This window comes from Apodemus sylvaticus, chromosome 10 (assembly GCF_947179515.1).
Source record: "Apodemus sylvaticus chromosome 10, mApoSyl1.1, whole genome shotgun sequence".
Lineage (NCBI taxonomy): Eukaryota > Metazoa > Chordata > Mammalia > Rodentia > Muridae > Apodemus > Apodemus sylvaticus.
The window spans coordinates 105,646,369-105,717,595 of NC_067481.1; the positions used below are offsets into that span (position 1 = coordinate 105,646,369).

Here is a 71,227-nt window from a genome sequence, read left to right on the forward strand (position 1 = left end):
CAGGGTCTTGCTATGTAGCCCAGGCTGTCCTGAAACTTGTAGTCCTCCAGCCTCAATGGGTGTGCTCCGGCATGCCTGGTTCACACTCACTTACTTCTGAGAAATTTGAAATGGACCTTGTGTGTTCTGCAGCCTGGAAGGGAAAGGCCTCTCGTTTCCATGGTCACGTGGATCCTCCACTCTCCATTCATGAAGCCAGCTAACAAGGGCTCACTGGATCCCCAGAGGAGGAAGCCACCGACGGAGGGGGTCGGCACCCTGCAATCCTCTGATCAGTCACCCCTGCCTAGTGCGAGCTCGGACCCTCACTGGTGTATGAGAAAACAAAAACCTGACACTTAATTCAGATACGAAAACATTGTGGAACATGGTGGAAACCACAGGGCCTGCCTCTACCCCATCTAAAGACATCAATTTTTTTTCAATGAACTTTAGTGTCCCAAATGAAAAGGCTAGAAAGGTGTGAAGACATACACCTGTAATCTCAGCACACGGGAGGTGGAAGGTCTGGAGTTCAAGGCTATAGAACCCGATGACACGATGACACACTGGGCTATATGACACCTAGTCTCAAAAAACCAAAAGTTGAAAAATCGCCAAACAGAAAATGTATACTAGGGGGGCAGTGGTGGCACACACCTTTAATCCCAGCACTTGGGAGGCAGAGGCAGGTAGATTTCTGAGTTCGAGGCCAGCCTGGTCTACAGAGTGAGTTCTAGGACAGCCAGGGCTACACAGAGAAACCCTGTCTCAAAAAAAAAAAAAAAAAAGAAAGAAAGAAAGAAAGAAAGAAAGAAAGAAAGAAAGAAAGAAAGAAAGAAAGAAAGAAAGAAAGAAAGAAAGAAAAGAAAAAATGTATACTAGCAAAGGATGGAGACACATAGACATTTGATGCTTTCTAATATTTATCTTGATGATCTTGGGTTTAAAAAAACTAATGAAAATTAATTCTACCTGCTTTCACATTTTAAAAATGTTAAATTGGAAGAGTTAACATTCCTCAGTCAGGACACACATGCAAGTCCGTCTCAGCATTCTCCAGAACTTCACTGGAGTTTGGGAGAGTTTCCACCTGACCCCTGCATGCCAGTTTCCCAGCCCCTGCCCCGGGGTTCAGATCAAGTCCCAGCAGCTTCCGTAGACCCCATCTTACCTGCTTTGGGAAGGCAGAAGAGGGAAGGGGTGGGAGAGGGAATTCACCTGTAAGTTTAGCTCTGCTCTTCCCAGCAAAGTGAAGCAAGGGGTGGGGGAGGGGAGATGATCAGAGGGACAAAGGGGCGTCTGGAAGGAACCTGACTCCTGTGGATCAGGGTGGGGCAGGGTGGCTGCTCTCTCCATGCCACTGAGAAAGGGGCACATTTACGTATGGCCCGCGGTCACTCCTGCCTGTGCCCAGAGCAGGACCGGCATCAGGAGCTCCCATGGGTGCCAGCGGCTGCACCCTCCAGGACCAGGGGAGCCCACAGACCACAGCTCACTCCCTCAGGAGCCGCCGGAGAGGGAGTGGGGTCGTGGGGCATAAACCAGCCAATCAGCCTGTGGTGACAGCACCAGCTCCCTGGGAAGGGGTAGGAGGGGGCTTGAGATCACTGAGGGAGAAGCCCTGTTTTGTCTTACGGGAAGCAATGTCTCTTGTCTCCTAGGAAGCAGTGAGGTCTCAGGGCAGGTCACACCTTGTAGCTGTGGTTTGCTGCTGTTTTTCTTGTGTGGTGTGTGTGTGTGTGTGTGTGTGTGTGTGTGTGTGTGTGTGTGTGTGTGTGTGTGTCACAGCATGCATGTGGACAACTTTGCAGGAGTCAGTCCTGCCATATGGAGTTTGGCGATTGAGCTCAGGCTTTGCGCCAAGCTCCATTTCCCACCGAGTTATCTTACGGGCCCTGTGCTTTCTGCTTGTTTGTTTTGCGATCTAACATATAAGACATAAAACTGCCTTTCTTCATGCATGTAACTCAGTAGCCTTGATCTAAGCTACTGAGCCACCACCTGATAGGCCCCTGGTCAGATGCTTGGATTAGCATCTGTGGGAGGGAACAGGGTGGCCATGAGGGCAGATCTATAAGGCCTTGGGGACAGGGGTGTCACAGAGCTGGGGCTCAGGGCTTTCCCAGAGGACAGGAAAGGCAGAACTGCTCACATCTACCTTGTACTTCCCAAGCTGGCCTCAGTTTCCCTCCCTGCAGACTTCCCTTCAACTGGGCCTTTTTTTTTCCTGAGCTCCAGCTCCCAAAGCCCCCATGGCAAACAAAGTCTTCATGAAGCGCTTGGTTGAAATAGGAAATCTACAAGGCAGTTGCACCAGTCAAGGCGGGCAGCTCAGGCTGGAGCAGTGGTGCAGTGGGCAAGGTGCTTGCCGATGGAGAAAGCGGGTAAGCTTGAGGACTTAGGTTCAACTCCCAGCCACATGGAAGCCAGGCACATGTCTCACACCTACAACCATAGCACTAGGGAGGGGGATCCAGATCGGGCTGGCTGGTCTATAGGCTAGCCCAACACAGTGAAATCCAGATTTAATTCGGTCTCAAAAACTAAGGGGTCTGGGAAGAGTCCAGATCCCTGTACCTATGTTGGACAGCTCACAATTGCCTGCAACTCTAGCTTCAGAAGATCAAAGCCCTCTTCTGGCCATTGTGGTCATGCACACACACACACACACAAACACACACATGTCTTTCTCTCTCTCTCTCTCTCTCTCTCTCTCTCTCTCACACACACACACACACACACACACACACACACATACACACACACAAAATAAAAATTGAAAAAGAACAGAAGTGACTAAAGAAGACTTATCTGATATCCCCGTCTGGGGGACAGATATAAGGACATAAGTCCATATGTGCACATGTGTGCATGTACTCACAGACATATACACACAGAGAAATGTAGTGCACAGTGTGCTGCATGTTAGCATGATCACAGACTTGTGCATCCTTCACATTCCTTTGGAAGGAAACGTTAAGGCCTTTAATCCAGGGTCTGGCCTCTGGCCCTGGCCACTATTTTTTTATTCTTATGGGTGTGTCCTTTAGATACTTCACGCAAGCAGCATGGCATGTGGTCTTTTGTATCTGGCTTCCTTTCAGACATGTCCAGAGCCCCGAGCCACAAGGCTGAAATCAGAGCTTCCGGGGCCTATGGTGCTTTCCAGGGTGACTTCAGGGAGTGGGGGAAAGCTGATCCCAGAAGGTTGGTCTGAGGGGTGACATGCCTAGTGGGAACACAAAATACACCTACAGATGACAGTCACCCTGAAACAATGCTGGCCAGGGAATGAACGGCTGACCGCAGTGCCAGGTGATGGATTCCCTGGGAGCAGTTTATGAAGAGTTTCTTGTGACCTCCGAGAGCCTATCCTAATAGTAATGATGATGACACTGTCCTCAGGAAGCTGTATCTAGCACTAATGAAACCTCACATGGATTACTCCCATTAGCTCCCCAGCCGTGTTCCCCACCGGGTGGAGCAGGCCTCAGAGAGGGTAAGTCACTCCCCCAACCTCACACAGCTTCTGAGGATTTCAATCCACTCTAGCTGAAGAGGCCTTGCTCTTTTAACCTTTTCTGGTGGCTTTTCTGGGCCTTTCTCCATCTTCTCCCTTGGGAGAGTCTATCTCAGTCTATAGTCTGGATTCTCCCATTCAGAGTCAGGAGACTGAGCCAAATCCTGCCATCTCTGCTGTGAGGTCTCCAGGCAACATGGAAGTGTTGACAGCTCAGGCATTCTACAAACTGGTGCCTATGCCCCACTGCAGAAACAGAATCACCAGGGTGGCCTGCCTCCCATCCTCCCAGCCATTGGTACTTCACGGGTCTGCTGTCATCCAGGACAAGGTGATCTGCCAGGCAGGAGCTCCACACCCCAGCCTCGGCTCTTCATGTTTATAGTGTGACAGGGCCAAACCTTGGTCAGCTGGCCATGGAGCCAGGAGAAGGGACAGCACTCCTGCGGGCCTTTCAGACAAGCACCTGACACAGGCCCTGCTCCCACTTTGTGTTCCCACATCTACACTCCTGGAGCTAATGTGACACAATGTGGTCTCACTGCACAGTGACCAGAGCATGAGTCAGGCCTACTGCAGATAGGCCGGGACTATTGGGAGTCAGAAGTCTGAATCTTTATAGGAATTTATTTTTCTCTGTTCTGGGGACAGAAGACAGGGCCTTGCCCGAGGAGCTGAGCGCTCACTGGACACCCACAGCCCTCGCCTGAAACTATTTCACACTGATTTTATTTTTGTGTTTCTTTTTAAAGTTTATTTATTGCCGGGCAGTGGTGGCGCACACCTTTACTGCCAGCATTAGGGAGGCAGAGGCAGGCGGATTTCTGAGTTCGAGGCCAGCCTGGTCTACAGAGTGAGTTCCAGGATAGCCAGGGCTACACAGAGAAACCCTGTCTCGAAAAACCAAAAACAAACAGACAAACAAACCCTTATTGATTGTTTTGTATGTGTGTGTTCCTGAGTACACTTATGTGAAACATCCAAATACACGTATGTGCCGTACATGTATGGGTATCTGCAGAGCACAGAAATTAGTGCCAAATCCCCTAGACCTACAGTTTTGGGCAGTTGTGAGCCACCCAGAGTAGGTTCTGGGAGCCATGCCCTGCCCCTCTGTAAGGGCCTTGAGCACCCCTGACTGCGGAGCTGTCCCTCTACCTCCTGCCCCCACCCTACTTTGTTGTTAAGCTTTGATTTTCATCTTTTGCCAAGACAATATCCTTGTTCACAATTTTAGGTTCACGGAAAAAAATGAAAGAAAGCCAGGGGCTTCCCATTCTTCTGCCTCTTATGTCCAGCCTGGCCACACTCCACTGCCCACACCATGGAGCTCCAGTTGCTAAGAGCATTGGACCCACCAATGACTCACAAGAAGGCTGCTTCTGAACATGAAGGTGCAGGCCTACTATCTCAGACTCAAGAGGCTGAGGTAGGGGGATCGAAATATCCTGGGAGATATTTTCTATATCTCAAAAAAGGAAAAAAAAAAAAGAGATGGGTTGGAGTCTCTCTGTGTGTGTGTGACGTGTGTGTGTGTGTGTGTGTGTGTGTGTGTGTGAGTGTAAGGGTCTTATGTAGCCCAGGCTGACCCAGACAGTCTGATCCTCCTGCCCTCCATGCCCCAAGTGTACATCATGGTGTACTGCTCAGACAGTGCTGAAATTAAGCTCAGCAATTCTCTCCCCTTAGGTAAACACCCTACCCATTGGGCCATCCTACCCACTGAGCCATGTCCCTAGCATTCCTGTGCAGAGACACTGACATCCAGAGAGAGAGAGAGAGAGAGAGAGAGAGAGAGAGAGAGAGAGAGAGTCACCAGTAGAGGGCCCTCGAGCTGTGGGAGCCTAGTGGGCCCGTCTTATGAAATGCTGCCCATCTGTTGTTATCTTTGAGATGAAAGGGGCAGGGAGACTCTGTCCCCTATTCATCATGAGAAGGCAGGGAGGAGGGAGGGGATGACTCCTTTCCCTTGACTGTTCAATGAGTTGTATGACCTTTGAAAACTTTCTTTTTCTTTTTTTCTTTCTTTTTCTTTCTTTCTTCCTTCCTTTTTTCTTTTCTTCTTTTTTCTTTTTTTTCTTTTTCTTTTTGGTTTCTCAAGACAGGGTTTCTCTGTGACACAGCCCTGGCTGTCCTAGGGCTGACTCTGTAGACCAGGCTGAACCCAAACCCACAGAGATCCCCCTGCCTCTGCCTCCCACGTATTGGGATTAAAGGCGTGCACAACCCCTCCCTGTCGAAAACAAGTTTCTTGATCTCTCTAGGTTTATTAACTCACTGGCAAAAACCAAAGGGCTGAAAATGATAGGCGAAGTGTCTCCTCCCTGAGTTCAGACGGAGGGCAAAGGCCAGAGCCCAGTCAGAGGCAGGAGCTGTCACATGATGAGCTTAGTGCGGTCCAGACTTGGGAGACAGGTGGTGCGGTCCTTAGACACGGTAGACAGCAAGCACCCTGCTCACAGGAGAGGGCAGAGAGTTACACAGAAGCCATACAAATCAGAGCAAGCAACTGTGAGTTCCTGGACACGCATGTCACTTGTAAGCATTTGCCCACAAGAGGAGAACGCGTGCCCCGGCAGGCCAGATGGCCCAGCCTGTAAAGGGGCCTTTCACCAAACCTGATGATCTGAGTTCAATCCCCAGGACCCCCATGATGGAAGGAAAGAAGTGACTCTCACACTCTGACCTCTGCATGTGACACGTGTGCCTACAGGTTCACACACCCAATAAGTAAGTGGGGGCAGGGACACACACATACACAACTTTACTCTGCATGGGTGTTCACAGCTGCTCTTTTTACTCAGAGTTAGAAACAACACAAACAGTCTTTAAAAAGTTACTGGATAGGCAGGTTGGGATACCCCATGAAGTGGAACAATAAAAAGGTGCAAGGTCTAAGGGTTGACATCATAGTCCACATTCTCAGAAGGGCTCACCTGGACCTGCAGCAGTCGCTTAACTCTCAGCCTTGCAGTATTTCCCTATGTTAATTACGGAAGGAGACACTTGCCAAACAGCTGCAAGCTGCAGTGTGCAATGTGTCGCTAGCCCCACACTGTCTGTCATCACTGTGGCTCTGATGTGGGGTGCCGGAAAACCCCTTAATGACGGGCTGACACCCACAAACATACTAGTGAGCTCTTACCCGTTGTCAGCTGATACACTTTTCCCAATCAGAGGTCCAGTTCCTGATCCTGCTGGAACCGAGGCCTCAGGCAGGTCGGGCACACAAAGCTGACCCGAAGAGCAGCAGGCAGGAAGGCAACTCACAGCCTGTGACTCCTCGCTGCAAGGCGGGCTGGAGAAGCACCGCCTCCTCTTCTGTCTTTACGGAACACTTCCAGGGGTCCAGTACTCCTGGTGTTGCGGGCTCCCCACATTACATGGGGAAGGGTCTAGGCATGGACAGTCATCAAGTGCTAGATGCAAGCCAGGAGAAAGGTCTAGAAAAATCCCTCCTTCTTCCTCCCATAGAAAGGTCTCCACAGGGCATGTGAGGAGGATGCTTTGCTTAAGACCCCTGCCTCGTTCCTCATGCTAAGTGATTCAAAGAAGCACGAAGTGCCAGGCTGATCCTTGACTGCGGCTTTTCACTGTCCCAGGCTATGCACTCTGACTGCAAGAAGCCACCTGCACTGTGTGTTCAAGCTCAGAAAGCAGCACATGGTTTCTATCCAAAGCCCCACTGTCCTTCCCGGGCGTGGGCTCTTCAACTGTGCAGCCGGGCTCCGGAGGAGACCGCTCCGGGCTCCCACAGGGTCCCTGGAGGGGCGTGCACTGCGCATGTGCTCGCACAGCCACACTGGGTAGTTTGGCAAGCTCATTTTTGCAGGGCTCTCTCTTGGTTTTGAGATAGGGTCTCACTGCAGGCCAGGCTAGCCTGAAAATCCCGGTCCTTCTGCCTCCGCCTCTGCCGTTGAGGGATTATAGGTGCGCCTCACCAAGCCCCGCTTTACCAGTTTGTTAATTACAACGTTCCATCTGCGAATGCGCTCGCCCGCCCACTGGCCAGAATTTCAATAGACTGTAAGGACACTGCTCACCTAGCATGCGCATGCGTGAAGCTCTGGGTTCTGTGCCCAGCTCTAGATCAAGAAGGCTAGTGAGCATGTCTGTAATGACAGCACCAGGCAGGTGGAAGCTTAGGTTATCCTCTGCGAGGTGGTGAATCTGACAGCTGGGGCTACGGGAGACCCTCTCAAAACAAACAAACAAAACACTGTGAAGCCATCATTTACTATCGAATGGAATGCGCATATCCGTTTACTTCTGGGCAGCACATACAGAGCGTAGCAGGTCCTAAAAACACAGGCTGTCAAAGGTGAAGAGATTGCCACTAACACACAAATGATAGATAAGGCTCACCCAGATTGTGGAACATTACACGGCAATGAAAAGGAAGAAAGCAATGTTCAAGTTACAACACACATTAGCCTCAAAAATGTTAAGAAATCAGGACACTCAGAGAAGCCCGGGTATCATGTGACTGTTTACATGAAATATCCTGAATGAGTAAATCTACAGAGACAAGAGAGAGATCGGCTGTGGGTGGGTGGGGTCACATATGACTCAAGGGGTCAAAGTTCCTTTCTTGGGGGTAAATACTAACAGCGGGCTGCGGATATGCTCAAAACCATGCCTTGTGTTGAGGGGCTGTGGCTCACACCAGTCATTCCAGCACTCAGAAGGCAGAAGTAGAAGAATTGGAAATTTGGGGGCAGCCTGAGCTACATAACTGTGTCAAAAAACAAAGCCAAAATGAATCACACACTTCGGGTGAGTTATGTGGAGTGTGAATTAACTCAGTCTTTTTAAAGATGACCTCTACTCCTACAAAAAAAATATTCTTACCTCAAAGCTCTAGTAGGAGCTGTGGACAGTTCCTCCCTCCTTCCTTCCCTCCCTCCCTCCCTCCCTCTCTCTTCCCTTCCTTTCTTCCTCCCTCTCTTCCTTCTTCCGTTCCTTTCTTCCTCCTCCTTCTTTTTTTTTCTTTTCATTTTTCGAGACAGGGTTTCTCTGTGTAGCCCTGTCTGTCCTGGAACTCACTCTGTAGACCAGGCTGGCCTCAAACTCAGAAATCCACCTGCCTCTGCCTCCCAAGTGATGGGATTACAGATGTGTGTCAACACTGCCTGGCCTTCCTCCCTCCCTCTCTTCCTTCTTCCCTCCCCTCCTTCCTCTCTCCCTCCTTCCTTCCTTTCCTTTTGACAGGCTTCTGTGTGGCCCATGACCACTCTGTTTTCTGTGTAGCTAAGGGTAGGTTTGAACTCATGATCTTTCCTCCCCAGTGACCCTGGGTAAACTCCCCACACACTGAGCTCCACCCCCAGATCTCTGTTCTGTGCACTTCAAGTAGTCTTAGGCCTATGGCCTCTCACGGCTGCTTCCTCCTTGCTCTGTACTGTTGAGGCTCAACCACACCGTGGGTGTGGGCACTTTTCCCCTTTTTTTAGGACTTAACATGGGTTTAACCGTAAGCTCAGGCCAGCCAGGGATACGAATCCTAAATGGGGGACTGGTTGCGGGCCCTTCACTTCACTGTGCCTGGGCCTGCTCAAGCCCCTGCTTTATTCGTAGGTGCCACCGAAGGCTGCCTGCCTTTCTTCCCAGGTTCCCAGGTGAAGGCGTCTCGGTGCATTCACAAGCAAGGCTGTCATCGTAAAGAAGTAGGGGGACATGACAGAGTTATTTTTGGACGTCTTTTCATTACATTTAGTTATCGTATTTGTGAGTTCGTGCCATGCTGTGTGGGTGAACCTCAGAGGACAACTTGTAGGAGTTGAGCCCTTCTGCTACCATGGAGGTCCAGGATATGGAACTGAGGCTGTCTGGCACCAAAGCCTCTCATGTTCAAGGCTGTGTCCTGGAACATGGCGCACGCCCAGTCAGGACTTACGGGATGACCCATACCTTGTGAGCACTATCCCAGGCCAGACCGAAGTCAGCCACGGAGGGCTGGGCATCAGTCCAGTGGCACAGTACTTGGCTGGCACGTGTGGGGCTCTGGTTGCATCTCTAGCATACATAAGCCTGGCAACAAGTGCTTGCTTGTGTCACAGCACTAGGGAGGTGGGGCAGGAAGATCAGAAAGTCAAGGCCATTCTTGGCTTCATAGCCACATAAAAGTTCATGGCCAACATGGGCCGTAGTCTCTCAAAAAGAAAGGAAAGGAAAGGACTAGAGAGATGGCTCAGCAGTTAAGAGCATTGACTGCTCTTTTTGAGGTCCTGAGTTCAAATCCCAGCAACCACATGGTGGCTCACAACCATCTGTAACGAGATCAGATGGCCTCTTCTGGTGTGTCAGAAGACAGCTACAGTGTATTCATATACATAAAACATATAATAAATAAATAATCTTTAAAAAAGGAAAAATATAAATAAACAATAAATACATCGAAAACAAAGGAAAAAACCATTGTACTGGCTAGTTTTGTGTGTTAACTTGACACAAGCTGGAGTTATCACAGAGAAAGGAGCTTCAGTCGGGGAAGTGCCTCCATGAGATCCAGCTGTGGGGCATTTTCTCAATTAGTGATCAAGAGGGGAGGGCCCCTTGTGGGTGGTACCACCTTTGGGCTGGTAGTCTTGGGTTCTATAAGAGAGCAGGCTGAGCAAGCCAAGGGAAGCAAGCCAATAAGGAACATCTCTCCATGGCCTCTGCATCAGCTCCTGCTTCCTGACCTGCTTGAGTTCCAGTCCTGACTTCCTTTTGTGATGAACAGCAGTGTTAGCTGAATAAACCCTTTCCTCCCCAACTTGCTTCTTGGTCATGATGTCTGTGCAGGAATAGAACCCCTGACTAAGACAACCATCAAAAGGGAGTGAGACTGACCCAAGCTGACCTCGTTCTTCAGGAGGCCATCTGCTGTCTGCTGTGAAGGCCAAACCCGAGTCAGCGTGTCGCCGTCCTGGGCTGGAGAGACAGCTCAGCTCCTCGGCTTACTAAAGGAGGGAGGCTTGTTGCTGTCGGGTTTAGGCATTTCCCCTTCTAATTACTAAAACAATACAATGAAAGCATTTCTGTGGTATCCAGCCCACACTGGTCATGCCACTAGAGGGGTTTGGGGTCCTCCAGGCTCCATGTACAATGTGCCTGCTGCCGAGAGCATTCACCTGGCCAGCAAGTCTGTCCCACTGTGTCTTGCCCTGGCTGGGACTCCAGGCAAGAAAGACTAAATGGCTGGAGGCAGAGAAAGCCAGGCAGGCGTGTGCTTGGACAGCCTTCCGTGCCCATGTCATCAAGGTATCGGATCTTAGCAGCTTCTCTCTAGGGGACTTGGCCTTCAGATTCTGAGCAGACATCCCTGTCCGTCCCTTCCCCTACCGAGAAAAAGACACACACAAACACACTCACACCTGTCTTAGGCAGAGGCCTACACTGACTCGCTGCTGCCAGGCACAGGGGAAGCAGCACTCAAGAGAGCTCGAACTTGGAGCTGCAGCACAAAAGAAGACGCTACACCAAAAATCAACCACACAGTGACCCGGGGCGCACCCTGTCATTGTGCTCCAGTGGTCACAAACAGCTGATCCTAGGCTGGCATGAGCTGGCCATGTCACTGCTATCAGAGACACTCCTCTGCCACACACACACACACACACACACACACCAAGTTCCCACAACACAGGGACACACTGTCCATTTTAAAAAAGCTTATATAAAAGACCCCCACCCCCACTCCAGCCACACCCAAATCCTTACATGCACACACTCAGGAAGACATACAAAAAGACCCCCTCAACCAGATACACATTCTTGACTGTCTTAGACTGAGGCCTATGGAAGGAGGGCCCGTCCCCAGCCACCACCTCCCAGTTGGCATGGGATGAACATTTTTCGGAAGGCTTTCATTTCAGACAGTAACACAAAATGCAAATTACATCTTAGGAACACAGCCTCACGTTCCCCTGCCCCCAGCAGTCGTGCTGTGTGCTCTCTAGTGCACTCTGGAGTCTTTCTGAGTGGCAGTGCCTCTCGTTCCAGTGCTGGGGTTGGGGGAGGGGTGGTAGGGTGGGGCGTCTGTCCGAACTGTGTACCCTGACCTGGTTCCAAACCAAAACAGAACAGAAAAACCAATAAATGGCCAAAATCAAGGGCTCAAGATGTCACAATGTTACTAAAATTCCTTCTGCTAAGGACGTAAGCAAATTCTACCTCTCTCCTCCCAAGGTCAAAAAGATAAGTCCAGGCCAAGTTCACTCAGGGCATGACTGACTTTACTGGGACTCCTGACAGAATGTAGGTGAGGGTTTGTTGCAGGGGTGTGATGCTCCTCCCTCATGAAGTTGCAAAAGAACATCATTACCAAGCAGGGGGGACACAGCCGCCACACTGGAGCTGCCTCTCCCCCATTCTTCTTAGCTCTCCAGACATCCCTGAGGCTATGCGCAAACCGAACCTGGAGTGCCTGGAGTCGGGTGAAGGTCCCATGACCCTCTCTATCCCTCCGAGGGGACGTGTGGATACACAGTCAACAAGCAAACAGGTGTGGCTGAGCTCCCCAGGAGGGCAGGTGTGTGGCCTGGTCCTGTACCTAGGGCAGGAGAGGCCGTGGGTTCACTCCGCAGTAGTAAGGAACAGACAGGAGGGAGTGAGGAACCGGCAGAGGTCAGGTGAGGAGTCCCTGAGAAAGCAGCTTTCACACCCACCCCTTATTGCAAGTCACGAGCAGTGACCCAAGAGCAGCCAGCTCCTGAAGGCCAGTCAGTCACTTCCTGTGCACCCTTACCGCAGCTTCCCGCATGGCCCGCCCAGCATCTCTATCAACAGGCTCACCAGCAAACAGCCACCCCTCCATGCACTGGGGCAACGGGCACCAATGCCAGTCATGTTCAAAGTCCCTTCTTGAGAGTCTGTACGGTGCCGGGCAGTGGTGGTGCATGTCTTTAATCCCAGCACTTGGGAGGCAGAGGCAGGCGGATTTCTGAGTTTGAGGCCAGCCTGGTCTACAGAGTGAGTTCCAGGACAGCCAGGGCTTCATAGAGAAACCCTGTCTCGAAAAACCAAACAAAAACAACAAAAGAAAGAGTCTGTATGGAGTCCGCGCACAGCCTCCATCCTGTTTGGGGTGTGGTAGGAGGAAGCCCTAAATGTCGGTTAGTCAGCTAGTAGATCTCAGACCTCAGAGGCCGGCTAGCCTACTCGTCTGTCCCCTAAAAAACAGTGGCAGGAGTCTAGATTCACAAAAGCACGTGGCCATCTGGCATTTAACTCCATGTAATATATATCTTGAAGTCCTCGACACAGGGCCTTTTGTTTAGAAGACTGCATGTGTAATGAATACCAGCTTGAGATCAGTTACACATCACAATGACAGCCAAACTTCTAACTGCACAGCCTGGAACATGACCAAATAAAAGAGAAACCACACAGTCGAGACCCCACGAGCAGAAACTTCACAAGAACACAAATAAGGGCTTCAGTGCAATATAAACCACAACGAAATGACCCGATTCCCCCACACCTTCCAACTTGAAGCTGTCACCACAGGTAGGAGAAAGGGGTGGCAGCCGCGCTTCAGGCTTGGCACCCCCTCTCCTAGCATCTTGTGGGCACCCCGGGCCAACGAACAAGGAGGGTTTTGTTCAGAGAATGAATGGGGACAGCTTTCTTCTTGGCGTTTTATTAAAACTTGAAAGCCGTGGCTTGCTGCCACCAATGACGACTATCCAACCCTTGGAATGCAACTCGTTAGCAGCGGTCGTTTTGCTGCGACTGAAGTCTGCCGTGGGGATCAGGAAGGATTTTCTAGTGTAACAGAGCAACTTAAGATTCTTTGGGCAACGCCTGGAAACACAACACAAGGCTTTCTTCATAACAGGTGAACTGAATTGTTCACTGAGTGATTAAAGATTTTATTTGTTTAAAAGCAGATATCATCAAAGTCATGATGTATGGTACCCATAATTCACTGCAAAAATAGTGGCTAGTCCTTCTGGATCATTGTATGACCAGCTCAGTCAATGGCTAGGCTGTATCTTAACCAACATGCAGACTTCAGTTCTGGGTCAGGCTGACTCCATTCGCTGATCTCTGTAGCAGATCCTGTGTGGGTTTAGGATGCAGCCAGGACCTCCTGAAAAGCTTGCAGACGGTGTCAATGTCACACAGGTCAGAGTGGTCACCCTAAAAAGCCCTGAACTTGCCTTTGGCATCCTTCTACCTGGTCTGTTGATGTCAGAGACCATGATGACCGTACCACACAAGCTCATCTCTAAAAACTGAAATCATGCTCAGGGAATTCCAGCAGCCAACCTTCCAGCACTGAAGCAGGGGTTCAACTCGGAATCCCCCAAAGAGACCCCACAGAGACAAGTCTTTCAGATCCACACCAAGCCTACACAGGCAGTCAATGAAATTACCTGTTTGTTTTTCTGTCAAAGAAAACAAAAAGCCCAGGAGGTGCAGAGGCACATGCCCAGAGCCAAGACTGAGATCTCCTCGGAGTTCCAGGCTGCCCTGGGCACCAAGCTGGACGGTCTGTGAAAAGCTAAAACAAAACCAACTAAAAACACACCAGCAAACGGAGAAATGAAGGGTGTATCGTGATTACAAAAATTATTCTAGAAATGTCTCCCTGCCAAGTAACTTCTATATGTGTTTAAGAACAAAAGGAGTTCACAGAAACTGTATGAGGAAGGAACCCTTCACAGGCCGGGAAGGAATGCGAGCCTTTTATTTACTACTTGTGACCTTATCTGTATGTATCTGGTGGGTGTCAGCAGTCAGCCCTCCTGTGCACTTGCTGGGGGGGAGGGGGCTGGGGGGTAAACTCTATGAAATTAAAGTGATTCTGAGTGCTGGAGAAGTCTGCAATTACAGAACCATAAAGTCTTTAAGGCAAGGCCCCTGTCATTAGGGATGGGAAGAGATGGAACAGATCAAGCCAAACAGTGAAAAATAAGGCAAACTGGCTTCAGGATTTGAGACTGGCACCGGGAAGGCCCACTGAGGAAGAGGAGGCAGCCAATGGCAGATCAGTGGAGGAGATGCAAATGGGGGTAACAATCACAGTGGGTAACGTGAGCAGGTGGTAAGCCATTGAAATGACACCCGAGGTCCACATCTTTGCACACGCAGGGCACAACTCCAGCAGCAGGTCCTGGGTTTGGAGGTGTGTTACTTTTCCGACCTTTCCCACCCCCTAAACGACAAGAAGATGGAGCCCACGAAGAGATGAGATCAAGGAAGGACCTCTTCTGGCTGTTGGGCAAGGGTCAGGTGACTTCCGGTAGCACTTGTCTACTCTCTCCCCTGTGGCTGGACGGCCGAGTCCTACAAACGCTTGTAGGTGCCCAGAAGCGCTTTGCAGTTGGGGCAGTGATGGTCCACGTCCTGCAGGGCGTCTACGCAGAATGGGATGAAGCAGCAGCCAGCGATGCATCTGGAGGAGACACAAGGAACACGTCACCAGCTGCGGAGGGGGTTGGGTGCAGCCAAGAACCTGGGCTCATGCACTTGTGCTGAAACCCCGAAGAGCCTTCGATGGGCTGGGGGTGCTGAAGACCTTCTGGAAGAACATGTCCCTGCATGCACAAAACCCAGAGTTTGAGCCTCAATACCAGACCAGCAAGTCTGTAATTCCAGCACTCAGGAGATACAGGCAGGAGACTCAGGAGTTCAAGGTCATTTTTGACTACCTGGGGCAGTTGGAAGCCAGCCTTAGATACATGAGACCCTGACTCAATAAGGAAGGGGGAGGGTCTTTGCAAAAATTACTTCTCTTGATACAGGAACACCCTGGAAACTGTATGGGCCCCCAAACCCAGAACCAGTATCCTGAGTATGCCAGGCCAGTAAAGATGACATGTGAACCGAGACATAGCTGGGCATAGCGGTACACACCTGCGATCCTATCACTAGAAAGACGAAGCAGGAGGACTTTGATTCAAAGCCAGCCTGGACTACGCAGTTAAGATTTGAAAAGCAGGAGAACACCAGCACTTAGGATGTAGCTCAGTGGGAGGGAGAGCAGTTGCCCAGCAGGTGGGAGAGCTGAACTCAATCCCTGGCTTGAAAAAAGGAAAAACAAAACCAAAAGGTAGGAGGAGCATTCTGGGACTGCACCACATAAAGGGCCTTTAGTGGGTTAGCCCTGTAATCCAACCACTAGAAAGGTAGAGGCAGGGGAACCGGTTCAAGGACACCTTTGGGTACGCTGTGACCTCCAGACAAGCGCAAGTTACATTAGACCCTATATGAGGAGAAGGCTGAAGAGGAAGAGGAGGAAGAGGAGGAGAGGAAGAAGAAGTAGCAGCCATCATCATCTTAGATAAGGACTGGCAAACTGGTTTGCAAAGAAGTCACACAGGCCTCCCAGCAAGAGACAGTGCATTCAAGGACAGCCAGGGCTACACAAAAGAAACCTTGTCTAGAGGGGAAGGGGGTGGGGCACAGAGTTCGCAGTTAGATGGCCCCAAGGCCTGAGTTTGCCGGTTCAGCCCACCTAGCGGCCTAGCTGCATGAATGTGAAAACTTCCAACAAATGAGCTGGCAGCATCCCACCAAACTTAAACAGGAGTGGGCTGGAGTTAACCTGGGGACAAAGCTGTCTTCAGAGTTCTAGTGACCAGGAAATCAACTTCCCCATGACCCTTTAACAGTCCAGTCACCTTCTGCACACAGGTAGGGCTTCCTACAAACATCACAAACCCCACACACTGCTGGCCGGTGCCTGCTTAGCTCACCTCCGTGAGGTCTCTGCAACCCCAAACACTCAGAGCTCATTCTAACCACACGCCCAGGAGACAGAAGGGGGTTCTCACACACAGAGAAGGGAAGCCCTCTGCCTTTGAGGGAATCTGATTAAAGTGAGACTCCCGGTCTCAAAAAAACCTAAAATGTTGGGAATAAAAGAGGCAGAAAGTCAGCCTCGACTTCAGAAGCTGGCTCACAACAGGCTGACCTGGTGCTACCCCACTCCAGTTTCAAAGATAAAAGGTAGTTTTAATACTAATATCACAAAGCAGTGAAATATCCCTCCTCCCTTTCTTTCTGAGACTGGATCTCACTATGTAACCCGGGCTGGCCTGGACTGCCCTATGTAGATCAGGCTGGCCTTGAACTCTTAATGATCTGCCTGCCTACGCCACCACAACAAGCTGCTTTGTTTTGGGGTGTGTGTGTGTGGGGGGGGGTCCATCTTTCTGTGTAGCCCAAGCTGGCCTTGAACTTGCATCTTCTTGTTTCTGTCGTCCAAGACTAGGTGACAGACGTGCACCATCAGGCCCAGCGGGCAGCACTTTGTGGTGTACTGGAGTGGACACTAGGCCTCACACATGCTGGGCAGGCCTCCACCAGTCTGTTCTCTGCCATATCCCCAGCCGGCGGTTTACTTTTGGTTTTGGGAACAGGGTCTCAGGCAGCCCAAACCCACTATGTGGCAGAGGCTGGCCTTAGTCTCAGGCATGATGGGAGTGCAGGCGTGGGCCACTAGGCACAGCTTTAAGTCGCTCTGTGGGCGCTGGCTCACTCGGTGGCTCAGGCAGGCCCTGAGCTGTGATCTTACCTCACGCTCACCCCTAAGTGCTGGGACGCAGACCTAGTTAGCAGTGAACCTTCATTTAAGTCCTTTCTGCCCAGGGAATGGAGGCAAGAGTCCCTGGTGGAGCTGCAGAAGGACCGAGAAGGGCAGGCCCAGAGGCCTGCTTGTCTGCTTCTTCCCCAGAGAACAGACTCTCTAAGGATCTACATCTCTGAAATAAGGAAGAACAATACTGTTCCTTCTCCACCTCAAGTCACAAGCAGACTGTGAGGAGATGTGAGCTAGTCGCCCAAAAATAGATGTCTCTGCTCGTCCAGGAAAAAGTACACAGCTGTAGCCAAGTGGCTCCCAGGTGAGGGGCCCCCAGGTGGGGGGACTCCAGGTGAGGGGCCCCCAGGTGGGGGGACTCCAGGTGAGGGGCTCCCAGGTGAGGGGGCTCCCAGGTGGGGGGCTCCCACTATTACCTGCTCTAGGAAAAACTGCAATTGCTTTTGCTCAGATTTCTCTCCCGGAACGGAGACTAGCATCTCTTTCAGTGCGGACATAAATATTTACGCAATGCCCCTGCACGGGCAATGGGAAAATACCGGAGGCTGTGAGGAGACGCATGCCTCGGGGAGGCCTGTATGTGCGTTAATGTATGAACTGTGTGAAGCTTCTCTCAGGGACAAAGCAGTCATGAGATTCTAGGACAAGAAGCCTGAGGGTCCCGCCCTCTGCAGAAGTGACCAGCTGCTCTGCGGGTCCCTACATGAACACAGCCCAGTGATTTCCACGTGTGTTAAGAGCAGAGTTTCTACTTGGGGAACTCTACAGCCACAAAGGAAATTTTTGGGAGCCGCCCTGTGAGGAGGGGATGCCATAAACGTCTAGAAAGCAGAGACCAGGTGTCCTGCTCCATCTTTAATTTTACACTCACTCACTCATTCATTCCATATGTGCGAATACCTGTGTGTGATGGTCATCCATTCATTCATTCATTCCATATGTGTGAATAGCTCCGTGTCACGGCACACATGTGGAGGTCCGAGGACGACTTTCGGGAGTCTGGTCTGGTCTTTCCTCCCACTATGTGGTTCTGGGATCAAACTCAGCTTCCGAGCTTGGCGGCAAGCACACTACCTGCCGAGCCATCTGCCGGCCCTGCTCTGTGTGGATCTCACTCTGTACCCCAGGCGGCCCTCAAGGTTCACCCATCCCGCCTTCGCCTCGCCTGTTGGCACTGGGATTACAGGACACGCCGTTGTGCTCAGCCCACCATCCTCAAGCAGGCTGAGGTGTACAGACAGGCGCTAGCCTAGCATGCTGAGATCCCGAGTTCTGACCTCAGCACCACGAAAACAAAAGAAGACAAAAAAGAAAAATCCTCCAGGTATCTGGGGATAACTCAGACAAGACTCTGTCTTGCAAGCAAATGCAACGACCTGAGTTCAATTCCCTGAACCACATGGCAGAAAGAACTGTCTACTGAAAGGTGTCCTCTAACCTTGCCGTGTGCGACACGGCATATGTGCATGTACACACACACACACACACACACACACACACACATACACATACACACGAAAGAGGAAGGAGAAAAAGAAAGGGAAGTAATGTCTTAAATTATCTTGGAGGTATCAGGAGCAGGCATGATGGTATCAGCTTATAATCCCGAGGCTGGGGAGTCGGGGTTTACCCTTCAGCTTTCAGCCACCCTAACCTCTTTGGCATGTCTAAGAGCAGTGAGAGATCTTGTCTTAACTGATAAGACAAACAGGAGGCTAACCTTGTCCTCTGCAGTCACGCACACACATGCCCACACTCATATTCACATTCCTACGATGCACAGGACAGCCCCTACCATAGCTAAGTTCCCAGTCTGAATACCAATCACCCCAGAGCAGGCCCCTCCAGAGGCCAAGGCGCAGCTCACTCACCCCAGCAGACACAGGCTGCCACAGGAGAGCCAGGTGAGGGCCCCGGCATTGTAGGACAGCTGGGTCACGATCATCTTACTGCAGGAAGGACAGCACATCTGGACGGGGCGGTCGTAGAAGGAGACGGGCTGCTGTACGTAGACAGTCTGCACGGCAACTAAAGGCAGAAGACGGCACAGGTTACTCAGTGGTCACGGAGCGCTGCTGATGCCAACACACCAGAGTCAGGGCCACAGCGATTACCCCAGCACACAAGCTCATGGTGGGATCACTTGCTGGCCCCAGAGAGTAATAAATAGCCCAGTGGCTTCCAAGGATGAAAGGATAATTAAGATGTCCTTGTCCAGGCAATTATAACTCAGCCTTAAAGGGATGGATATTCTGACACAGCAGCTGCCACGCTGGGTGGAATAGGCCAGTCACAGAAGGACAAGCGCTGGAGACTCCAGAGATGCCTACAGGAGCCCACCTCAGTCAGCACCTGTGTGCAGATGCTGCTTCACACTGGGAAGATGGAGAGTTCAGAAACTAAACAGTGGAGGTGGACAGTGTGTCTACCTAATACCACTGAGCTGAACTTCAAAGTGATTAAAGAGGTAATAGGAAGAGGGAAGGAGACAGCCAGGGAGAGTGAGGGACGGAGAGGGGAATAATGTGGATCTGATCAAGAATATATGAATAGACAGACAGACAGACACACATGAAATGTTCAAAGAATAAATCCAAGTATGTAAGTACACTGTAGCTATCTTCAGACAGACAGGAAAAGAGCATCAGATCTTGTTACAGATGGTTGTGATTGCTGGGATTTGAACTCAGGACCTTTGGAAGTGCTCTTAACCACTGAGCCATCTCCCCCTTCTCCCTCTCCCAGCCCTTTTCTTGTTACCAGGCTGGCCTCAAACTCAGAAATCCACCTGCCTCTGCCTCCCAAGTGCTGGGATTAAAGGTGGGTGTCACCACCGCCCGGCTCAAGTATTATTTTTAAGTAGAATAATTAAAGTGGGTTTTTTTTTCTTCATCTTTTTGTGATTATGAAAATCTTACCATATAGCCTATGCTGCCTTTAAATCTGTGGTCCTCCTGCCTCAGCAGCCTACAATAGTCGAGTGTATCTGTGTGTACGCAATGTTCAGAAAGGGGAGGAATGGAGCAGGGCCTCTCTCTGCAGCCCTGGCTAGCCTGGAACTTACTACATAGATAATGCTGACCTTGGACTCGTGGACATCTTCTTTCTGTGCCCCCTGAGTATCATGTATGTTTTAAAACAGAAAAGAAAGAGAAAGAAAAATGACAAATGGAGAGAGCAAACAATGACAGATTTTTAGAATTTTCTGAGGGATTTTTTAAAGTTCACAGAGAGGAGAGAAAGACTTTCCTGTCCTCCTGGCAGGACCTGGCTCTCCTAGACCACCTGTCCTGGGGAAGCCCTTACTAAAGACACCCCTGCCCAGCTCTGGGCCTCGGGCTTTGACTCTGTGGGGGGGGGGAGCTGCCGCAGCTGCCACACCCCCAAACTGCCTCTTTAGCTCTGCCACGGCTCACTGAGGTGGTTTGCAGAAGGGATTAGATATGCAGGGGCACGATGGGTTTAGGCTTGATTTTCCACAGCGAGAGTGGCTGCCGGGAGCTAAGCGGAGAGGAGGTGAGCTGGGAATGTTCTGGAAGCAGTGGCTGACAACTGTGCCGTGAGCTAAAACAGTGCAGAGTGAACTGTGGGTTCATGAGTTCCTTCTCCATGTGGCTGTTACTGAGGTCAAAGGGACAATTACCATTAGGACCCTGCAAGGCAAATTGCCTAATCTCTAAGGACATCAAATGGACATTTGCCACCAAAACCACCCCCAACATATACACACAAACACACAAACACATGTGCATGCAGGCACACACACATGCACATAGACATAGACACACACACAAACACAAACATATACACACACAAAGACAGACATACGTGCACACTCACATACACCTGCATGCAGGCACACACACACATACACACACAAAACACATATACACATACACACATATACAAACACACGTGCATGCACACTCACATATATCTGCATGTAGGCACACACACATACACACAAGCTCAGACATACAACAGGTGCACTCTGGTTTGAAGCTTACCGATTGGGAAACACAAGCTCACAGTGCAGAAACTGAGCTGAGCCATAGCTCAAATCCGTAAAGCACTGCTAAGAAGAAAGAAAGCCACGAGGCAAGTGCAAGACACTCACAGAGGCCAGGTGAGCTCCAGTGATGGAGGCCCTGAAGGGCTGCTCCAGCTAAGTCTCCGTCAAAGCGACTCTCCTCCACTGCCAGGTCCTTAGAGTGCCATCTATATGGCCTGGGGCCACCCAGCATTAACTCATAACACTGAGACTCTGCTTCCAAAAGGCAGGAAGAAGCACACTTAGGCCACACATACATTTGCATTAAGTAGTTTTTGTTTTATTTTGGTTCAAGATCAAGTTATCTCTTGATCACAGGAGGGTCTAATAGACTAGAGGGCTGACGCCATGGTTCAGGTGGCTGAGCGGTTACCTAGCATGTGGCAGCCCTCAGGACTTCATAAAGTGGGCATGGTGAGGCGCGGCTGCAATCTGAGCACTCAGGAATTAGAGGTGAGAAAATCAGGAGTCCAAAACCAGCCTCTGCGTACCAACTACAGTCACAGAGCAATACCCTGCCCCAAAGAGGTTGCTAGCTCACTCTCTACCCCAAGAAGTCAAACTGAACACAGTAACCACACTGGCTTCTTCTTAGCAGATGATGGCTCTGTGCTTCACACAGGAAGTTAATTAACAGAGTGACCAGTGACTCAGACAGAATGACCCACTGATTCAGAGAGCTGCTGCCAGACATCACGGATGAGAGACCTGAGATGTAAGAGAGGTGAGGGGGCTGGAGAGATGACTCAGCAATTCAGAGCACTGGCTGCTCTTCCCAGCACCCACAGGGTGGCTCACAACCCCTGTAAATCCAAAGGTAAATTCTGTATTAGGTATGCAACATGGTACACATACACACAAACATACATACACACACATACACATACATACATATATACCTGCTAGTACCTACACACACATACACATGTGCTAATAATGCATTTTATAAAAATATATACTTTTGTAGCACAAACACACACATTTTAAAACTAAACAGAACATTGTGGTTGGCCTCTGGCCTCCACAGGTACACACACAAACAGAAATAAAGACAGAAGGACAGGGCAGGCAAGCTCTGCTGGCCCCTCAGATAGTTCTCATCAGCTTACAGAGCTCCCACCCACACCTGGCCATGGAGGACTCTCAAGGACAAGAACTATGGAGAAGGCCCCAAGGTCCAGGAGACCCTGAGCCAGGAGGAGCAGTGGCTTTGCACTGTCTTCTTACTCAGCTGTTTCTGTTTTTTACTCCTGTTCTCACACAGGACAGGATTTCTCTCTCCACCCGGTCTCTGAACTCACAACCTCCCACTCCAAGGACCCGGGGGCCGGGTGGTGGTGAGGGTGAGGACCTGGCAGGCATGGGAGGATCCTAAACATATTTTTCCTGGGGTTGCTGTTCCTTTATTTTGATTACATTTTTATTAACACCGTGCATGTATGTGCACACGCACATGTACACGCATGTGGCGATCAGAGGACAACTTTGGGGAGCCAGTTCTTTCCACCATTTGAGTCCTGAGAAGCAATCTTTCCGCCATTTGAGTCCTTAGCAGCAAGCACTTTTACTAGCTTGCCGGCCACTGAATGTGTCTTACAAGAGGGAAATTGCAGTGCCCAACAGTGGGATGTCTGAAATAGCCTAGGAGACACCAGGGTGGGGCAGACATCACAGTGCCTGTCATTTGGCTTGGCACTTGGGTACCTCACTGCCACCTTCTCCTCCTGGAGTCCACAGACTGAAGTGCTACAAGGACCTGGATAACAGACATACTTGCGTTGGCGTTGGGGACAGGCACAGGCTGGGTGTAGTACGAAGGTGGATTCATGCCTTTCCCATCTGGGCCTGTAATGAGCCCTGTGGCTGGTCCCGGCATAGGCGCTGGGGGCGTTGGGTAGTAACTGTTGACACCCACTGTTTCTTCATAGGTTGGGGGTGCGGTGGGCATTACAGAAGGGCCTGCAGCTGCTTGATAAGGTCCTGGAGCCGACATCTTTCCTAAAACAAAAATAGAAGACACCATAAGAAATTCTCTTGACCCAGAGGGTTGGGGTGGCACATGCCTGGATGGAGGTACTGGGGAGGTGGAGGCAGACCAAGATCTTCCTCCGCTATATAGCAACCAGCCCAGCCTTCCTAAGACTGTCCTAAATGCCACCAAAGGGGGAGGGAAGAAAGAAGGCAGCCCCGGCCCCTGCACCCATCTCCCACTGCCCAAGTTTTCAACCACCAGACTGAACAGCAGAGGAAACTATCACCTTCAAAAGGGACTTTCAAGTACAGATAAAAAGCAAGCTACTATGCCCTAAATGACCGAAACCTAGAGGCCCAGGAGGAGGCACAGCGGCCTCAGAGGAGACTCCTTCAGCCCACACACTCAGAACCCAGCATTTCTTGTTTAATCTTTTCACTAATCAGTGGAAGACAGCAACATTTACATGTCAACTACAGGCAGGGTGTGAGCAAAACCGGCCGTTTCAACACCAGGAGAGAGAACTCTAGAAGGAGCAGGAGAGGGCATTGTGAGAGACTGGCCATTCTCACCCGTAACGTTGGGCTGATTACATGGGTTTTTTTTCAATTTGTATTTACAAATTGAATATAAAAATCAAATACTAAAAATACAGAATTTCAATTTGTACAATTGATACTTTACTATTTATGTTTTTACAAAGTAACTGTGTTCAGGGCACAGTGCCCCACTCTGGAATCTCAGGCCTGGAGTGGAAGGGGCTAGTTCCAGGATAGCCTGACCTATACGACAAGGTGCTCCTTGGGTGTGGAGGGGGGGAAGAGAGAGAGAGAAAGAGAAAGAGAGAAGGGGGGGGAGTGCCGGAAGAGGTCACAGATGCCCTGGAGCTGTAGTGACAGTTTTGAGCCACTTGCCATGGATGGTGGGACCCAAACTCAGGTTGTCCCCGGAGGAGCAATGTGTATCCTAACTGCAGAGCCATCGGCCCAGCCCTAGGCTGCCCTCCTTATAAAGCAGAGATGCCCTTCCTGAGGACCCACACCACACGAGGCTCATAATTACCCGTAACTCAGTTTCAGGGGATCCAATGTTTCCTTTTGGCATCTGCAGGTAGTGCACATGTGATGCACAGACTTATATGAAGGCAAAACTCACATAGACAAAATGTTTTAATCTTCACGAGAAGCACATTGGCCGAGATGTGGCTCAGTTGGTCAAGCACTTGCCTGGCTTTTGCATGAGGCCCTGGGTTTGATCACAGCATTTCAAAAACTGGATTCGGTGGCAAATATTTGTAATCTCAATACTTGAGAGAGGCAGGCAGGAGGATCCGAAGTTTAAGGTCAATGTTGGCCAGTTTGAGATAGCTAGCAAGAGCCTGTCCCTGGGCTGGTGAGATGGCTCAGTGGTTAAGAGCACTGACTGTTCTTCCAAAGGTCCTGAGTTCAATTCCCAGCAACCACATGGTGGCTCACAACCATCTGTAATGAGATCTGGTCTGTCTGACGATAACTACAGTGTAGTCACATATAATAAATAAATCTTTAAAAAAAAAAAAAAGAGCCTGTCCCTAAACGGCCCCAAAATAAACCCTCCTTTCTCATGTGCAGAGTGGAATTGCAGGGCAGCTAGGACACCGTGACTTTCATGAGGGCAAAGGGTTTTCCTGCCCTTGGCAGAGCTGCTACCTGCCTGGGACTTATCTTCCGGGATCCAGGCTGTGCTCTGGATGGCTGATGATCTGTAGTCATGGGACACAGGACTGGTTTTTATGTGGCTATTTCCCAACCAGGCAGGGCAGGCTCTGTGGCTTTAGTAGAGCTCTTTAAGCCTGTCTCAGGACACACGCAGCCAGGACTGAGGGCAGTGTGCCATGGTGGGCCTGGGCAGTCCTAGTACCTCCACCCACAGAGATCAGGCCTGTTCTGGAATGTGTGGGAAGCAACGCGTGGGCCCCTAGAAGGCCAGAGTCCCTCAAGGAAACTCCACTGGACCCCAAGGAGAGGAGTCCCCCAGGGTTTACACTAGCATTTCAAAGTGAGTAAGGAAACGGGGTGGAGGGCTTGGTAAAACAACGCCAAGAAATGCCGTGACAGTCAGCCGGGTACGGTGACTCAATGGATAAAAGTGTTCCTGTCAAACCTGACTCCCTGAACTCAGTTCTCAAGACCTACTTGGTTAAAAAAAAAAAAAAAAAAAAAAAAAGACCTGACTTCCAAGAGCTGCTCTCCAGATGCCCTCCCTGAGCACAAAGAGGAATGCATCCACCCCCAGTGAATAAATAAATACTTTAAAGTTAACATCCAATATCAGATAGGTTGTTACGTAAAATAAAGTCTAGATTATAAAAATTTACTATACAAAACTGATGCAAGACAGGCCATCAATAACTTAAACACTGTCTCTGTGCTACATATGGGATTAAGTTAACTCCAGCTCTGTCGGTGTGCTCTTCAAAGCGCAGCTATGTAAGAACTTAAAGTGAGCTACCGCCAGGTGGTGGTGGCACACGCCTTTAATCCCAGCATTTGGGAGGCAGAGGCAGGCGGATCTCTGAGTTCGAGGCCAGCCTGGTCTACAGAGTGAGTTCCAGGACAGCCAGGGCTACACAGAGAAACCCTGTCTCGAAAAATACCAAAAAACCAAAAACAAATAAAGTGAGCTACCCACATAGCTCCCTTCCCAGCAGAGAAGTCTCCTCAAGGCCAGCCAGACGTCCCAATGCAGAGGTATCGGGAGAAGGTGCACTAAATTCTCCAGAGGTCAAAAAGGGGGTTTCAGAAGATCATGCTGTGAAAACCACTTCAGAGCTAGAAACACACACACACACACACCAACAAAAGAATGAGACAGGACCCAAAAACAGTTTGAGGTGCACTGTGGGTTTCCTCTGACAGGAAAGGAAATGCAGAGAGACGAGGCCACGGGCAGGCAACGCTCACCCCCAAAATCAGCTGATGTCTCTGGGAGATAGCCTACCCCATCCCCTCTGCTTCTAGCACTGAACCAGCTTACTGAAACTCCTGACAAGAGGAATAAGGCCGCTACTGCCACGAGAGAGACAAACGTGAGGGACACACTGTCCTTCCCTGTCCCATGAACAGCCAGCCATGCTTTACAGATATACTATGAAAACTGAGGCGCATGTAAAAAATTACAAGATCAGAAAACTGTGGTGTGCTCAGGAATCCTCAGATTGCCCCTGGCAGGGGAGGGACAAGAAAGGGTGGTGTGAAACTAGCCTGGGGCCACCGGCTGAGCTGGCTTCATACAGCAGAGTCACTCTAGCACCTGCATTTTGGGGTCTGATTATCTTTTTTTTTTTTTTAATTTTATTTATTTAATGTATGAGCACTCTGATGCATGTACATCTGCCTGCCTGAAGAGGGCGCCAGACCCCCCCATAGATGGTTGTGAGCCATCATGTGGCTGCTGGGAACTGAACTCATGACCTCTGGAAGTGCAGCCAGTGCTCTTAGCCATTGAGCCATCTCACCAGCCCCAGGGTTTTGGTTATCTTAAGAGAAGACTTCCTTGTAGACCAGGCTGACCTAGAACAACTGACCTGCCACCTCCTCAGCAATCCAGGTGCTGGTATTATAGCTGTGTGCCGCCAGGCCTGGCTTTAATACTAAATCTCAAAAGAATGAACCTACTGGTTTGGCCTTCAAACCTTCCTGGTCTGGAGAGCGGCCCTGCCTTCCATCCCAAGCCTCTTCCAGGCTGTGGGGTCCAACACATGAACAGTTGTAATTCTTAAGAGAGACAGAGACACAGAGATAGAGAAAGCAAGGGCCAGCAAAATGGCCTAGAGCGAGCTTCCACCCACACGTGGGGAAAGAGAGTTGACTCTTGCAGTTTGTCCTTTGACCTCTGTACCAAAGCAAGCCACAATGTAAGTCACGCTTGGCACAATGTCCCTGCTGTGGCTGCCTTGAATTTAAGCCTTGCCACGTTAGAACCAGGCTCTGAGTTAGCCGGCTGTAGAGGGGTCTGTGGCTAGGGACCCAACTCTCAGCTGCAGACAAGCAAGAAGAGAACTAGAGTGTGGACCAGCTGTGAGAATACCCCTGGCCTCTACCAATCCAGCACTCAGCCATCCCTAGACTTCCGGAAGCAGGGCCTCCATGATCTGCTTTGGGGAAGATGGTAGCTTCAGTGATACACAGGACAGGATGGTTGATAGCCATCTGTGGCCTGCAGGATCATGTCTAGGAGACATAGGCTCCACCCCCACCCACCCCCAGCTGCTACAGAGAAGGGTCTCTTAGGCTTGTTTTCATTACTACAGCTCCATCCATCCCAAGCAGAATGATTAAATTATGTTTAACTCAATTCATTAATTTTAATTTAATTTCTGCCTAACAAAAGAAACTACAATTAAGAACTGAGATTTTGCTGGGCAGCGGTGAGTTTGAGGGCCACACACCATTGCAATAGTTAATAGTTTTCACACGGTCACCTTTTGTCACCGCCCTAGCATGCTCAAGAAGGCCAGCACGTCCCTTAGCCAGAGAGGGTTCTGCTGTCACAGACGGAACCCTCGCACTACAAAGTTAAGCATTCACTGGTGGAATCTGGTATTCCTTCCATCTGCCCAGTCCCTTCCCATCAAGACCAGGCCCTCCCAGGACGTCTACAGTCTACCTGTGGTGACACATGCTACAGAGGACTGCCTTCCACTGCTCTGGGGACGAGCACAACTGAGCTGGCTGGCGTCTGCTTCTACCCTGTCACTGGGTCACTCTGTGTCACAGCCAGGCAGGCCCTCCAGACCCACATCTTGGGCGCCCACCAGTAAAAATACTATGTGCTCAGCCCAAGAAGGGAGACAGGCGGCACTGGACTCTACTGTTTGTCTAGAGTGCGTGCGCATCTGAGCGCACCTGTGTGTGCCTGTGCCCATGGGTCAGGTGTTGTCAGACATCTTCCTTGCCAGTCCCCTGGTGCCACACATTACAGGCATGCCTGTCATGATCCAAGCTCAAGCCCTCGTTTTCATGCACTTTGCTAACTGATCTGTGTGAGGCATTTTCTTTGAGTCAGTATTTTGGCTCCACCAAATCTATTACAGTACTCATCTCTCATGGGCCCACCCCACTCCTGGATTCACAAATACACTAAGATGGGGTATTGGTCTGGGCAGTGGTGGCACATGCCTTCAATCCTAGCACTAGGGAGTCAGAGGCAGAGAGGCAGAGAGGCAGAGAGGCAGAGGCAGAGGCAGAGGCAAAGGCAGGAGGATCTGTGAGTTCAAAGCCAGCCTGGTCTACAGAGTGCATTCCAGGACACCATGTCTCAAACAACAACAATAACAAGAAACCTAAAAAATAAATTAAGGCTGGGGTTGGGGAATGGTACTCAGGCTGTGACTGCTAAGGTTCTAGTTGCCACCTCTAAACATAAAACAAAACAAAATACCAGGATGAACCTAGACTCGCATATTACTTAATAGACTAATTCACCCCTTCATGTGACTCACTGAGACAAGAATATTATGATCATGATCATTCCAATTCACACCTGAACAAACAGGCTCAGAGAGGTTAAGCTGCTTCTCACAAGTCAAACGTGAGAGAGAGGCTGGGGTTGAATCACACATGGACTCCAGAGCCCCTCACACCTTACCAAACCTCCTCCAGCCCGGAGCAGCACCAGCAACAGCAACCTGTGCAAATCAGGTTGCTCTCACAGATGTGCCCTCTCTCACAGGTGTGCCCTTTCTCACAGGTGTGCCCTCTCTCACAGGTGTGCCCTCTCTCACAGGTGCATCCTCTCTCACAGATGTGCCCTCTCTCCACAGGTGCACCCTCTCTCACAGGTGCATCCTCTCTCACAGGTGTGCCCTCTCTCACAGGTGCATCCTCTCTCACAGATGTGCCTCTCTCCACAGGTGCATCCTCTCTCACAGGTGCATCCTCTCTCACAGGTGTGCCCTCTCTCACAGGTGCATCTTCTCTCACAGGTGTGCCCTCTCTCACAGGTGTGCCCTCTCTCACAGGTGCATCCTCTCTCACAGGTGCATCCTCTCTCACAGGTGTGCCCTCTCTCACAGGTGTGCCCTCTCTCACAGATGCATCCTCTCTCACAGGTGCATCCTCTCTCATAGGTGTGCCCTCTCTCACAGGTGCGCCCTCTCTCATAGGTGTGCCCTCTCTCACAGGTGCGCCCTCTCTCACAGGTGCATCCTCTCTCATAGGTGTGCCCTCTCTCACAGGTGTGCCCTCTCTCACAGGTGCACCCTCTCTCACAGGTGCACCCTCTCTCACAGGTGCATCCTCTCTCACAGGTGTGCCCTCTCTCACAGGTGCATCTTCTCTCACAGGTGCATCCTCTCTCACGGGTGTGCCCTCTCTCACAGGTGCATCCTCTCTCATAGGTGTGCCCTCTCTCACAGGTGTGCCCTCTCTCACAGGTGTGCCCTCTCTCACAGATGCATCCTCTCTCACAGGTGCATCCTCTCTCATAGGTGTGCCCTCTCTCACAGGTGCGCCCTCTCTCACAGGTGCATCCTCTCTCACAGGTGTGCCCTCTCTCACAGGTGCACCCTCTCTCACAGGTGCATCCTCTCTCACAGGTGTGCCCTCTCTCACAGGTGCATCCTCTCTTACAGGTGTGCCCTCTCTCACAGGTGCGCCCTCTCTCACAGGTGCGCCCTCTCTCACAGGTGCATCCTCTCTCACAGGTGTGCCCTCTCTCACAGGTGCATCCTCTCTCACAGGTGTGCCCTCTCTCACAGGTGCACCCTCTCTCACAGGTGCATCCTCTCTCACAGGTGTGCCCTCTCTCACAGGTGTGCCCTCTCTCACAGGTGTGCCCTCTCTCACAGGTGCACCCTCTCTCACAGGTGCATCCTCTCTCATAGGTGTGCCCTCTCTCACAGGTGCATCCTCTCTCACAGGTGTGCCCTCTCTCACAGGTGTGCCCTCTCTCACAGGTGTGCCCTCTCTCACAGGTGCACCTTCTGCATTTGCACAGGTTGCTCCCAAAACCAAACTCACAAGAAACTAAGTGCAGGCAACAGCCAAGTCTGACTGGCAATGGAACCCTGCTTTCTCTGACACTGTAACACAGAAGACTTATTTTTAGTAAAGAAAGGCTTTGGTATGGTAAAATAAGACTTCCACACACCCATACCCAATATAAAAATTCCTTAACAAATATAGATTTCAACTATTTTGTCACCAAGCACTTTTGATCAAAAATTATCTGCTTCTTCCAAAACAAGGTTCCATGTTGGCTGGCGGTGGGGAGATGCAAACTTCACAGGACTGGCACCTCTCCACCTGCCTCAGAGATGAAAAGGTAAAGGCTCTGGGGCCCCTCATCTCCTGAGGAGAGGACACAGGTAGATGATGCTGCTAAAGAGGAAAACACCCCAAAATCCTGGGAAGAAGCCACACTATCGGGCCCAGTGATCTTTAGTGTTCTGAATTAAGATCAGTGAATGTCAGGTTTTAGAGAGACACCCCATGTTTGGTCAGGTTTATTTCTAAGGAATTGTTCCAACAATTCAAGAATTCTCTTAGAGTCCAGGAAAGTCAGCTATTCCCAGCCCTGCCCACAAACCCTAAGTCCTCCTCTGGGCCCGGGCCCCCAGCAGGCCTTCCTTCCATGTGGATTGAAGCAATCTGGCTATCCTCACAGAGTTCAGCCTGAGCCCCAATTTAAAACTAAAGAGAAGGCTGCCAGAGGCCAAGAGGCCTGGAGACCACCAGGCTCCCAGCCACGGCTTGTAATGATCCTAAAAATTATTCTGCTCTAGAGACTCCAGACACAAAAGGCTTCCCTACCAGCCTATTGATGCCAATGCCCAAACAGGAAAGTCTGCAGACATGGAAAGCAAACTGACTGTGGCCAGGGACTGGGGGGCGGCACAGGAGGGAGGGTGGGGCTCTTTTGGAGGTGATGAGATGGTCTGAAACTAGGCAGAGGTGACAGTTACACAACACTGTGAAAGTTATGAAGAACAGCCTGCTGTTGACTTTAAATGGTTTAACTCCGTCAGGCATGCTAGCGCATACCTGTAACCTCTCAGACGGTAAAGACAAGAGGATCAACAATTCAAAGCCAGATTGGGCTACACAGTGAGTCTCTGTTGCAAAAACACTAAGGAGCTGTTGGACAGATGGTTCTGTCGGTCTGTAAGTTCCTTTCCCATGAGGCCTCGAGTTCTGATCCCCAGAGCCCACATAAAAACGCAGCTGTGATACCCGCATCTGGAAGCCCAGCACTGAGCAACCCTAGAGGGTCACAGCCAGCCATTCTAGTCAGCTGGCAATTCTGAATTCTGGGAAAGACCCTGCCTCACAAGATAAAGTGGAGAGAAATAACGGACACCCAGCATCACCACATGCACACAGTGAGGTCTCATCTTAGAAAAGATCCTTTGTATGACTCTGATGAGTCAGAAGTTCATAAGCTCCCTTGAGGAGCAGTGTCTTACTTGCTCTGTCTTAGAGAGGCCCCAGACCGTAGCTTTTAGGGGTGTCTTCCTTTCTTCTGAGCACCTTTCTTTCCTCCTAGCCCTGGTGCTTGGGCACGCATCAAAGCATCTTTACTAAAACCTCCAACCCTGGGGGAGGGGCACGAAGACACTGCCAGAACTTTCTACACACAATTTAATATTTGAGTTTGCAAATTGGCCCTCAGCTCTTCCAAGGACTGAAGACCTGAAGCCAACCAGTGACCACCATGCCACACCCTAACTAGGGCAACCGATGTCCGGGCTTTCAAAGACCACAAGGTCTTGCCTCATCTCTGCCACCGCTGGAGATCCACACTGGTAGTCTTGCTTACATGTCCCCAAGCAGGCTTTGTCTCCGTAGGCCTCCCTCTGACAGCTGCCAGCGTCCACCTGAGGCTAGCGCACAGAGCACCCAGGACAGGCAGGAGCCCTGCCTCAGCTGCCCGCGTCCCTAGCTCTTCACTGTGGCTGTCCAGGGCACTTCTCCATGACCTGTCTTCCTGACTGCCTGCAGGTTCTGTAAGAGCAGGAACGGAAATGTGCTAATAGCACCTTAGCAGCTATAAGAGTGGCCAAAATGTCACAGTGACTCACAGGTCACTCACAGGCTACCCCACCCTACCTAAGACAGAAGGTTTCCCTGAATAAGGAACACACTGGGTACAAAATCCAGGAAAGTCCCAAGCAATGCTGAACAAGATGGTCCCAGTGGCACTGAACTGAGAAAACACGTTTGGAGAACAGTATCCATGTTTAAATGCCACACAAGACCCATCTCGAGATCTGGAAATATAGAGTTGGATGTAATTGACGTAGGCCTGTAATTCCCAAGGAGACTGGGCAGGAGGGTCAAGGCCAAGCTAGACTATACAGACCCTCTCAAAAAGGGTGCATTAGGGAGATAGGTCAGTTGGTGATGTGTTTGTCTTGAAAGCACAAAGACCTAAGTCTGGTCCCCAAAACCCACGTTTTAAAAATAGCTAGGCATAGTACTGCGTGGCTATGATCAAAGTGCAGGGAAATAGAGACAGACAGACAGACAACCTCTGGGGCTCACTCAGCAGTCAGTCTCCCTCACCTACTGGGCGATCTCTAGGTCACTAAGATGGAACTCCTGAAGAACTACAACCAACGCTGACATCTGGCCTCCTCACACAGACACAATGGGTCATCTGGAAACAAAAGCCCTGACTTAGAATCTAAGGAGAGGAAGTGGTCAGTCTGTTGGTCAGGGGAAGTTGCTGACGTAAAGACAAGTGTTCACACGGCACCTTCCCACTTCCGATCAGAAGTGAGGCTCTGGTGAGAGTTGGGCAGAGTGGCTGGCCACTTTCCAGACTGAGCCTGCAGCCAGCCCCTTGCTACCTCCAGATTCCTGAGGGTGAGCTGTGGCTCAGCAGGGCGCCCTGGAATGCCCAGGCGGGAGGTCAAGTAAGCCTCGATGTGGGTGGACAGACACGGAACAGGGAAATGTGGAGGCGGTGGAGCATGTTGAAACCAGAGAGGAAAATAAAATGCCGGCCCAGCAGGCTCACGACTGCTCATTCTGTAATCGCTGGTGAATGCTCATGGGTACAGATTCCCAGCTCTGTGGAAGGGCCTTCTCCCCAGGTTTGGCATCCACCCATCCCTGCATCTAGGGAAGAATAAGGACAAGAATGAGGGGGTGCGTTAGGAAGATAGGGGTTAGGACAAGGGGGTAGGAGAGGAGGGGAAAGACAGGACCCTTCCTCTCTGACATGAGGGACAAAGGGACAAAGACAGGCTGAAAGGAACTAGAGGGCAGCCGGGGATTCCTGAGGCTCCAAACGTCCTGTAGGCTAAAGGCTTTCAGCATGTCCCAGTGTCACCACAACAGTCAGGTTCTGAGCCCACAGGGAGATCCATTCAACAGCTGGACTCCCTACGTGGCTCAGAAAGACCTGCCATTCGGAACCAGCCCTGCCTTTTCCGTGGGGGGGGGGGGCATACATAAGTTCTGCAATTTTAACTTGGTTTACCCCAAGATGCTTCACGTCAGCAACTCCTGCAGGCAGCATACGGAGGGCTGCGTGTCATCATAGGAGCCAGTCAGAGCCTACACTAACCCTGGAAAATGTAGAGGAAGAAGCCATAGGCCAAGGTAGAGCCCCTCCCCCAGGTCCAAATGACCCCTACCAGAACAAAGCCAAGATGGCACTTTAACCTTGGCGCAAGGACACACCTGAGAATGTGTCTCGTTCCCTGCCACCCTTTATTGTATGTCATTTTATTGTTGTTTCTAGGCAGGGTCTCAAGTATCCCCAGGCTAGCTTCACACTCACTATAAAGCTGAGGCTAGCCTTAGATTCTGACCCTCCTTGCTTTCACCTCTCCAGTACCAGAATTCCAGGCCTGTGGCACCATTGCTGGGTTACGTTGTGCTGGGGACTGAACAGGTCTTTGTGTCTGCTAGGCAAGCACTCTACCCGCTGAGCTATACTCTACAACCCCTCTGACTCCATTTTAAGCTGTGAGTTGGCTTCCTTCTGTGTAATTGAGGCCTATAAGCTCCTAGAAGGCTTCTGGTGCAACAGCCCCTGTCTTCCAGGCAGCCTCTGCCCAGGCCTCACAAGAGCCTCACCTCTTCTCTATCATGGTGAAGTTACTCCTTAGCCCTGCCACCTCTCTCTCTCTCACAGGTGCACCCTCTCTCACAGCACAGGTGCATCCTCTCTCACAGGTGCACCCTCTCTCACAGGTATGCCTTCTCTCACAGGTGTGCCCTCTCTCACAGATGCATCCTCTCTCACAGGTGCACCCTCTCTCACAGGTGTGCCTTCTCTCACAGGTGTGCCCTCTCTCACAGATGCATCCTCTCTCACAGGTGCACCCTCTCTCACAGGTGTGCCTTCTCTCATAGGTGTGCCCTCTCTCACAGATGCATCCTCTCTCACAGGTGTGCCCTCTCTCACAGGTGTGCCCTCTCTCACAGAGGCATCCTCTCTCACAGGTGTGCCCTCTCTCACAGGTGCATCCTCTCTCACAGGTGTGCCCTCTCTCACAGGTGTGCCCTCTCTCACAGGTGTGCCCTCTCTCACAGGTGCATCCTCTCTCACAAGTGTGCCCTCTCTCACAGGTGTGCCCTCTCTCACAGGTGTGCCCTCTCTCACAGGTGCATCCTCTCTCACAGGTGTGCCCTCTCACAGGTGTGCCCTCTCTCACAGGTGCATCCTCTCTCACAGGTGTGCCCTCTCTCACAGGTGCACCTTCTGCATAAGGCCTCTTCCTTCCCTGGCCACAGCCCCTTCCTAGTTTCTGTTTTCCTCAGGCTTGGACCACATCTTCCTGGCAAGATAATGCCACCCTGACTTGTGGTTTCTGGCCACAGTGGGTCGCCAACAACTCACACCCTACAAACAGAGTACAGGCCTTCTCCCGGCCATGCTCCATGTGTCTTCCCATTCCAGGTAGGCTTCACCCTCTCAAAACAGGGAGGCTTCATGAACCTGTCACCACAATGGGGGAGAACACCACAGCTCTCCACACTCCCAGCATACCTGCACCAGACGAACACCTGTCATGTGGGCCACAGCCAGCACACCTCAGAGTGGTGGAGTCCAAATCTCGGCAAACGATACAGAGAAATGGATCTGAACAAACAGCTGAGAGACAGGACAACCAACCACAGTGTGGGACCTGGGACAGGACAGAAGAACCGGAGGCATCCAAACAAGATGTGCTTGGCTGAGGGGCGCCATGCCCACGCCGAGCCCTCAGTAGTGTGCTGCCCCTCGTGAGGAGTCACAGCAGGCTGTACCGAGCACTGTCAGTCCGACCTGTCCTCATGTTGAAAGCCTGACCCCCAACACTGCGGTTCTGAGAAGTGGGGTGTAAAGAACAGATCGCCGTATCTAGTGATAAGGGTCGCTATAAAAGGCAGGTTAGTGCCCTTCCGCCTCTGCCTCAGGCCTCTGCCTCGTGATTTGGCAGAAGGCCCTCCCTAGACCATTTGCTAAAGGACTCCCGGCTTCTATAACTGTAAACTAATTAGTTTCTGTTGATTATAAGATTACCCAGTTCCAAGAGGACTGGGCTCTATGGGTGGAGTTCTTGCTTAACATACTAGGTCTGATCGCCAGCACTTGAACAAGGAGGGAAGGAAGGCTCGAAATATCAGGAGGTCAAGGTCAGCTAGAGATTCACAGTGAGATTGTTTTTATAAATAAATAAATAAATTTATTTTGAGACAGGGTTTCTCTGTGTAGTCCTGGCTATCCTAGAACTTGCTCTGTAGACCAGGCTGGCCTCAAACTCAGAGCTCCGCCTGCCTCTGCCTCAAGTGCTAGGATTGAAGATGGCACTACCACTGTCTGCTTCTAAAAGTCAAGCCCGGTGGTACATCTTTAACACCAGCACTCAGGCAGAGGCTGGTGGGTCTCTGCATTTGAGGCCAGCCCAGTCTCCATAGTGTGTTCCAGGACAGTCACAGCTGCATAACAGAGAGGCCCGATCTCGATAACAATAAATAAAGCAGGCTAGAGCTGGATTCAGCTGGCGGATGCCAGGCCAGCAAGCAACGCCCAGAGCTGGACTGTTTTAATTAGAGAAATGTCACGTATCCTCTTACTGCTGTAAACACAGGATGAGGACCCCGGAGGTAGGTGCGGCCCTAATGGACAGCTGAAACGTACACATCTCTGGAAGTGAGAAACAGCAGAGTGGGAGAGGCCAGCAGCAGCCAAAACAGGAGAGCAAAGTGACTTTAGGGGCACCTCCAAAAGTGAGAAGGGACCCTGAGCTGCTCACCATAGTCCCAGACAGAGGGCCAGGCCAGGGCCTTCTTTCTGGCTGAGAGTTCAGAGAAAACTAAAGTAGTAAAAGCGCATACATGCCCCGAGGCTCTATGGGAGGCAGAGTAGGAGCCACATTTGGCAGAAGTAATTCTTAAAGATGTTAAAGTCCTGTGCGGTTGCTTTTAACCACATGGAGCAAAACGAAGAGGGAAATGACTTAATGGAATTCATAAATAAAACGGAAGCAGAAAGACAGCTGGAAACCACTCTGCCTAGCCACATAAGGAAACGTAGGGCGTCCCTAGAGGAAAGCAAGGGTGTGGTCGGGTGACCGCTGAAGACACTGGTTTGGAAGGGGTCTGTGGACAATGGCAGCAGGCAAGCGTTTTGGAGGTCTCCCGGGAAAGCTGAGACCTCAAGGCCCGGTCTACAGAGGAGCCTAGAAAGTCTCAAGACCACCCCACCCTCTAATGAGGAGCAGATCTAGGGGTAGGTAGCACACAGCCTCTCCCACCTGTGCCTCAGAGGATCCAGTATCTTGAGAACCACGGCACTACAGAGCAGAGATGCGGCACAGAGGACTCTGCTGTGATCCCCATGGGGGTGATAGGTGGAGAAGGAGCCATAGGGTGAAGCCCCCAAACCGTGTACCCATGAGAGATGGTACATAAGAGAACACAGCTGTTGGGGGCGGGGTGGGGGCAGAGATGCCCAGACCTCAGGAGGTGGCACACGGAAGGAGGAGAATAAATATTCTGCTGGGCAGGGTAGTGCTTGCCTGTAATCTTAGCATTTAAGCAGGCAGGAGGGCCAGGAGTTCAAGGCCATTCTGGACTACACAAGACCCTGTCTAAAAAAAGAGAAAGAAAAGGGGAATATATATCAATGTTCTGGGGGTATGTGCCTTCGATCTCTGCAATCTTCATTTTCAAAGGAGAGGCAAAAAGAAAAAACAAAAATCACAAGTTCAAAGCCAATTTGATACGCAGCACAGCAAGACCCTGTCTCAAAATAAGGGGGGGGGGGGTGTTAGAAAGACAGCTCAGGAGTTCAGAGGACTTAACTGCTCTTGCAGAAGACCCAAGTTCAATTCCCAGCATCCAAAGGTGCTCAGTACTGCCTATAACCAGCTCTAGATGATCCGATCAGAACACACATACACACCCATAATTTAAAAATAAATACATCATTAACACACACACACACACACACACACACCTTGAGGCTTGGGAGAAGGCTCAGTCAGGAAAGTGATCCACACAAAAGAGTTAAGACCTGAGTTCGGCTTGCACCACCCAGTAAGAAACATCAGCTCGGGAACATTGGTTTGTACTTCCAGAGCTGGGGGACAGGGGAAGATGGATTCCTGGAGCTCACTGGACAGTTTAGTTAACCTGGATTATGGGGGTACAGGCTCAGTGAGACACCGTCTGAAACACACGCATGCAGGTGTCACGCTGCTTCTCCTGTTGGATCGAGAAGTCAGCTGGGACCTGTCTCCCTCCGCTCTTGCACAGCCCTCTCTCTGGACAGGAATGTCCTGTAGCCCATACGTTTGTCACAGGCTGATAAAGAGAATTTGCTGAGTTTGTGTCCCTAAGTCTCACTCAAGTCTGACTCCAGAGACTCTGGACCTGAGACTAGACCTGGGCTGAACAAGGCTCTGACATGACGGGAATAGAATGGATTTCTGACGTGATGAGGCCACGTGAGGCCGGAGCACAATTTCATGTCCTGGATGTATTTTATAACCGCCCCTCAACCCCAAACTCTGCACATGGACCCTGAGAGGACAGCAAAGAAAGCCCTCACCAGTGCCAGCACCCTGTAGTTGAGCCTCCAGATCCAAAGGACACGTTTCTATCTCCTACTCTAGCATACCCAGCCTCAAGAATTCTATTACCGTAGGGAAATGCACTAACAGTACACAGGACACTTCTGGGCTAATTTCTGTGAATCTGAAGTTATATTCAGTGTTTACTTAGGGTTGGAGAAGGAGAGCTCAACGGGTAAAGTAGTCACCTTATAACTATGGGAACTTAAGTGTTAATCTCTGGGGTGGGTGTAGGTGTGAAAGCATAGTGTGGTTATTCATTTGTAATTACAGAGCTGGAGGTGGGGGTTGGGTGGGGTGGGGTGGGAGACTGAGGCAGGCAGATCCCTGGAGCTCCCCCAACAGTTTAGCTCATCAGATCATGAGCTACAGGTTCAATGAGAAAATCCACATGGGAATCCAGCACTGAGCTCGCTGGCACGGCAGCCTCACTAAGGTGCGTGTGGCACCCGAAGAATAACACCCAAGGTTGGCCTCTGGCCTCTGCATGTACACTGTGAACGCACAAACATGAATGCACACAGAAAATAAAACAAGAAACCTATGTGGAAAAGAAAAACCCACACCTAATGTCATGGTACTGCCTCTGACCCACCCACACTGTTAAATCACATGGGAATTGGCTGGAGTGTAGACCTCCCCGGAGGGTAAACTGAGGCTCATGTCATGGAGGAATCAGTTGAAAGTCAGTGTGCATGAGTGTCCTGGCCATGGTTTTCCCTTCCGTGAGAGACATGGCTCCGCCCACAGGAATGCTGGGCTCTCTCTGTAGAGCTGCTGGAGAGGACAGTAGGCTACCCAGCCATCCTGCCACACAGGATCCGGTAGCAGCATCAGGACTCTCCGTGTGGAGAGGACACATGGTCTCTGAGGAAGGCCATGGTGTGAGCAAGCCAGGGCAGCAAGAAGAAGATACCATGTGCATTAGTCACAGTCCCTTCCATCACACACACCTTGGGAGGACACATAAGGGATGACGTCAGTTCCTGCAGGAAGCAGATGAGGTCAGAGGAGAGAGGGGAGTGATCTTTGCCACTTTCATGTTCTCCTTGGCCACAGCTATAATCACATTCAAAATCACAACCAACAAATAGAACCCTTTTAGGTTAAAAAAAAAAAAAAAAGGTCCTCAGCCAACCCGCCTGCTGGCCCTGCTCCCGGGTAGCTCTCTCATCACATGTTGAAGTGGCATGACCACAGCCCCTGTCCTATGAACTACGTGCCAGACCCCTCCTGTTTGCACAGCAATAGAGGCCTCTAATTACAGGCTAAAGGAAGAACCTATCTGGGGTGTCCACATCCGCACAGTCAACCAACCATGGACTAAAATTGTTTGGAGAAAACCAAGCCAGCTGCACTGCGCAGGCACACACAACTTTTTATTATTCCCAGGACAATAAGTAGAATAATTATTTACTCAGTGTTACATGTCTTCGCTTTTTTTTTTTTTTGGATTTTTAAAGAAAAGGGTTGTTTTTACACACACACACACACACACATGTATATGCATTCACAGAGGCATAGTTGTCTCCAGAGGCCAGGAAAAGGTCACTGGCCCCTGAAGGCTGGAGTTCCAAACAAGTGCAGCTCATAACTAAACCTCGATCCTCTGCGAACTGCTAAGCCTCTTAACCACTGAGCCACCTCTCCAAACTTAGATTTTTCAGACAGTCTTGAACCTGATCTTTTGCCTCCCTCCAAGAGCTGGGATTTTGGGCAAGTGACACCACACTGGCTTTGTTTAGGTGAGATAAGTAATTATCAGAGCGGTCTCTGAAATGGAGGGCAGTGGGTGGGGGAATCTGTACTTCAGCCCAAATCTGTAAGTTTGACATTTTTGTGTAAGGAGCCAGAGCAACCAAGAATTCTGCCATCTGAGGAAGGAGTCCTGCGGTTGAGGGGTTTGTCACTTGGCAAGAGGACTGAGTCTATCACTCTCCGCTTCGCAGTTTCCCTACCGCTCTGTGCTATGGCCCCATCTCACGCAGGGACTTCGGGAGATCAGAGATGGGCACGGTAAGCTGAGAGCCGTCCTGGCTGGCCTAAAGAGTCTGCAGGGAGACAAAGGTTAGAAAGGAGCAGCAGGCGCAGGAGGTGGGAACCAAGACCAGCTTCTTAGAGCGTATGCAAGCTTGGGGGATGGGGAAGGCACGGAACAAGGCGGACATCTGCCCAGAGGCGGCACATCTGTATCCTGGGGTGGAGGTGGGGGTGGGGCAGTGCAGTTTCAAGGACCTCCACAGCAGAGGGCACCAGTCTGGGCCTCTCAAGGACCCAGCAGAGTTCCCCAAAGCACTTAACCTTTAGCAAAAATGAGCTTAGATCCTCAAAATAAACCTCCAACTCTAGAATGCCGGAACCACCCAGCAACTCACTACAACATAAACAACACATCACACAGTGCCTTGGGCACCACTCACAAATGCCTGTCCAAGGCCACAGACCTTCCTACTGTGTTCTGGTCTCACCTGGAATCTCTTTAAATGTTCCCAGGAAACCATCTTTTTAAAAGATTTATTTATTTTTATGTGTGGGTGTTTTGCTTGCATGCATGTATATGCACCAGACTGGTGTCTGCAGAGCCCAGAAGAGGGCACCGGGTTCCTTAGAACTGGAGTTGCAGATCTTTCTAAGCCTCTGTGTGGGTGCTGGGAATCAAACTTGGGTCCTCTTAAAGAGGAGTGGAATTATGACATTTGCAGGAAAATAGATGGAAAAAGAGACCATTAAGGAAAATAAGCAAGACTCAGAAAGACAACTAGCTCCTTTAGTAGAAAGAAGAGGACCAGCAGGGTGGGGTAGGGGTAGGAAGGTGGGGGGAGAGGGGAGATGGAGAAGGGGTTGGGGAAGCCAGGCGTGGTGGCGCACACCTGTAATCTCAGCACTTGGGAGGCAGAGGCAGGTGGATTTCTGAGTTCAAGGCCAGCCTGGTCTACAGAGTGAGTTCCAGGACAGCCAGGGCTGTAGAGAGAAACCCTGTCTCGGGGGGAGGGGGGGAAGAGGAGAGAAAGAGATAGGGGTTGGGGAGGTAAAGAAGAGAGGGGAGATGCGGGAGGGGCTTAGGAGGGGAGATGGGGTGGGGCTGGAGAAGGGAGGGGAGATGGGGGAGGGGCCGAAGAGGGAAGGAAGGGGAGGGGAGATGGGGGACTGGGGAGGTGGGGAGAGGAGAGAAAGAGATAGGGAGGGGAGGTTGGCAGGAAGTGAATATGAACAAGGTGTAATGATATGCCTGTATGAAAATGTCACATTTAACTCAATATTTTGTATGCTAACCATAAAATGTTAGAGAGCCTTCCCGTATCCCATCCTGGGCTCGAGCAAATGCTCTTTCCCTTTCCTCTGCATGTCTTATTTTCCTGTGTGACCTACAGCGGGTAAGAGACAAGTGTTAGCAGGAGAGGGCGAAGGGGGAAGAAAAATGGGAGGGTGGGAAATGACCAAAATTAATCTTAAATATATGACACTGTCCGACCACAGGGAAAAAACAGCTCCCCATATCCTTAAGGCCTTTAACCTGTGCTCAGGAAGCTCGAAAGCACAGATCTCGACTTTAGCCCTGGTGACACTGGGATCAGATCCTCTGAGAATCTGTCTTTGTAGGGCATTTAACATCATCCCTGCCGGGCGGTGGTGGCGCACGCCAGTAATCCCAGCACTTGGGAGGCAGAGGCAGGCAGATTTCTGAGTTCGAGGCCAGCCTGGTCTACAGAGTGAGCTACAGGACAGCCAGAGCTACACAGAGAAACCCTGTCCTGAAAAAATCAAATCCAAAAAAAAAAAAAAAATCATCCCTGACTCTGCAGGGATACCTCCCCTCTCCTCATCTGTGAGAATAAAACAAGCCTCCAGGTGTGGCCAGATATTCTGTAAGTGTAGCCCGAGCTCTTAACCTGAGTCATCTCTCCAGTTCCAAAAACAGTGTCTTAACTTTTCTTCTAAAGGCAAGCCCATATATCTCTCTGCTTTCTAGAAATCTGGGAGAAGATGGGAACCGGAGAGACGGGAGAAAGGAAGGAGAGGGTGTGTCTGTGGTTTTTGGTTCTAATTCATCCCTTGCTATTTGGGGGGGCCACAGCAGAGCCCCACCCCCTCCTCCAATGCTGCTGTGATGTTTCCAAGGACCTGGACCCCAGCAGAGCCAACTGCATGCGAACTCTATTTAAAGTCTCTAATGTTATGACAAAAAAAAAAAAAAATCCCCAGGGCTGGGGATTGGTCTGTTGGCAGGGTGACTGCTTGGCACTCAGGAAGCCATAGGTTCCATCTCCAGACAGCTGATGAGGCAGGCCTGTGATCCCAATACTCAGTAGGTGCAGTCAGGAAAGCCAAACGTCAGGGTCACTCGCAGCTGGCTGCACAGAAGGTCTGAGGCCAACCTGGGCTACACGAGGCTACATGCCTCAGAGGAAAGAAAAGAAAACCTCAGGGCTGGAGAGAGGGCTCAGCTGTTAAGACACTACTGTGCTTGTGAGAGACTCTGACTGCTGCTCCCAGCACACATCTGGCAGCTCACAACCCTCTACAATTCCAGTTCCAGGAGAGTCCATGTCATCTGTGGGCCTCTAAGAGCACACACACACACACACACACACATAAAAAGAAAGACTTAACCCCAAAGCACAGATCCTTGGCCTATAGATTCTTTGGCTTAAGAGTTTCAGGACTCTGTCTTTTCCATGGGAGCAGACAGCAGGGGTGTTCTGAAGGGCTCTCCCTCTCCCAGGGACTTCCTCACCAGAAGGGCTCCTACTTACAGCATAGGAAAGACGACCAAAAGTCAATACCACGTGTAGATGGACTTTGTCACCGCTGTCACCTGTTGCACAGACCCACCATCCTCCCAGCCCTCATGTCTAGAGAATATGCCTAAGTTTCTAGATGTTGCCTGCTTCTCTCTCTTGTGATTTTTCTTTTGTCAGTGTAAACTATGTGTAAATATTTCTTCCTGCAGGAGAAAGGCTGTTCCTACCCTGAGGTACTTCCTGAGAATGACAGAAGCCAGAGTGGCCTCTGCTCTTGCCACTGGATCTTTAGTCTCCTAGGGACTCAAGATCTCCCTTGAAATTATTCTGTTGAGCATTATGCCACACACAGTCCTAGTATGTCTGTTACCAACCTGGGCTACACAATGCTCGAGGCTGAGGCACAGGTGTGCTCACACTCACACACACACACACACACACACACTCATACATACAAGATTCATATTTTAAAAATGAAAAGGAGCCCAGACAAGACAGAGTGTAGTTCAGAAGACAAGCAGAGCCTCTCGCAGACAGAGCATCCTTGACAGGAACAGACTGACATTGACAAGGGGGCCACGCCCACTTCTGCAAGCTTCATCTTCTGTTTCCTCTCTTGATATTTTTATATTTTGAAACAACCTCGCTACATAAACCAGGCTGGTCTTAAACTTGCAGTGATCCTCCTGCCTCTGATTCTCCACTACTGAGATTACAGGTATGCACTACCACACCCAACTTATTCTGAAATCTCTAGAACAGCTTTTAAAAATGTATTTTTTAATATTCATGGGCGGGGCAAAGAGTTGGTATGGAGGTCAGAGGACAACTCTCTGCAGTCAGTTCTCCACTCCCACTTTGTGTGGGTTTCAGCTATTAAACTCAGGTCTCAAGGAGGGTACAGCAAGCCCCTTTACCTGATGGCTGCCTTGTCTGGCCTGGAACCAGCAGCTTTTCCTGAGGCGCTGTCCTGTCCAGGTGACTGACAGACCGGTTTGAATTGTAGTGTTAAGTGCTCTGTTATCAGAACCTCTAGGGGTGGCAAAGACCTTTAATCTTGGAACTCAGGAGATGGATGAAGGAAGATAAGGTCAGCTTAGAATACATTAGACCCTAGAGAGACAGACAGAAGACAGACAGGCAGGCAGACAGTGAGACAGGCACTCAGTCCAGCCAGCCAGTGCTCCACGTGGTTTGAATCCTGGAACCAGCTTTAGCTTGAGATAGGACTCAGGCCCATTCTTCCAAGCGTAATAGGAGTCCTGAGTTTTAAAGTCTGTTTTCCAGAAGGGAGGGGTCCAGCCACAATGTCCCTCAAGCCTGTAAGTAAGTATCTAACAACTCCCTAACATCGTGAGATTGGGGAGTCACGTCTACTTCCTAGCCCAGCTCTGGCAAACCCCAGTGTCTGCAGGCAACCAGCTAAGATAGCTTTGGCCTTTATTAATTAGGACTTAGGATCATGCACCCAGCATCTTCTTCAGGCTCTTCCTACTTCCCAGGCGGCCTCCACACAGCCTCGATGACACATGACTGCCTCCTGGGCCCTAACTGCTTCCCGCCCTACGCAGGTTCTGTTTCTGCAAGGAGACCACACTTCAGGGGCAAGAGCGCCTGGACTGGATTCCCAGCACCAACATGGCAGCTCACAACAGTCCATAACTACTTCCGGGGGATCTGACATCATCTTCTGGATTATGTGGGCATCAGGCATTCAAGCTGTGTATAGACAAACATGCAGGCAAAAAACCGATACGCAAAAAATAAAATTAAATTAAATTTTAAAGACATTTTCTTTAGGCCAACTAGGATGGCCAGTACCTGCAATCACAACTCTTGAGAGGCAGAGGCAGATGGATCTCAATGAGTTCGAGGCCAGCCTGGTCTACAGAGTGAGTTCTAGGACTGCCAAAGCTACATAAAAGAGAGACCCTGTTTAAAATAATATTTTTTTAAAGAAAAGAAAAGGTGAATAAGGACTGAAGATATGTCTCAGTGGATAGAGACTTGTCATGCAAGTGTGAGGAAGGTCTGTAATCCCAGCATTCCAGAGTCAGACACAGGCTGGGGGGCAGGACAGCTGACTAGCCAATGGGGAGCTCTGACCTCAGCATAGGACTCAACAGTTAACATAGCTAAAATTGAGGGGAAAAAAATCTGACAGTAACTTTGGGTGTACACATTCACCCACATACATGTGCACCCCCACACGAGCAAACTGGAATATACACACGCATGCGTGTACACACACACACACACACACACACACACACAAGTGTCTAAGAAGAGTAAGCGGGTGCTCACTTTCTTCTTACTCATGTAAGAAAATAAAAGTAGCAAGGCTTAGTGATATTTTCCTGTAATTTCAGCACTTAAGAGGTAGGGCCGGGAAGATCAGGAGTTCAAACTTAACCAGACTTGGGGAGTAAGAGGTCAGTCTGGGCTACAGGAGACCACTCATCTCAAAGAGGGAAGGAAAAAAGTTTAAAATAAACTCACAAGGGATGAGATCCCAGAATTTCAGCAAAAGAATGGTTTTCAAAAGCACCTCCAAACTAAGCCCAGTCTCCAGCCCTCCCTCCCTCCCTCTCTCTCTCCCTCCTTTCCCGTCTTCTCAGCCACATGTAGGTAGTACATGCTATGGAACATGCAGGCTCCAGAGGGGCTCCCCGAGTAGAGCGAAGGGCTTTCTAGATTTAGGTATCAGATCAACACTCAAAAGGGCAAGGCCTTCACAAAGATAAAGCAGCTTTTTTTTTTCTACCACCAAGGTAATCCTCTAAAATCAGTTCTTCCAGAAAGAAAAAGAATCTTTCATTTCCCCTCATGTGCCCACAGTCCTGCTGCCCTAGCCTGGAAAGGAAATACAAGGCTGGGTACAAATATGGAGATCGCAGAAAGACTCCAGTAAGGCAGAAAGGAGCTGGTGTGCAGATGGAAGATCAAGCCTTAGGGAATGGCCTAGTCTGTAAGCAGGAAAGAAAACTAGCCGAGAAGGCCAGAGGATCTGGTCTGTGAGATCTTGGAAGAGGAAGATCGCAAACACCCCTTAGGGTAATCTGTGCTGTGCTGTGTGTGCAGCTGGGCTGTGCTAAACTCAGAACTGTATGTCCGTGAGATTAAACATTGCTTAAAAATTCTTAAGTTCAGTGAGTAAAATACAAAAACTGTGTCACTGTAATAAAACTTGGATGACTGACGGCCAAACAAGGAGAAGGAATGGAGTTTCTCAAACACTGCAGAATGAGAAGGGCACATAGACAAAAGGTCAACGCCAGGCCCTCGGGCTTAAGAAATGGCCTTTGCTGGGCGGTGTCTGTCCACCCTGACAGACTTGATCCACACACCTTGGGGGGAAACTCGGGAGCTCTTGGTAACTTGGTAAAATATTTCACAGAAACGTTTTCAAATTCCATCTTCTGAATTTCAGTGGTTTCTGTAGGCTCATAAGTCCCACAAGGCAAAGATAAAGTTACCACAAGGTTCAAATACAGCATAACTACAAATTACATTGATTTGTGGAATAGAAAACCTCATCCACAGCTAGCAGGGCTGTGCCCTACAATCAGTGCGTACCACTTCCCTGGGGACCCTGGTGAAACCACATTCCAGCCTCCCCCGTGAACAAATGACCACATTGATAAGCCTGAACCAGGCTATCAGGTCCTGTGTGTCCTGATTACAGTGCCCAAGCAAAGAAGACCATCCAACAAAGAATGCCATTACCCGCTTCATACTTGCTCAAATTATGTCTGATTTCATCTCCCATGTCTCCTGAAATCCTGCAGGGTTCTACTGTTTATTTTTAATTTTAAGATTATATTTTAGCTTATGTGTGTGTGTGCTCATGCATACATGTATGCCACAGTGCAAACATGGAGGTCATAGGGCAACTTACGGAAGCCAGGTCTCTCCTGTTATTACATGGATTTTGAGGATTAAACTCAAATCATAAGACTTGGCAACAAGTGTTTTACCATCTGGGCAATCTTGCCTGTCCTACTGGTAGTTCCTAATTACATGTTTTTTTTTGGAGACAGGGTTTCTCTGTATAGCCCTGGCTGTCCTGGAACTCACTCTGTAGACCAGGCTGGCCTCGAACTCAGAAATCTGCCTGCCTCTGCCTCCCAGAGTGCTGGGATTACAGGCGTGCACCACCACTGCCCGGTCCTAATTAAATTTTTTTCAAGCTGGCAGTGCTGGCAGTAGTGGTGCCTGTCTTTAATCCCAGCACTACCGAGGCAGAGGTAGGGGAAGCTCGAAGATCAAGGCCAGTCTGCTCTACAGAGTGAGTTCCAGAACAGTTAAGGCTACACAGAGAAACCTTGTCTCAAAAACATCAACAAAAAGCACACAAACACACACACACACATTTAAATATCAGTACACGATCTATAAATTTCACTGGAATCAGGGTTTTAGTTAGTTAATGGTAAGTTTCTTGTTGCTGCCGGGCAGAGGTGGCGCACGCCTTTAATCCCAGCACTTGGGAGGCAGAGGCAGGCCCATTATTTCTGAGTTCAAGGCCAGCCTGGTCTACAAAGTGAGTTCCAGGATAGCCAGGGCTATACAGAGAAACCCTGTATCGAAAAAAAACAAATCAAAAAAAAAAAAGTTTCTCGTTGCTGTTTGCTGTTGTAGGTTTGCTGGTTTGGTTCCGAGTCAGGTCTCAGCCACCTGAGGGCTGGAATGAGAGCCCTGTGGGGCCATGTCCAGCTCACACTAAAGTCTGAGACTTGAGGTCTCTCAAGAGGCTCCACGGACCAAATGGCTTAAGTTCTCCACCACTGGCTTTCTGGAGCCTTCCAGGTTCTCCAACCTGTCTATGTCCTGGAGGCCAGATGCGCCTCAGGGAGATGAGACCCAACACAATTCTCTTTTGTAACTTGGCTCTCCAGTGTGAGTGATGTCAGTGATGATGTCAGAGCCTGGACACATCTGCTAGAGAATTAACAAGGATGGGAATAGGTGGATAGCTGTTGCCCAATGAATGATTAACCTGCTAGAACGCAGGGAATGAAACTGCCAAGGATGACATTCAGCTGTTGGTGACTCTGACCAGGAAGGGACACTGCCCGGGTCTCAAAAGCACTGTCTCCCTCTGATGTCTTCTGGCCTCTCCTCCCTATGGGCAGGTGAAGGACTAGGACCGCTCTCCACGGTTGTCATAACCTTGGGCTATTACTTGAACCCTGCAGGAGCTTCCTGGATACCATGGTGCTGGCCTAAGGACCAGAGTATAACCTCCGGGACCTAGAGAAAAAGCTAGACATGGTGGCATATGCTAGTGAGGTCTCTGGTACTCACTAGCCAGCCAGTGAGTCTTCAAAGGAGGCGGGTAGTGTTCCAGAAGATGACCCAAAGGCCCCAAGTTGTCCTCTAGGCCCCACGTATACGCACCTGCACTTAAAACGCTTTAAGTTTCATTTTTATTTTTACTTAGGTGTTTGAGTTATGAGTTCAGATGTGGATATGTGCGCATGAGTGCAGTGCCCACAGAAGCCAGAAGAGGGCATCAGCTCCTCTGGAGCGAGAGTTTCAGGCAGTTCTGACCGGCCTGATGTGGATGGTGGGTAGCAAACCAGGGCCTTGAAAAACAGCAAGGCCTCTCTCCCCTCCCCATACACGTGCTTTCAAGTGAGGAGGAGGGGGAGGAAAGCCATCTGTCTCCTGATCATAGCGGTTAAAACCTCGGAGGCCTGCCCCATCTCCAGGAGAACGAAACGTACAGAGGACCAAAAAGATTGAGCAGACAGACTTGCCTCAGCCCCACCATCTCGGAGAAACAAACTGTGCCTCAAGGTCTTTGCTCTTCATATGTGAAGGCTCGTGGGCCTGTTATACTTTCTGTAGTTAGTGTGTCTTTTGTTGAAGGCATTTTGGATGTGATTCTTAGGATGCTGGGACAGGGGCATACCTTCTTGTCTACAAACCTAATAAAATGACACACAGTTCTCAAAGATCTGTAGTCAAGTGGTAATCTCAATGAGACTAATGCTGTCATCACTGTCCAGACTGTCAATGAATGCTCAACAATAAAACGAAATTATGAGCCCCCTCCGCCCCCACCGGAAAGCAGCACTTGACCTCAAACTCCAATTCCACAGCAGGTAAACACCACTCAAGCTCAGAGTCAGCCACGGGTGGGCAAACGGGCTGTGGAGACACACAGAGCAGAGTCTATTTACCTGTGGATATAAGCCACCTGGCTCTCTGGGCTATTTTCGTGGCAGCAGAAAGCCAAAACAAACAAAATACAAATGAGTGGTGCCAAGACTCCAGGGCTTCCGCCTATTTTCCACTCTCACGGGAGCTTCAGGGAAATTTGCAGGAGAATTTGAAGTGGGGAAGGGGTCTCACAGTGGCAGGAGGCCATGCCCAGAGCTGTATTACATTAAGGAAAGCAGGAACTGCCTGTCGACAGCCCCGTCCTCTCAGCAGGTTTTGCTCTTACTGTATTCCATCCTGGACTTGTCTATGCCTCTGCTGCAACTTTGCTGAGACCTTCCTGCTTATGTGTAGTGTGCTCAGACCTCAGCGTTTCCACACACCTTTCCCAGTCTAGGAACATCTCCCAATTGCCTAAGTCAGGATTCTGAGCTAAGCTCTGAACTTTTCAACAGTGTGCCTGCTTTCCACCCATAGCATAAGCCACTCAGGGCCAAGAGCCATTTTCTCATCATTTTCAAAGGACAGGGGTAGTCAGTCCTTCCCCTCCTATGGCCAGGCCATAAAAGTATTGAAGGACAAAGGAATGTATGTGACAAAGGCAAGGAGCTACTTCAGTCTAGTATTTTAGAGACACGGGACACTGGATGGACCGGAGAACAATCACCGGGTCACTTGATTCAGTAAAATATCATAAGAATATTTTTTCAGGCAGGAATAAAACCATTCATTATTAATGCCTTTAGTGGAATAGGAAAAAGGACAGTGGGCCTCTCCTCTCCCACAGTAGAGCTACAATAAATACTTCTGAGCTGGCGTGAACACCTTTAGGAAGTAGAGCAAGGTCTGGCTGAGAAGAGAGCCAGGTGCAGTATGGGTGTTATTCTAGGCCAGGTAGCGCAAGCGACACACCCTCTGGATCCTAATCTAACTGATAAGGCCATCGCTGGAGGAATTACCGATACCACTCAGCCCTTTCTCTACAGCTCCTCTCCCCTGCATTAGTTCTACTTTAAAAGAGCCAATCTGAGAAGGCTGGAGCGGAGGGCAGAAGAGCCCGCAAGCACCTACTGTGGAAATTATTTTCCTTCAAAGGACTCCAATATGGAGTCCCGGAGTCCCTGAGCCAGCTTCATGCAGTTCTCCATCCTCAGGGGAGGATGGTTTTATTCAGAAACGGCTGGAGCAGCGGCACTGTGGCACAACCCTATAATCTCAACACCGCGGAAGCAGAAAGTTCAAGACCAGCCTCAGCTACATATTGGAGTAGGGATGCTAGCCTGGACTACATAAGACCCTATTTCAAAAGAGCAAGAAGCTGATGAGTTTAGAGAGCCCCGTGACTTCCAAACTATTTCCCAACGACTATCGCTCAGTCCAACAGAGAATGACATCAGCTCCACTATCCGGAAGCACAAACCCGACAAAGTATTAGGTAGGGAATGTTCAAACGACCTGATCTTTGGAGCTTTGCCTTTCTAAAACATACCCATGCTCCCCTCACCTCTTCCTCTTAAACCTGAACGGAAAGCTGTTTCACAACACCGAATGACGATCAAGAGCACCGTCCAGAACCACACTGACCTGGAAACCACTGGGAAGCAAGAACGGGGCTGGCAGGACAGGCAGCGGCCACGTCCTCCTTAGCCTGGGCTCCAGACTCCGCGATCCTGAGATTCCCCTGCTCTCCGATACTCCCGTATCCGCCTGGGAACCCGTGCGAAACTCACAGGGATAAGAGCAAAAGACGCGTGGGCCCGGAACAGCTAAAGAGCATCTGGAAAGTTTTCCTACTTTTTGTCTATCCGCTTTTGCTTTCACCGGATCGTTCTCCAAATCGCAACTTAGATACTAGAACTTATTAGAGAAAGCCGAGCCTTTTCCTAGAAGCCCGAGGGGCATCATTCGGGGAGGTTCGGATGGAAGCTGGGTAGTCCGGGTCTGAGAACCAAACACAACCGGAGCACTGCTGGAACCCCTCGCCCTCAATCCCGCCCAGAGCGCGCCACCCCGAGACTCCCACGACGTCCCTGCTCGCCGCCCGAGGAGAGCGCGGTGCCCCGTGACTCTAGGCAGGTGGCAAAGCACGACCCCCGCCTCTGTTGCCAACCCGTGCCCAGAGCCCCGAATCTGGTGTTCCCCACCGGGAACCCAGCAGAGCCGTACTCACCGCGCCCGCGCCGCCAGTCGAGCCGGGAGGTCTGCGCTGGCCGCGCGCGCGGGCCGGGAGGGCTCCGGGAAGGCAGGGCGAGCCGGGGGGCGGGGATGTTTCGGGGCGTGGCCTGGGGGGGGGGGAGAACCAGCTGGGGCGGGGATTGAGGGGCGGAGCGACAGCCTGGAGGCAGGAGGGGTGGGGATGAAGCTGTGACCTGAGTGGGCTCGCGAGAGGCGGGGCACACGGAGGCGGGGCCAAAAGGTCGGGAGGGAGGCGGACTCTGGAGTCGCGAGGCCTGTGAGAGGGAAGTGCGAGATTATTCTTTGTTTCTAACAGCCACAACTACACCCCCACCAAAAACAAGGCATAAAGACAACCTACAGAACGGGAGACAACATTTGTATGTCATGTAGCTGATGAAAATCTACTATTCAAATTATATAATGAACAGTACCCGGGGTAGAGGCATTATATATTGAAGGTCGGCCTGATCTAAAACAGTGAGTTCTAAGGCTTTATAGTGAGACCAGTCTCAAGAAACGAAAAACTAGCCAGACTGCATCTCAGCTGGTAGAGGGCTAGTATTAGCATTCATGAAAACCGGGTTCATCCCCAGTGCCCTATAAACGAGTGTAGTGCCCCAGGCCCAGCACTTTTTAAGGCTGAACAGTTTCTCAAAAAGGTTGAGGCTAATCTGGGAGACATAGGAAGTTTGAAGCCAGCCTCAGATACACAGTGAGATCCTGTCTCAACCCATCCCACACATACACAAAAAGAACATTCTTATAACATACATGTCGGGGTGTGGGTGTGTATGCGTGTGTGTGTGTGTGTGTGTGTGCGCGCGCGCGCGCGCGCGCGCGCGCGCGTGCACACACACGGGCACACAGTAGAGCCCCACTCGGCCTTGAACTCACAGAGATCTGCCTGCTTCTGTCTCCTTAGTACTGAGGCTAAAAGTGTATGTTACCATGCATGACTTATCTTTCATATCTTTGCTACAGCATGAGCACAGTAGCAGACAGAAAAAGCTTCAGGAAGGACAGGTTTGTTTTGGGTCCCAGTGTGAGCCGGTTTCAGTGGCAAAGCTATTGAGATTACAGCAGCTGAAGCTGTGCAGAGGGAATCCATATTACAGTGGAGCAGGATGGAGAGGGCTGAGGAATCAGAGCCAAGGGTCAGGATCACCCTTCAGTGGCCACCCTTAGCAGAGAGGCTCTGCCTCCTAAATCTGTAAGCTCAGTGCCGGGATGGGAGAGACAGGAAGATCCCTGCCTTTTCCTGGAAGCCAGTTTACAGAACTGGAGTGCCTTAGGTTCAGTTGAGATTCTATACCAAAAACTGTGGTGCAGTACACCTGGCAGAGGAAATGCCGTATTATGGTCGTGTGATTGCTTTTCCCTGGGTAAGGCTCATCCACTGTGCTGTTCCCAGGATTTTCCCAAACATGGGTCCCTCAAATGCTTAATGTGTGGTATGGGATTAGTCGTTGGGGGTGCAGACTGTGTACAAGCTCTCCCATACATTTTTTTAATTAAAAAAAAAAGAACAATTGAGAAAGTCATGTGACGTTGGCCTCTGGGCTGTCTACATGCATCATGTAGACATGTGCATGTGTGCTTATGTGTGTGCACACACCCAGTCAATACTGCTGGGAGGGAAAGGGAAGAAATGCTCCCCCTGGTGCACTGCTGGTGCACGTGAGAGGGTACAGCTGCCATTCGGATTCCAGGTGGCACACGAAACTGAAAACAAGTTTTCCAACTTGTAAGTCTGCTATTCACTATAGCGGAAGGGAATAAAAACCCAAGTGGACAACAGATCGGTGGATATGCAAATGTGGTCTGTGTGTGCCAGAGAGTAAGATGCGGGTGCTGCCTGCCACCCAGCACAGAGATCTCGGACACACTGTGCAGGGTGAAAGAAGGCAACACAAATGACCATCTACCTGTGGTCTCATTTGCACCAAGTACGCCCAGAGCAGGGAAATCCACAGACAAAGCAGATTAGTGGCTGGTTGGGGCTGGGAGGAGCAGGAGGAGCAGGAGAAGCACTGACAGGCAGGGGTGTAGACAGTGGCAGTGGATACACAGTGCTGAAGGTTTAGTGCCGCTGATGCCCAGCTCAAAGGCAGTTAAAATGTTATACTTTGTTATGTAATCTGACTCCCTTCTTTCTTTCCTTTCTTCTTCACACAGGGTATTGGTGTGGACCCCAGGCTGACTTCTAACTCATGGTAGCCCTTCTGCCTCAGCTTCCAGAGCATCTGCTACCACACCCAACTTTATCTCCATGTGTGTTGGTGGAGGGTTTGTATGTACGGGTGCACATGAGCACAAGAGCGTGTGTGCGTGTGTGTGTGTGTGTGTGTGTGTGTGTGTCTGCGCGCGCATGTGCGTGCGCGCGCTTGTTTGTCTGTGTGTCTGTGTGTGTGCATGTGCATATAAGAGCCAGAAGTTGACTGGGGGTGAAGAACAATCAAAGAAGACACCTGATCTTTTGACAGGTCTCTCAGAAACGCTGGAGCTTCTGATTCAGCTCGGATAGGTGGCCACCTGTCCCTCCCTCCCTCTGTGGGAGTCCAGATGCAAGTCCTCATGGTCCAGCACATGTGTCCTCATGGTCCAGCACATGTGTCCTCATGGTCCAGCACATGCGTCCTCACAGCCCAGCAGCAGGAACTTACCCATTAGACCACATCCCCCAGCCTCTTAATTCTTTAAAAATCTAAATAAGGAGTATAGACAAGAGGAGAGCACGCAGGAAAGAGCTGGCACAAGCCCCCACTTCAGAGACAGGGACTTGAAATCATGACGCCATCACAAGGCTTTGATGCGGGAGAGCCTCAGAAAGGGCTGTACAGTCAGTGATGGTGACTGTGGAAGGGACAGGGACAAGCTTCCCTTTAGAGCCTGGAGAAGAGTGCCATGGAGAGAGAACCTTCAACAGGGAGGATGATGGGCAACCCTGTGGCAGTTTGACTAAGAATGGCCCCCATGGGTTTATGTATTTGAATGCTTAGCCTCTAAGGCCTGACACTTTGAAAAGGGGTTAGGAGGTGTGGCCTTGCTGGGGAAGTCACTGGGGGTGGGCTTTGAGGTTTCAAAAGCATAACTTCCATCCTGTTAGTAATGGACTAAACCTCTGAAACTGTAAGCAAGCCCCAATTAATTGCTTTCTTTCACAAGAGCAGCCTTGGTCATTGTCTCAGTCAGGGTTTCTATTCCTGCACAAACATCATGACCAAGAAGCAAGTTGGGGAGGAGAGAGTTTATTCAGCTTACACTTCCACATTGCAGTTCATCACCAAAGGAGTTCAGGACTGGAACTCAAGCAGGTCAGGAAGCAGCAGCTGATGCAGAAGCCATGGAGGGATGTAATTTACCGACTTGTTTCCCATGGTTGCTCAGCCTGCTCTCTTATAGAACCAAAGACTACCCACCAGCCCAGGGATGGCACCACCCACAAGGGCCCTCCCTCTTGATCACTAATTGAGAAAATGCCCCAAGTTGGATGAGGCACTTCCCCAAATGAAACTCCTTTCTCTGTGATAACTCCAGCCTGTATCAAGCTGACACACAAAACCAGGCAGTACAATCACAATGTCTCTTTACAGAAATACAAAAGTGACGAAGATATCCCCTAAACAAAAGACATATCAGACCCTAACATCATTTCAGGGGGTTGGTGGGAAGTCCCATAGCACATGATTTATTTCAACATGCATAGGCCTTGTGATGAGAAGCATGAAAAACATAGTTAGGACCATAAACTCAGGGCTCTGAAGCTATGCAGTGCTGCAGTGAGTTTTGCTATATCACTCGGCTCCTGGTGGATCATACTTGTGCACCCGCCTAGGAGCTAACTTTAGATCCAGGAATGAAAGACACACACACACACACACACACACACTAGCTTATTATTAAATGCCTTGGCTACCTCAAAGACTGGGCGCTCCTTTTTTTTTTTTTTTTTTTTGGATTTGGTTTTTTTTGAGACAGGGTTTCTCTGTGTGTGTAGCCCTGGCTGTCCTGGAACTCACTCTGTAGACCAGGCTGGCCTTGAACTCAGAAATCCGCCTGCCTCTGCCTCCCAAGTGCTGGGATTACAGGCGTGTGCCACCACCGCCTGGCAAGTCTGGGCACTCCTAAGCCTTCCCCTACTATCCCAGGTCCAACCAGAGACACGGCCAGTGACCACTTACCCAAAGTCACACAAACACACCTGGCTGGTTGACTTTATCTCCTGCTGCTCCTGTGCCCCATCATTTGACCCCCAACTCATGGGAATTCTGTTCCCTTCCTCTCTGCGTCCTACCCACACAACTCTAAGTATCCCACCCTGTGCCCAACCATGTGGCATCTTTATTGATCAATCAAAAATCAATTGGGGACAAGGACCTTCAGCATCTGGACACACAGATCCTCAGTTGAATCAAAGCATTAGAACCAATCTCCAACAACATAGCATGACTCAACTCTCTGTCTGGCCCGTGGAATTGGGGACATGGCTGGTTCTTCAGACTGTAGGATCTGGCCATTTAGAGTGGCCAGTCTCTTAACACAGCAGGCCCATGATCTAACATGATACAGCAGGAGAACCCAAGAGACAGCACGTTCCAGCACCTTGAGATTCTCATGGTTGTGAAAGGAAGCCATCTTTTCTGAGACTGCAGAAATGACTGCAGTGGCAGGCAGCAGAGAGACACAGATTCCTGACAGAATGCAGAACAATCCTGTTTCACCTTTTTTGTTTTAAATAAAAATTACATAATACACATCTGGAGGGGGAAGTACACAGAAACATCTGGAAAAGTTCTCAAACTTTCTCAAGGATAAAGGACACAAGAAATAGTTATATCTGTGTAATATAATCAGAGGTTTTTTTATTTTCTGATGTTTTATAAGCAAACATAAATTGTTTGTCTAAAAATAACAAAAACAGGGCTGATGAGAGGGCTCAGTGGATAAAGGGGCTTGCAGCCAAGCCTGACAATGTGAGTTCAGTTCCAGCACTCGAGTGGCAGGGCAATCTCTGTGATTTGAGGTCATCCTGATCTACATAGCAAGTTTCAGACTAACCAGGTTGACACAGTGAGAAACGCAGCTGCCGGAAACAACCTACACATTGATTGTGGGTGACCCACAGCCCCAAAGCTGGGAACTAATGTTTCCATAACACCCTTCTGTCTCCAAACATGAGCATCAGAAAAGCTAGAAAACAAAACAAAAATATACCAGAGAAAGGGTATAACAGTAGTCAGACAGCACTTGTCCCAAGCCTACCTGACAGCCTGAATTCAATGCTTGCGACCTACACAGAGAAGAGAAAGCAGTGGGCATGGCACACGTGGGAGGGGTGTGACTGACTAGAGAGGGAAAGAGAATGAGAATGAATAAAAAAAAATGTTTTGTAATAGCCTGGGGGCTGGAGAAGTGGCTCTGTTGTAAAAAGAACTAGATGGTCTTCCAGAGAGTCCAACTTCAGTTCCCAGCATCCATGTCAGAGAGCTCCGGATCTGACGCCCTCTTCTGGACTCCACGGGTACCTACATGCATGTGGGCATACAAACACGCACATAAATAAAATAAAATAAAATACAACCTGGCATGCTGGTGCACTTGGGAGACAGAGGCAGAAGGGAAAGAAGCTCAGTCTCCACTACACAGAACTGTGAGGCTAGCCTGGGCTACATGAGCACCTGCTCAAAAACAAACAACAGCAGGGCCATTGCAGTGAGAGGACATTAGTGATGGCTTACCTGAACGGAGGTAAAATAGCCATTGTGGGGCAGCCTGACGGGGGGACCTAGGAGGAGACAGAAACTTCAGAGACATACCTCAAATAAAGGGGGCCTCTAAGTTTTCTGGGGTTGGCAGAAATTCCACATCACGTGATTTAGCACAACAAAGCCTACCTGACAGGAAAGCTTCAAGGGAGAGTGGCTGAGGGACCACAGCACAGAAGACACGTTGTGATACTTCAGGGGCACACAGCGTGAGGTCTAGGATGGGAAAGGGGCAGCTAGCCGGGTTTGCAATCTAACATATTGAAGCCCACCCTGTTCCTCTCTGAGGTGAGAGAAGAGTTTATTCTCCTCTCTCTGCTGCACACAGTCTTTATCATAGACCAAGAGGGCAGAGCTCATTGCACAAAGCCCAGAAGAGCCCTGCGGCTTTTAGCCTCAGACCCACCCAGCATCAGTGGTAAACTTTTCTTCATACTAGATGGTAAACTTTTCTTCTTCCCTTGAGCCCTCCTTCCTTCCCTCTCTCTCTGCCTCCTTTCCTCTCTCCCTCCTTCCAACCTACAGGTCAGACCAAGCCCCAGCAGCTCCCCCCTCTCTCTGGGACACAGAGTTGATTAAAAATAAAAAATAAAAATAAAAAACCCAGGATGCAAGCTGGGCATGTGGGAGGAAGAAGCAGATAGACCTCTAAGAGCCAAGGCCGGCCAGGGCTACAACACAGAGAAACCCTGTCTCAAAAAACAAAAACAAACAAACAAATATAGGATGTGGTGACATTGTGGCCACCGGTTTATGGTCCCACCTATTGTCTGCCTCACTGCCCTTTGGCAAGTAGGCCAGGCTAGACCACATGATGTGAATCTTGGCAACTCCTCTGAAACAATGGAAGTCAGAAACCTCTTTGTTCTCTGGATTTGAGAAGAAAGTGCCCTCTCCCTCCAGCAGATCTCCTCTTGCCTATTCAGGATGTTGTCTCTGTCCTAAGGAAGCTTCTCTTTAGAACTGAAACCCTGCTCTGCCCATTCTAGACACCACATCCTACTTTCTTCCAAGCAGAGGAGAGCTGCAGCATCCAGACGGAGAGAAGAAGAAGGTGAGTAGAAGGAGACCCCTGAGACCCAAGAGCAAAACCGAAATGTGGGGAAGACCTGGGGCGACCTTCCTCCAGTGCAGGGCTCTGAGCCTCCGGGCTGGAAGCCAGCACTTCCGCTAACTAGCATGGAACTGTGGCTTTGAATGATACACCTTGAGTTCTCAGGACCTGGAGCTATAAGCTCTGGGTTTGAAAGCCCAGCAGGAAGCCTGTGACATTGAAGAGGTCTCCAGGGAGAGCCCTGTGCAGTCTCTGGGCTGAAACCGGGTGAGCCTGGGGCCAGGACAGAGTGGCACCCAGAGATCCTGACTGGCCACGGAGTTATGGGCTTGCCTCTGTTTCTATTTTTAAAAACAGAAGGGAAATAAACATACCCAACTCACACACAGGATACAGTATGAACCTCTAACAGAAGAGGAAGAGAAATTGGGGAGGAGGGAAGCGGGAACAGAAATGGGAAGGGAACGAGGTCTGAGTTCGTCTCCTTGCAACAATCCACCTTTGTACAAATGAGAGAGAGAAAGGCCCAGAGAAATTAAGCACCACACCTGAGACACACAGCAAGGAGCCGCGTGGGATGAGATGATTCTTCAGATTCCCTTCCCCTCCCCCTCCCTGTCTCTCCTCTGCCCCACTCTACTGCTGATGCGTCCTGAGCCCCGCTACATCGGGGACAAGGGTGAGAGGAACAGCAAATATCTTTGTCTTAGTTTCTACAGTGGTCATAAACCCATGACCGAAAGCAGCTTGGGGAGGAAAGGGTTTCTTACATCTTAGGCCTTACAGTCCCTCAGGAAGAGAAGTGAAGCAGGAACACAAGGCAGGAAGCCGGAGGCAGGGACTGAAGCAAAGGCCACGGAGGGGCAGAGCTCCTGGCTCGCTTTTGTAGCTGCTCAGCCTGCTTTCCTGTACAACCCAGAGCCACCTGCCCAGGACTGCACTGCTGAACCCCCACATCAGCACCACTCAAGAAAACGCCCCACAGGCTTACTGCGGGGCCAATGTGGGGGAGGAGCCCTATTCCCCACTGAAAGTGTTGTGCAGGGGAACTATTAGTGATCCCCAAAACACACACAGGAGCCAATCTGATGCAACTCACAGCAGGGTCTTTATTCTATTGGAGCTAATCCCCCCCAATGCACCACCATCACGCAGGATGCTTTTGCTGGTGGGGGAGCCCCAATGTCTATGGGGCAAAGCTTTGTAGTAAGCAGTAAGCGGGGAGAACGTGTGCAAGCGTCTAATTGGAGAGCTGCTGTGGCCTTTAACATAATTGGCTGGTACTGGGAGTCCATAGACTTAACTTCTGTTCCCCTTTGCATTGGTGGTTGTTAGGCGAGGGTTGGGCTTGTAACCTGGGGTGCAGGATTGTTGGGGATTAGCCTAGAGACTGAAGCTAGGCTCAGGCTTTGTTGGGGGGCAACTTGGAAACTAATGGTGGGTGTCAGGTTCTCTAACATGGCGCCTGAACGTAGACGCTTCCACATCTCGAGAGTCTGTCTTTTCAGATGACTCTGACTTGTGTCAAGGCTGACTGGAAACCAACACAATGTCTGACATTGTGGAGAGTTTTGACATTCTGGTTGGACTGAGGGAAGGAGGATCCCAAAGGCGGGCGGGTGTGCAGCTCACAGGAACCTGTCACTTGCCTTGGACTCCTGAGGCCTAGGCTTGCCCCCAGCAGAGTAAAACACAAGCGATGGAACAGGGCTATGTGGCCTCGGGGTCATCAGCTGGCTCCTCCTGTAGCTTCCAGGAACTACCCGTCCTTCAGCTGAATTTCAGTCTGTGAGGGGAACAGGCTTGAGAGGGAGTGGGGGAAGCTGACTCAGAACCATGTTTATTTCATAAACAGTCACATGGTTCACCACACACTGCCGTCTCAATAACCCTACAAGGGAAATGACTCTCCTTATCGGATTTAGCAGTTGGAGGCCAAAGAGGTTAGGTGAGTCGTCAAGGGCCAAAAGGCTACTACACGTTAGCAGTACCCGGTTCCCTATCTACAGTCAGTCACCGGCCTGTGGAAGGCTTCTGAGCTTTCTGGGTGGTTCACACCTGTGACTGTTGGAGCCTGTGACTTTGGGACCTTTCCCTGAAACGCTGTCTCACCTATAGTCCCAACCTGCAGAAGGAAGCAGTACCGCTTAAGGGAGTCAAGCACTAGCTAGCCCAGTTCCACTGCTTTATAGCTGGGTCCCAGAAAGGGGGGGCTGAGCTCCCCGGCAGGCAGGAGCTGAAACCACACCTCAGAACGCTTGGGTCTTCGTGTGCTCACAGCCTCTCTGGGGCGTGGCACTGTTTTGTTGGGGACACCTCCGAGCCAGGATTACAGAGGAACATTCATCCTAGAGCTGGCTCTGGGGTGAACCTGGCTTGGCCATGTCACACTGTGCTTCTTAGAATTTACCCCTAAGTGCCACTGTTTGCCCATTAAGTCAGGGGCGCCTGCAATAGGAGGTGCAAGGCCACCTTCTGTTTTAGAAGCCTAGAGAAGCACAGGTGGGGATGGCACGGGAAAGCCTCACCTCCTGGGGCAGGGCGTGGCTCCCGTGGATTTACAGAGTGGTCTTAGAAGTAAAAGTAGGGGGCATGGAAGATGGTCTCCAGCTCTCAAGTCAGTCTCCCTGTGGGCCAGTTTCTCAGCCATTGTGGAATCTCTCCTGTCCAGGGCTGTGAACCAGGGAAGGGAAGGGAAGTCCTGGCAGCACAGTGCCTGCCCCTCTGAGGTGTGGGTCTCCTGAGACTCTGTCCTTGGAGACATCTACAACAAAAGCCTGGGATTACGAGCAGGTGCTATCATGCTCAACTTGCGCACTATGGACGGAGCCCAGGGCTTCCTGCAAATTTAGGCAAGCAATATAGCAACTAAGTATATCCTTGGCTCCAGAGACATCTTTCTTATTAAATATCCTTTATAATCCCGCCTCAAAAAAGAAAATGATCCCAGCCAAGGAAACCACCCACCTCCCCTGCCTCATGACTGTTTCTCCACAGTGAAGAGCTATGAACCAGCATCCTGTTTCCTTACTACCCTCATCACCATGTTTTATACATGCTGGATAAGCATCTACCCATTATGTGACCAACCACATAGGCTCCTTGTGCTAGTGCAGCTTACCACAGGACCTTTGCACCTCCACTCCAGCTTCTTGATCTACTGGCATCGAGGTACCTAAGCTGGTCCTACCCCTTTTCTGTTGGTCTAACCACTTGCTCACTGACCATATTATAGTTCTTGCTCCTGTCTGCAAGGAGGGGCAGCCCTGGCTGCAGGGGGCCGCTTTATAAGTCCCGATGACTGGCATCTGCCTGGCACAGGCATGCATGAGTAAATGGATGCACAGCAGCCTGGGCAGGAATGTGAGGGGCAGGGAAGCCTAACTTTCTCCTCAGCTACTCTTCCTGTCTTTCTTCCCTTCTTCCCCGTTTGAGGCAAGGCCTTAGGTAGCCCAAGCTTGCGTAAGCTCACTGCGCAGCAGAGGGAGGCCGTGGACGCCTGGTTCTCTGCTTTCACCTCTCACTGCTAGGATGACAGGCTTGTGCCACCACGTTTTGTTTATGCAGTGCTGGGCTTCGAAGCCTTGCTTTCTGCACACTGGATGAACATTTACCCACTAAGTGACTTCCCTAACCCGTGCTTTTTCTTGTTTGCTTGTTTTGTTTGTAAGGTTAGATTTTTTAAAACCCTATTTTTTTTGTTTTTTCTTGTTTTTGTTTGTGTTTTTGTTTTTGTTTTTCAAGACAGGGTTTCTCTGTACAGCCCTGGCTGTCCTGGAACTCACTCTGTAGACCAGGCTGGCCTCGAACTCAGAAATCCGCCTGCCTCTGCCTCCCAGAGTGCTGGGATTAAAGCCGTGCACCACCACTGCCCAGCAAACCCTATTTTTAATAAGGGTTCTGTCTCAGTCAGGGTTTCTATTCCTGCACAAACATCATGACCAAGAAGCAAGTTGGGGAGGAAAGGGTTTATTGAGCTTACACTTCCACATTGCAGTTCATCACTAAAGGAAGTCAGGACTGGAACTCAAGCAGGTCAGGAAGCAGGAGCTGATGCAGAGGCCATGGAGGGCTGTTTCTTACTGGCTTGCTTCCCCTGACTTGCTCAGCCTACTCTCTTATAGAACCCAAGAGCACCAGCCCAAAGGTGGAACCACCTACAAGAGGCCCTCACCATTTGATCACTAATTGAGAAAATGCCCCACAGCTGGATCTCATGGAGGCACTTCCCCGACTGAAGCTCCTTTCTCTGTGATAACTCCAGCCTGTGTCAAGTTGACACACAAAACCAGCCAGTACAGGTTCTTAAATGCTTTAACCTCCCATCAGAGGTGGAAAAGAAAGGATACCGGGGAAGTGAACCTGTTTAGAAATTGTTCTCTGGCTGGGCGGTGATGGCACATGCCTTTAATCCCATTTAATCCCAGCGCTTAGGAGGCAGAGGCAGGCGGATTTCTGAGTTTGAGGCTAGGCTGGTATACAGAATGAGTTCCAGGACAGCCAGGGCTACACAGAGAAACCCTGTCTCAGAGGGGAGGGGAGGGGAGGAGAGGGGGAGGAGAGGGGAGGAGAGGGGAGGGGAGGGGAGGGGAGGGGAGGGGGAGGAGAGGGGAGGAGAGGGGAGGAGAGGGGGAGGAGAGGGGAGGAGAGGGGAGGAGAGGGGAGGAGAGGGGAGGAGAGGGGAGGAGAGGGGAGGAGAGGGGAGGAGAGGGGAGGAGAGGGGAGGAGAGGGGAGGAGAGGGGAGGAGAGGGGAGGAGAGGGGAGGAGAGGGGAGGAGAGGGGAGGAGAGGGGAGGAGAGGGGAGGAGAGGGGAGGAGAGGGGAGGAGAGGGGAGGAGAGGGGAGGAGAGGGGAGGAGAGGGGAGGAGAGGGGAGGAGAGGGGAGGAGAGGGGAGGAGAGGGGAGGAGAGGGGAGGAGAGGGGGAGGAGAGGGGAGGAGAGGGGAGGAGAGGGGAGGAGAGGGAGACCAAAAAGCATTGCAAAGACTCCCTTCTCCCGTCACTGTCCATTGAGTCCTATTTATACTCCCTCCAAACATCATGTGTCCTCCCACAGGTCTTGCCTCACAGGTGAGTCTGTCTTAGCAAAACTCCATATCAGTCTGTATCAGCTGACCTCACTCTGCCAATCAGTCCAAGTCCACAGAAGCAGCAGGTCACTGCCAAAGCACCACTAGAAGTTTTTTGGTGCACTAGAAGTTTTTTCTCTCTATGGAGTCACAATAAACGGAGCTCAGCAATGCAATGTAAGGTGAACCAATACACGTGTGTCATTAACAAAGAATCCTTTACCACGTGTCCTTTCACATGCTTGCTTTAGCAAAACATCTTTTCTCTTGTATCTGCTTCAGGGAAACACTCCTTCACATGTCTGCCCCAGCAAAACACCATCCTACACAACTGACTTTCCAAAGAAACTGGAAGTTTCCCCATCATTTCGTTTTTTTGGTTTTTTAGAATAGGTTCTCTCTGTGTAGCCCTGGCTGTCCTGGAACTTGTTTCATAGACCAGGCTGGCCTCAGGCTCAGAGATCTGCCTGCCACTGCCTCCCAAGTACTGAGTTAATGTGTGTGCCCCCCATTGTCCATGCTACCCCCAGAGGCCATGCTCATGTCTGTCATCTGTGCTACAGCCAGGTAATGTGCTGGTGTCTGTGGCTTGAACTGCTGCCTCCGACTGTGCTGATGCCCAGGGGCCACGTGGATAACCGTGGTCTGGGCCCCTACTAGAAGCAATGCTGCTGCCCATGGCCCGTTCTGTAGCCAGAAACCATATCAAAGTCCATGCATGACCCATGCTGCCACTGGATGTAAAGGTCAAGGAAGCGTCTTTTGCAGTTGAGAATGGGAGACATCTAAGGCTTCTGTGACAACCTCTCCCCCACCATCACCTCCATCCCTAAAAAGAAATAGTCTGGACATGAAGGCATTGAGAGAACTCTTAAAACTGTGCTAGAGCTGCTGAAGGGCAGCTCTTGATGGTTGATGGCTTCTGAGTGGGTGGGAGGCTGCAGGTGGGGAAGGACTCAGTTTTCTTTAAGAAGCTGCCCACTGGAAATGTGACCATGCTCCCTCCACTGAGTAGATGGGCAACATAAAATGGACTTGGTCCTCCTCCTCCTCCTCCTCTTCTTCCTCCTCCTTCTTCTTTCTCTTCTTCTTCCTTCTCCTCCTCTTCCTCCTCCTCCTCTTTTTCTTTTCTTTTTAGGGAGGTCACAAGAGTGGAGGATGGACCTGGGAGGACTGGGAAGTGAATGTGATCAGGGTACATTATGTAAAATCTCCAAATAATCAATACAATATTGTGCTTAAAAAACTAATAAGCGAGGCAGGCAGATTTCTGAGTTCAAGGCCAGCCTGGTCTACAGAGTGAGTTCCAGGACAGCCAGGGCTACACAGAGAAACCGTCTCGGGGGGTGGGGGTGGGGAGGTGGGGAGGGTGGGGGGTGGGGAGGGTAGGGGGTGGGGGGGAACTAATACGCAGGGGCTAGGCTAGAGAGATGGCTTAGTGGTTAAGAGCACTGACTGCTCTTCTGAAGGTCCTGAGTTCAAAGTCCAGCAACCACATGGTGGCTCACAACCATCCATAATGAGATGTGATGGCCTCTTCTGGTGTGTCTGAAGACAGTTACAGTGTACTTACATATAATAAATAAATAAATCTTTAAAAAATAGTAATATAGGCTGGAGAGAGGGCTCAGCCATCAAGAGCACCTGCTGATCTTACAGGGGACCCAGGTTGGCTCCCAGCGCTCACATGGTGACTCACAATCATCTTAACTCCAGGTCCAGAGGATTGGATGCCCTCTCCTGACCTCCTTGAGTATATGTGGCACACATACATACATGCGGGCAGTAATACGCATAAATAAAAAGAAATTAAACATTTAAAATAATAATAGCTGCAAACACACAGCCAAGGGTCAGCTTCATACTCTACATAGTCCTCATAAGAAAGTGAGGCAGGAGCTGTATCATTCCGTGTCTGAGGCAAGCAGAACTCAGTGAAATCAGGCCACTTGCCCACAGTCACACTGCTAGTTAGTGCAAAGGCAAGGCTAGAGCCCAGACAGGCTCTTCTCTGAGCAGGAAGTGTAAAAATATTGCTTATATATGAGGAACAGGCTTTGAAGCCAGGAGACCTCAGGCAAAGTGTCCACTCATTTCCTGCAGCCTCTGGGCCCTCGCCGGTCGCAGTGTGGTGCGTGAGCATTGGAAGTCACTTCTGCTCCCTGATCAGAAAGCATCTGCTACCAAGAGTCACTTCCCCAAAGCCCTCAAGTGACAAAAGAGGAAATGAGGAGAAGAAAGAAGAAATGAGCTGGGCCTGTGTTGGTCCAAAATCAGGGTGAGTGGTTTTCAGCAGAGTCCGGGGCCAGCCTGGAGGCATACGCAGTCACCCAGCTGACTGGACATGGGCCAGGTGTCTTGTGTTTCTGGTGTGTAGTGTGCGCTGAAGACTTGAGTTTACATATGTCACTGAGGAAGAGTTTAAAATCCTGACCCTTTTTCCTGTGTTTCCTTCTGAATGTTAAGATTACAGGAGTGTACTACCGTGCCTGGCTTAAGTGGTACTGGGGATGAACCAGGGCCTCGGCACACGAGGCAATCATTCTGCGACCTGAGCCCCGTCCCTAATCCTGTGTGAGGTAGTGTTATTTATAAATGTGTATGTGTGTGTAGTATCATGGGGAAGTCTGTGAACAATCTGGGAAGAGAGAAGAGACAGAGGCCGCCCACCTTCCTTGCTGTGAGGTGCTTGGCTGTCCTGGGAGGAGGAACCATGACCCAGGCCATCCACGAAAATACTAGGGAAAGTGGTCGCCTGCTGGGTCCCACATGCCAAGCCTAGGTGGAAAAAAGGAACCAGTGATCCAGCCTTGTGAGTCAGCATCTAGCAGCCATCTCTGCAGGTCACACAGTGCTGGGCCATGACATCACCAGGCCCTGGTGAAAAGCAGTGCCCTTCTCTGCAAGCAGAAACAATAGAATTGGGGATGCCCAGATGCCCACTGGTGTCCTGGGTATCATCACTGCCTAACACTTCTGCTTTAGTTGCACACAAAGCTGTGCATACTGGGTTACAATGTAAAAGCTGTTTTAGTTACATGCAAAGCCGTGCATACTGGGTTACAATGTAAAAGCTGTTTTAGTTACATGCAAAGCAGTGCATACTGGGTTACAATGTAAAAGCTGTTCTTCCTGATGTGGCTTACAACTCAAGAAAAAAAAATCAGATGCAAAATATCTAACAGAAAAAACAGGACTAGACTGGGAATGGTTTCCTGGGATGGGAGGAAGGTGTCAGCCTGACAGACATCACAGGATTTTGTATGGTTTTGTTTTAAGCAATGAGTGTGTGTTGCTTTTGCAAGGAAGGAAAGCCTGTGTTTAAGGTTTTCAGGACAAAGAAACATTCTTGCCTCCATTGCTGGAAAGGACTGTGAGGAAGGCTGACAGCACCTGCATTCCCCTCTCCAGGAAGTGCTCCGAGAAAAGCCTTCATTCTCAAAACCTGAGCAGGTTGCCCTGGAAGTAGCATCCCAGCTGGCCCTCCACACCACACCTGAACGTCAGGGAAACCCTGTTCGGAAGCTGAGCACACCGGGCTCAGCACCAGGGTGACTGTTATCCACAGGGCATTGCTCAGGGATGTCACCAACCACAGTCACCTGTGAGCTGTTGGCTTCATTTTCTTGACTTATTTTGAGGTTTGTTGGTTTTGTTTTTGAGACTTAGTCTCATGTAGCCCAGGCTACCCACACACTTCATAAGTAGCTGAGGAGGATGCTGAATTCTGGATCCGCTGGCCTCCACCCGAGTGAAGCACAGCAAACCTGATTTATGTGACACTGAGGATGCAGCTGGACTTTGTGCCTACCCACTGAGCCCCAGTCCCAGTCCTACACTTTTTAAAAAATTGGGTTTTTTTTTTTTTTTTTTTTAAGGGAGTCTCATAATACAGCCCAATCTGGCCTTGAACTTGAAATCTTCCTTCCCAACTTCTGGGTTCACAAGTGTGTGCCAGCACACACACACACACACACACACACGCACTTTTTCCCTCCCTCCCTCTCTTCTTTCCTTTCTATATTTGAGGTGTTTTAGTTTTGTTTTGTTCAGGCAGGGCCTCATTCTGCAACTCAGGCTGGCCTGACTGACATTCAGATTGTAGCGCAGGCTGGCTTGGGCTCCGCCAGTTCTCTGCCGCAGCCTCCCAGGCTCCAGGACTGCAGTGTGCACCAGGCCTGACTTCCTGTTCTGCTTTTAGGATCCTTTCCTTCGGCAAATTCCCAGAAGTGCAACAGCAGAGAGACCTTTGTTGTTTCCCGGGTTTGAACTACTCAGCCAGACTGCTGGGAAAGGGGCGGGGCATTTGCCTTTCCAAGGGACTGCCACGCCCAGCAGCTGTAAGATCCCTGTCATGGGATCCAAGACATCTGTTCTCTGTGTCAGGAACCAGAGTAGAGTAGGAAACAGAGGGACTTTCCCTTCCTTTCCAAGAACAGACGTCAGGACTTGAAGGACAGGGGACCCTCAGCAGGAGCTGGCCAAAGCCCCCTATAGCAAGGAGAAACCCTTTCTCTCTCCGTGTGGATCCTGATCGTTGCCCTCCCTCCACACCCTCCCTTTAGGGAAGATCGGATATTTCTTCTTAAGCGGACTGTGGTCCAGGGACTTCTGAGGAATGCCTATTAACGTCACTGGCCACCATGTTTCCCTAAAAATGTGGCCAGAGAGCGTGGTATGTGCCCTTCAGCCGGGTGGAACTGGTCTGATGTCTTTCTGCTCCCGGAGATCTTAGGGACACCCTTCCCCCATCCCCAGTCCAGTTCCTGCTTCCTGCTCCCAGACAGGACCCCGCCCATTTCCTGGATGGATAGGCAAGAGAGGGAAACCATCAACTTCCTGCGTCCAGCCCTGAGAGTGTGTGGGCGGCTTCCCAGCCCTGGGTCCCTGCAGCTCAGTGGGTCAGGGAGGAGAGCCAGCAGCGTCAGAGAATGAAAGAAACAGCTGAGGGAGGACGAGAAGCTTTGGGAGCAAGCAGAGCTAAGAGAGACCAAGGAGGGTCCGGACCTGACAGAGGGGAGGCCGAGAGAGGGGAAGCCGCGCACAAACACACACCCCCAGCACCTCAGTGGGGGGGGGGGGAAGTGGACTGCCCACATCTGAGGTCTCCCCTCGGGTTTTTACAGCCCCCTTGTCCCTCAGGAAGCCACCAGCAGCTGCCCTGACGAATAAAGCCCATACAGCACTGTGGCCTCACGTTTCTCAGTTACCTGCTTTCGATGACATGGGGTCTACCTCGTTGCTAATCTTGTGTCTTGCTTTCTGTGGAGCGCCACAGACACACACGGAGGAGGACAGTGCCCCTGCCCCTTACCCTCTGCCCACATACCTACCATACATCAGGGATGGTTTTCCTATGCAGTTTCAGATTCCAAGGACCTCTCAGCCACGGACAGATCTTGGGTTTGTTTACTGCTATTTATTTGGTTTTTGAGACATGGTCTTACTATTTAACCCTGACTGGCCTGGAGCTTTCCATGTAGACCAGGCAGGCAGGCTTTCTACTTACAGATCCCTCTGCCTGTGGCTCCAGGTGCTGAAATTACAGGGATATGTCCCCACAGCCATCTGTTTTTCAGTTTCTCTTGATTTACTATCATCATTAGTGTGTGTGAGCATGTGTATGGGTGAATGTGTGTGAGTGTATGTGTGTGTATGTGTGTGTGAGTGTGTATGAGTATATGTGAGTGTGTGTATGTGTGTGTGAGTATATGTGTGTAAGTTATGTGGGTAACTGTATGTGTGTGTGTATATATGTGTGTGATTGCATGTGTGTGAGTATGTGTATGTGTATGTGTGAGTGTGTATGTGTGAGTATGTGAGTGTATGTGTGTATGTGTATATGTGAGTATGTATGTGTGTATATATGTGTGTGAGTGCATGTGTGTGAGTGAGTGTGCATGTATGTGTGTGTGAATGTGTATATGTGTATGAGTATGTATATGTGAGTGAGTGACTGTGTGTGAGTAACTCTCTCTGTGTGAGTGACTGTGGGTGTGACTGCATGTGTGTGCACATACTTTGCATGTAGCCACAGGCGTCAGCTCTCCTGGCTTCGTGGTGTCCAAGGACTGAACTTGGGATGCCCAAGATCCACGTGGCAAGCAGAGCTCACTATCTGAGATGCCCCAGTCTGCCTCCCTAGTGCTGGGGTGGCATCTGTGGCCCTTAGCACGGACCCAGCACTGTGTTCACGCTTGCTTCACCAACTGCGGCCCCCAGACTCTCTCTCAATCTTTATATACAGCATATATATTGTCAGCTCCATTATATGGATGAGGAAACTGAGCTCAGACAGCTTTCTGGAACGTCCCAACCACACAGCTACAGGGGAGCTGGCCCAGGCATCTGGAACCCCTCTCTGTTCACTCGCTCTCCTGAGCTGCCCGGAGCACGGCCTGCTTTCTGTAATCGGTGGGAACACCGACATGCACAGTAGGGCAGGCAGCCCACAGACACCCTACTTAGCCTAGCTGGCCGATGTGTGGAAAAGTGCTAATTAAGGTTGAAGTCTACCCCTAACTGGATAGCATTCTGGGGCTCAGTACAGAATGGAAGACTCCTTCCTTACAGAGTTTCTCCTCTGACCTTGTCCGGGAAATTCTAGGCCCCCACACTCACCTCTACCTGAGGAATGTCACTCAGCTCAATTAGTTTATAGGATCAATTTCCTTTCTCCTGACAAAACCTGTTCAGCTAACGCCTGAGATTCCTGAAATGCTTCCCCATGCTAATGAGGCATGCCAGGTACCCTCCCAGCCAATGACCTTTGCCATCCTGGATGTCCCTGCCCTCAGTCGCCCAAAACATTATAAATCTTCAGTCACCCTAACTAAAGTTGATCTGACTGACAAGGGGCTTCTGAACCCCCGTTTGATGTCTTTGCATCCACCTCAGGCCTTGACCCATTGCATGTGTGCCCTACTATGGCCCCTGCATGGCTGCTGTTGAGGCCAGCGCTGTCAGCTCCAGTCTGTTATTCTGGTCCACAGGAGAACAGCCCGAGTCCTTTAGGCCTTTGAGAGCTCTGTTTCCAACATTAAACTGGTGAGAAAAAAAAAAGTCTCAAACTTGATTCCGCTGTTCTTTTTGCTCTGCTGCTAGAAAGCTCAAAACCTACTGCACACCCCGGTGTGCACTAACCTGGGTATCAGCTGTGCTGGTTTGAAATTCCTTGCCTTTATTAGTTCTAACCACAGTCTCCTCATTTCCCAGGGATTTTGTTAGTATCTTTGTAAATTACAACAAGTCGATGTCAGGAAGCTGCAAGAGTGTAAGTCCACAGGTCCTGGACACGTTACGAGCTCCACACCTGGGCACAGTTCACGATCTAGGTCAGGTCCTCCTTAGCCGGTGGTTAGGGAATGTTTGTCCCTGGTCTTTAGCTGATAGTTGCCACATGCTGTCATGGTGACCCAACATGTTTCTGAGTGATGCCAAGGATCTTCCAGAAACAACAGCCTGGGCCCACGAACATGGGATTTACACAGCACAGGTGGATCTGAAGACAGGGGATTTACACAGCACTGGTGGATCTTGAACAAGGAACCTCCAACTGAAGCCACGGCCAGTGTCACTACACAATGGCCCCTCCAGGTTTCTTGGCCACAGAGCTCTCCTGGTCCTGCCACTCACAGAAACCACAGAGAATAGAACTGGATCCTTGCCTCCTAACTACCCTTAAGTAGAGTTGAGAGAGGCCAGGCCTGTGGCTGACATTACTCTGCAAGTAGAAAACACAAAGGAAAGAAGAAAAAGTGGATTAAAGAGCAGCAATCTCTAAGTCAGATTTGTGCGTGTGTGTGTGTGTGTGTGTGTGTGTGTGTGTGTGTGTGTGTGTGTGAGAGAGAGAGAGAGAGAGAGAGAGAGAGAGAGAGAGAGAGAGAGTCTTAGGCAGTCTAAGCTGGCCTTGACCTGCACTGTGCATGCTGGGAAGGCAGACAGGTGATCCTATCCAGCAGCAGTCAGCCTCGCCTAGAGCATCCTGGGTAGGATGGCCACAGCATAAACAGGAATCTGCGCAGTCAGCTGGAGTGGAGACCCCAGAGATAGTGAAGACACCTGCCATCCACTCTCAGAGCTCACGAGTGTTTCACTCACTGCAGCCGATCATCAAACACCCACATCAGGTGTGACTC

At 50.4% G+C, this 71,227-nt stretch overlaps 1 protein-coding gene and 1 long non-coding RNA gene across 2 annotated transcripts; both read right to left on the reverse strand.

The window, feature by feature from the left end:
• Positions 1 to 13,311: 13,311 nt before the first annotated feature.
• On the reverse strand, positions 13,312 to 51,286 carry Litaf (lipopolysaccharide induced TNF factor). Its single transcript, XM_052196119.1, has 4 exons — positions 51,195 to 51,286; positions 22,861 to 23,085; positions 18,908 to 19,064; positions 13,312 to 14,888 (listed from the first exon to the last, which is right to left on the reverse strand). Exons 2-4 carry the CDS (start codon positions 23,078 to 23,080, stop codon positions 14,780 to 14,782), a joined length of 486 nt encoding a protein of 161 aa, XP_052052079.1. The 5' UTR covers positions 23,081 to 23,085; positions 51,195 to 51,286; the 3' UTR covers positions 13,312 to 14,779.
• Positions 51,287 to 56,044: 4,758 nt separating this feature from the next.
• On the reverse strand, positions 56,045 to 56,984 carry LOC127694877 (uncharacterized). The gene is made up of 2 exons (XR_007979873.1): positions 56,941 to 56,984; positions 56,045 to 56,727 (listed from the first exon to the last, which is right to left on the reverse strand). It is a non-coding gene; the product is annotated as an uncharacterized LOC127694877 (long non-coding RNA).
• Positions 56,985 to 71,227: the final 14,243 nt, after the last annotated feature.

Bases quoted from the DNA above. Each gene is read 5' to 3' on its own strand.
- Litaf (XM_052196119.1), bottom strand. From the start codon at position 23,080: ATGTCGGCTCCAGGACCTTATCAAGCAGCTGCAGGCCCTTCTGTAATG. The intron at 19,065-22,860 runs GTATGTCTGTTA...TTCTGCCTTTAG, and splicing joins TGTCCCCAACGCCAACGCAA to TTGCCGTGCAGACTGTCTAC. The intron at 14,889-18,907 runs GTGAGTGAGCTG...TGTCTCCTCCAG, and splicing joins GGCAGCCTGTGTCTGCTGGG to ATGCATCGCTGGCTGCTGCT.